This window comes from Abramis brama, assembly GCF_963993115.1.
Source record: "Abramis brama genome assembly, chromosome: 16".
NCBI classification, from domain to species: Eukaryota; Metazoa; Chordata; class Actinopteri; order Cypriniformes; family Leuciscidae; genus Abramis; species Abramis brama.
Genome location: NC_139978.1, coordinates 4,032,144 through 4,104,232, shown reverse-complemented (window position 1 = coordinate 4,104,232; position 72,089 = coordinate 4,032,144). Strand labels below are relative to the sequence as shown.

Below are 72,089 nucleotides of genomic sequence, written 5' to 3'. Positions count from 1 at the left end.
AAGGGCAAGCAGGGTTGGCAGCAGAAATGTAAACGTTGGATGAATCATCTAATTTAGGGGATCGTTAAGATTTCCTACTTTTGACGACACAACGTCCACTCAAAGCCGTTGAAAAACAACAAAAGTAGGAAACTGTTGCAGTCGCCGGCTGGATCTCTTCAGTCAGTAGAAGCCGCTCGCGTTCTGCCACCCGGAAGTAGGCTATTGGTGCCTATTGTTTACAAACATTCTGAAAAGGCCTATTGTACAAGGCTTAAATCATTTAAATATACTTACAATAATATACAAAATCATATTGTAGAACATGTATATGATGTAGTAGCCTATTGATTTAAGTCACTGATTGACAGTGATTTAGTTAACTGTAACTTGAACCCGACGCCCATGGATAAGTGAATGAGTAAGAGTAAACAAGTACATAAGAACAGAAGACTGTATTTGACTCATGCTGCATACGCAATGACAATTATGCCTACTGTAAATATTTACAACTACTATTAGAGTTGTTTGCATAAAATGCACAGTGCACATTCACACGTTTGCCCTGTGATAGGCTACAATTTATCTAAATACTATTTTCTCAATTCTGCGCATATATTTTCACTTACTTACATCAATTGCTCGATCAATATTATCATCACATATTTAACATTTACATTTTAACTGTAGGTACCACAAACAATTTAATATAGATAGGTTTGTGTATATTTTACACGTAGTGCAATACTGTATGTGCTGCTTATAAACACCAGACAGATAATGATTTATGAAACAGATGGTCTTTACTCATCTCACTTGCACAAAATAAATGCAGTAATAGACAGCATAGAAACACACAGGTGAAATACACTGAAAATTATATGCATTTAAAAATTTGGTCGGGTTAAAGTCCTCCCCCCGGATCTTCTGCATCCACTCAGCCCGTCCCGCAGCTAGGGCTGGGCGATATGGACCAAAAGTCATATCCCGATATATTTAGGTTGAATATCGATATACGATATATATCCCAATATTTTTTATTAGAAAGATTAATCGTGCAGCTCTACTGTATTATATATATATATATATATATATATATATATATATATATATATATATATATATATATGAGTAGTGCAAGGGCTTTTCAGTGCTTTCAGTCTCACGTCTCCTCCATGCGTCCACTTAATAGGGATATTACACTCAACACTCATAGATGACGACACATTTCATCCTTTGTTGGAACAAAAGTGGCTAACTTCTGTCAACCTCGTCTATAAGCAAGGACAAAAATAAAGCAATTGAATTTGAATTAATATCGATTCTGGAATAATAATAATAATAATAATAAAAAAGATTTTATAATCATAAAAAAAAATACTTGTTTGCAAACAAATGATTATGACATTTAGAAAAATGTAGCATTGGTGATGTTGATTCAGAGTTTGCATCATCTGAAGTCTTCACAGGAGTTGGCGTTCTCTCTTCATTGGTGTTGGGTAAAGGAGAGAGACACAACTATTCCTGCGAGTAGGGGAATAGTCTGCATTTGTTCTGAAGTATGTGTAATGGCACCGGTCCTGATGTGGAGACAATTCTGAGTAGTCTGGAAACTGTAGCTATTCCTAGTCGTTTACGGGTTGTTCCAATCTGGAGAGCTCAGTATTCCGGTCATGAACAGCTGAAAACACAGTGAATGAAAGCATTACTTTCCAACTTGCACAGGCACAAATAATGTTTTTCATTGCTTTCTCACAGTCAAACCACAGAAGACCAACATATTGTTAAATAAATCACAATTAAAATCTAATATTATGTCACTGAAGTTTCTCATCATGTACATGAGCTGATTAACTGTGTTGTATGTCAATATGAATTACTACTCTTACCCATTCTGGCTTTTTCATTGAGATCATTTCCCGTTTCCTTTTAACAGAAAACAGATAAACATACATTTAGTTATTTAAAACAAATTAAAAGTAATTTGTTTTCTTTTTTTCTCTTTAATGTGAAAAAAGAAATAAACTTTCAATACCTGCATTCCTGTATGAACAGAAGCGAGACAAAATTATAATTTAATCAATATTATTTTACTCACTGCATCAGCCTCTTTTTTTCTAATTGTAGCAAATATAGTGTATATGAATGATTGTCAAAAAGTATTTCAGCTCCATGACTGTATTTATTTATTTATTTAATTTGCCTGAACTTGCATAGAAATTATATGAAAAACAACTCTATATCTCATACTACAAAAACGTTCTGAACAAATTGATTAAAGCTTACCTGACTGACGAGATCATTTCTTCTGTTGCATATGTCTGATTGTAAGAACACTTATTACTGTAATTATTATTATCACAGTAAATGTAACACTAAGAGCAATGGCTGTAACAGGGAGATTTCCACATTCGCTGTCAGACGACTGTGTTCCTGGATTTATTTCAGTAAGTCCCAATGCTTCACACCTGTGAATAATATCCAGGATCAGATGTAAAATGATGAGCAACAGCACACACCAACAGTATAAGTGAACACTTACTTTGTGTGTGGTTTACAGGATGATAAAGAGCCATCTGAATATGTGTCAGCTTCACAGTCGGCACATACTGTATCTGTGGAGCCAGTGCCTGTAGACAATGGACATGTAGGTACATAAAGATGTTGTGTGTTTTTAAACGCTCTTGTTTCCTTAAAGGGAAGGTTCGGAGTAAAATCAAACTAGGGTCCTTTGCACTATGACCTCGAGCCAAACTTATACACATCTTTATATAATGTGGTCATTTACCTGCTTGTCTGATGTATTGTCCAGGTCTGCATTCAGAGTGTTGCACAGCGAGTCTACAGGAGTGTTTCTCTCTTTCAGTGCAGAAGAATCTTTCCAGTGGCTCACACACAGCATCTGACGACCGAGTGCAGGCTTTACTCACTCTTAACCCTCGCTCTAAGATAGAAATGTGTCAGCAGAAACCATATTACATTAGTTACTGTTAGGAACCCATGAATGATCACCAGCATTAAAAGATCAAACTGATTCAAATTAATACAATTTATTTTCAGAATAAATAAATCTAACAAAATTTTCAGATGAACACATTTAAAGGGGGAAACACTCACTTGAATAACACTTACATTTAAGGCATTTTGATAAGCCGTTGGGTTCATCAATATAAGTGGATTCAGGGCATGGAACACAAGTTGTGTCGGCATCATCTTCACAGTCCCAAAAAACATAGTTTCCTAAAAAGCAGCACATAAAATGTATTATTCAATTTCAACAGAAATCTCTTTGGTAATATGATGCAAAATGCACTGTCATGATATTCTGACTTTATAATTTAGTTTGTTTTTTCTCCAACCAAACAAATGCTTTTATGCAGAAAAAATATATTCATCAATGCAGAATAAAGCAGATTATCATCACTGAAGTAATAACTTCACATACTTGTAGTAAAAAAAACATTGAAAAAGAAAAAAAACATTAAATTAAAAAACATAAAAAGTTTGAAATTATACAAATTGTGTAAAATATGTCAACTATATGGTATAACTTTTTATTATCAGTCTTACCAGGAGCACACACTGGACAGCATCGCCCATCCGTTGCATATTTATGAGGAGGGCATTGACAAATAAAAAAATCATAGTTGAGTAGAAAAATAAAAGTAATGAGAAGAGTAATCCTTAAAGTGGACATAAATGTCCTCAGCCTTCACAGTAGTTCACAGTAGTTGCATGGTCTGACTGGTGCTATAGAAGAAAGAAGAAGAAATTAATCACCTCACTGTGAACTTCTTGTCTATACATTTAGGTGTTCTTCAAATAAAAGCACTGTTTTTTCCTGATAATATTTAGGAAATAAATCTCTGAAAACTCTCATTAATTTACTTAATTGTCTACTGTGGACCTGCATCAAATTTCATCATTTTAAAAAAAAATTCTTAAAAGATCAGAAACATTTCCACCACAGTGTCATTACAGCTAAATATGTTGCAAAATTGACATTTTTAAACATTTCGAGGAATAAAATAAATGAACCTTTTTTTTGCTAGAGGTACAGTATCCAAAATGAAATCTTTTTATTTGTTTTAAATCATGTTTTTTTTTTCATAATAAATATTAATATGGAATATAATAATTCTTATTTTATTATCATGGAATTAAGTAAATCACCAAATAAGGCTTTTATAAAACAGCACATAAGACGCAAAAAAAAGCATTTTAATAGAAATTAAACCCTGAAAACAAGTGGAAGAAGCAAAAGGCAAAAATACTTTCATTATGGTCAAAATGTGAATGAAATTTAGAAATAACACGTATAGGCCTATAAGAGTTACGTCACAATGTTTTCACTCCGCGTTGCATTTCGAGAAGGCGCTGCCATCTTAAAAGGATATGCTGGTATAGCCAAGGGGGTAATCCATCAGCCGAAAACTGAAGCTTTCCCACGCACCGCCATTGATTAGCGGACCCCCACCTGCTGTTAGCATTCCATTGACTCCCATTCATTTTGGCATCACTTTGACAGAGAATAACTTTAGCTCATAATCCCAGTGTCTTGATTGCCCCCCGGTGGCTGGTCCCAGTATAGCTCATAATCCCAGCGTCTTGATCGCCCCCCGGTGGCTGGTCCCAGTATAGCTCATAATCCCAGCGTCTCGATCACCCCCGGTGGCTGGTCCCAGTATAGCTCATAAACACAGTGTCTCGATCGCCCCCCGGTGGCTGGTCCCAGTATAGCTCATAATCCCAGCGTCTCGATCGCCCCCCGGTGGCTGGTCCCAGTATAGCTCATAATCCCAGCATCTCGATCGCCCCCCGGTGGCTGGTCCCAGTATAGCTCATAATCCCAGCATCTCGATCGCCCCCCGGTGGCTGGTCCCAGTATAGCTCATAAACCCAGCATCTTGATCGCCCCCCGGTGGCTGGTCCCAGTATAGCTCATAAACCCAGCATCTTGATCGCCCCCCGGTGGCTGGTCCCAGTATAGCTCATAAACCCAGCAATGAGGGGATAACTTCGTTGTAATTAAAGGGAATTGACATGATGGTAAAAGATCGGAAGACAGAAGTTTCACGTGGAGCATTCGGATATTTTTTTCCTGAATTACCGCTGGGTGTGAATCGTGCTAAAAAAAAGAAAAGTTTTTACGTTGCCTTATCTTCTCTGAAAAGAGTACCGCCTATTCAGCTGACATAAAAAACACTTTCAATAAACAAAACAAAAAACTATGCAGTGATGAAATGTTTTCCGTGTAAACACAAATCTTGTGCAATGTCCTAAACTGCCGGGATAATCACACAACGCGTACAAGTCTGCCAATGACACGTCCGATTCGCGAACTAATGACTCATTTGAACCGATTCCATTTAATGAATGGTTAAAACAACGGATCTGTCCAACACTGAATCGGTGTCACAAATACACACAAATCGGTAACACTTTACAATAAGGTTCCATTTATTAAACTCTAGTTAACTACATTAGTTAACATTAACTATTAATAAACTGCACTTCTACAGCATTTTAGCCTGGGTTTCCCCATGCTGCCTTGAGTGCAGCGCGATTTTATTCACGCTGCTAGGCAGCCTGGATACCATGGACCAGATCAGGGCCGTTTCTAGGCACAGGCAAACTAGGCGGTCGCCTAGGGCGCAAACAGCTGGGGGGCGCCAGTGAGAGCCCCACACCAAGAGATTTTTTTCTCGCCCAAGCGAGTGGAAGAAAAATCCTTATTTTTTTACATTTCCGATAATGGAGCGTATATTTGCACTAAGTGCATGTCTTTTTGGCAAAAAGACGCCCACCACTAAATATCTACAGTGGCATAGGTCGTAAGACGTGAGGTGCTTGAAAGTAGCTTTTGATGCGTTCGACCCGAGTTCGAATCCGCCTTTTGCCGAACTCGCTCTTCTCCCTTTTCCCAACACATGAGATGTAAAATTTATAGCCTAACATAAAGGCCTCTAGCGTTATATTTTGTCAACAAACTAAAATCGAAATCGTGATATGGCTTTATGCCTTTATAAAACAGCACAAGACTTTAATTAAGTAGCCTATATAGGCATTCTGTTTGTGCTGCGTGATTTAGAGAAAAGGGCGCACTTTGCTCATGCGATCAGCATGGTGATCTGGTGTTTTTCTCTAAAATAAAAGCTAAAGGATTTATTTCTTGCAAGTGAAGAAATTAGGACAAAAGTATTGTAATTTTCCTATACTATAGTGTAATGTAAAATATACTTTTGAAATATTCATTTTAATTTATACAGTACATATTATTGGCTATATGGATTTTACGTCATAGGAATGCTTATATAAATCATAAACACCAGTGATAATGTAATGTAGACTGAGACTCTATATCATAACTAAGATGTTTGAGCCCTCTTTAGTGTCCAGGTCAGGGACGGACTGGGACTAAAAAACGGCCCTGGACTTTGACTAGGCCCGGCCCAAAGCAATCGGCGCACGGAAACTCGACAACAACAACAATAACGCCTGGCATGAGTGTCACAAGACTTTAACTGTGGCTCATGATACTATACCATCCAAATTATAGCAATAGCACTGATGTTGACTAGATGTTGTGTTAAAAGCATATTATTCTAGATTAACTTGAATACTCACATATAAATGTACTTGATCTAAGCTCAACCTGAATAAACAAATGATGGAATGGATTTAAAAAAAAAAACAGGTTTTATTCAAAGATAGCATGGATGGAATAGATTATATAATATGCTGTTATAACAGCATATTATACAATCTATTCCATGCTGTCTTAAAATGAATTTATTACTTAATAATCTTAATTAATTTATGCAGTAATTAATCTTACTGCACAAATAATAATACCACATCTAAATGAAAATACACCATTACAAATGTAACCAAAGTTTGTAAGCATTAACTGTAACGTTACCAACATTTTTACCAACATTTTTAAAAGTAAAAGCACAACATATTTCTTAATATTAGCTACTGCATGTGGCATTTTACAGCTAAAATGTTGAAGTTTAGCTGTTTTAACTACTGTAATCATTAAAAATGTAGCAACCTGAATATCACTTCCTAACATCATCCCTAGCAAGTAACTCTCTTTCTCCTCTCATGTTCCATACTTACTTGCCCTGGATCTGCCTGTGGAACCAGCTCATCTTTCTGTCCCTCATCATCACTGGTGGCATGTTGCTGCATAGATAGCTGTCTGGCTCACTTCTTCACTGCTGCTAATATTTAACTGCGAGGTGCTGCTGCTGGCTGTGCTGCTAAATATTTCAGTTAGTTTGCGATATTTAGCGGCTTCAGTATCTTAAATTCCGCAAAATTTTTTCTCTCGCCTTCTCAGCCACACCCTTTTCTTTCCGTTTTTTACCCGCGGCCGCGTTGCATATTGTTTGCTTGTTTCTATGCTTCTATCTAACGTCTTTGCTTTTTCTTACTTGGCGGCCACGGCCAGTGCAGCTGGCATCCAACTTAAAGGTGCATTGCTGCCACCTACAGTACTGGAGTGTGAAACAGATTAGTGGGGGGAAAAAAACAGGTGATGACTGCGTGCGTGGCGGGTGGTGGGCCGGCCCGCCGGCCGTCCTGGAGTACCGGCCGTTCTGTGATTCTCCAGATCACACAGATGGCCAGTCCGCCCCTGGTCCAGGTACAAGTCAATGGTTTTTCTTTGTTCAATGTGCACAGTTCATGGGTTGAAGCTCTTCATTTTTAGCTCTCAAAGTACCAGATTGATGCATTAATTTAACCTTCAAATGTACAAAATTTTCTTGCGGGGGTCATGCCCCCGAAACCCCCTAGAGGGACAGAGGTCCACCCAACATAGTTTCACAAAATCCTATGGGAGAGAACGATCATTTATTAACTTTACTCCAGCATAGTGCATCATGGCATCAGACGCAAAGTTACCTTTCGATGCAGCCTTAGATAGTGTTCTAGTTTAGAACTCAAGTTTATTTCGTCTTCTTCCTCGTCGAATTTCTGTCGCTCTACGTCATCTGGTATGATTGAAACGATTGGCTATGAGCTACGTACAGGCGCATTTGACAGACATTCGTAGCGCCCAATAAGCGGCTCTGGGCATTCGTAAACCACGCCTCAAATACGAGAAAATGAACATGTGGTTCCCAGACCACGTCTCAATGAGAGAGGTCTGACGTTAGCCAGGCTAACAGCATTTATTAATCTTTATTAATGTTAATTTCACCATTTACTAGAGGCCTACATTATTTAAATCAAAAGTTGTATTTCTTAACATTAGTTAGCCTAATGCACTGTGTGAAGTAACAATAAAAATACAGCTGTTCATTATTTGTTCAACTAAGATTAACAAAGATTAATAAATACAGTACAAATGTATTGCTCATGGTTCATGTTAGTTAGCCTAATACATTAACTAATGTAAACAAATCAAACCACATTTAACACCTCTTAAAATGAGAATGTATACCGTTTATCTATTTGAATGTTTCTTTTTCCTTTTATAAATCATCCTTATTTTTGTTACTAAGACTACATATATATTTCCTGTTTGACAGTGAAGTTATTGACTGTTTTCGTTGTAACGCTTTTCGGGTTTTGCACTTTGCAGACGGTCCCTTCGGTCCTGCCTCTCAGCCCAAGAGAGATCAATGTATTTTGTCCACAGCGAGGGAAAGCTCGTTTTGAGGAAAATTAGGTTGTAGCTGCTTGTCTACATTACTACGATTAAAAAGAGGTGTTATTTGTGTAGTAACAACGTTTAGCTCACGAGTTACTGACCCGGGAATAATTCATTCGAATCTGTGAATTTATTGCACATCTGCAAACGGAAGGATGGCCCGACGAAACGCTGTGTCATCTTAGGAGAGGAAAGGGCAGGGTTGCCAGGTGCCAGCAAGGTTTTCCAGCCCAAAACCTCGTCAAAAACCGCAAGAATGCACAAAAAACCGCCCAATTTTTTGTGTGGCTTGTTTCTCGTTTAAACACATTAAAATCATTAACAAGCTTTAAAATTACCCATTTTTCAACTTGGCCTATCCGATTTTAGAAACCAATATTCAATCAAATGAATGCAAAAGTAGGCTACACTGACAGTCAGACTATTATAGGCTACTATTAAACTATAAGCTTATGTTACGGAAAATAATATGCGATCAACTTTGGCTATCAATGAGTGTTAATTGTCAATAAAAGACGCTTGGAACAAAAGCATTCAGTAAGTTACATAACAACATTGAGTGGATATATGGACATAAAAAATAACCCACTTTAACATTTCAATTATTTCAAATAGCAACATGAAACATGCATATTCATTAAGGCTGGGTGAAAAAATCGATTCACCTATAGGCCTATCGCGATTTTTTTTTTTTTTTTATTACGATTTTAAAAATAGATTTTTATTATTATTACAGAATATTACCGATAATTGCTTTATTTTGCCCTTGCTTATAGATCAGGTTGACCGGCGTTGACAGAAGTTAGCCACTTTCGTTTCAACAGAGGATCATGTGTCGTTACCATAGGTCGTTACAGAGCTGCACGATTCATCTAACGTTAACGTTATAAAAGACTGTGATCTCGATTCAAACACCCACGCGATCTTCTTCCATTTCGTCTGTCTATTAAACCTTTGACAAAATCATATCGCAACATTCAAATCTGTGTTGGCGCTGCTGCTGACCCGGAGAGAGTTGTCATGAAACCGCAGTGTCAGTCAGCTAGCTAAGTTTGAAAACCCCGCGGGTGCGAATGAGTGTGTTGTTTGAGTGCGAGCGTGACGTGAGGTGAGCTGAAGGTAGTGGGAGGGAGTGTCTGTTGTAAGTTTAGGGGGCACGTCAGCCAGAGCTGTGGTGTGTGTCTGTGTGTGTGTGTGTGTGTGTGTGAGTGAGTGAGACTGCTGCCTGCTGAACATTGGGTCGCAGGAAGAAGGATCTGAAGTGCCGGTGTTTCGGCAACAAAAACCCGCCGAACTGATCCGAAACCAGCCCAATTTTTATCCACCCGCCCAAACCCATTTTTGCCCGCAAATTAGATTGCAAAACCGCCCAATTGGGCGGTAACCCGCCCAATCTGGCAACCCTTTCCGAAAGGGAAGAACGGGGACGGGAAGTGTTTTCACAGGATTGATTGTAAACGTAACGAAAATTTTTGTTCATTTACATTTATTCATTTTAAAAATTTAGTAATTTATTTGTAATAAACACTTTAATTGTGCAGTCAAGTTCGGGTGTGTGTATGCTGTTTTAACGAGTGTTCTCACGCTTGTGATTCGTGGAGTTTTAACGAGTTTTATAGACATAGTTTCTTATTCAAAAGTGGTGTTTGGCAACTTCGCATATACAGAGCATGAAGAATATTTCGTGTTCGTCCATCAGTGCAAGAGAATTTAACCCTTTAAGCATGCGCGATATGTTAGCCTATGGCAAGTGTAAACACATGAATCGGATATGGGTCACAATTTAAAGAACGTGTAAACAAACAGTCAAAAAAAAAAAAAAAAATCGGATCAGCGAACAAATCAGAACTGGGCATCAAGACCTGCAGTGTTAACGAGGCCAAGATACTGAAGAAAAAGATCGGATCGGTGCATTAGGACTTGCAGTGTAAATACTAAAAAGCTAAGCTATTCGCAAAACAAACGGGTTCAGGCAGCATGCACGCAAAGTTAAACCGAACTTTTATTTTGACGGGTTGCCGTGAAGACCTTTGAGTTTCTGTGAGTGTAGCTATGATATGACGATCGTTTTTCTCAAATGAAACGGTAAAATGACTTAAGCTGCGTTCACACTACACGCGACCAAGCGACGCGATACCATTCATTTTCAATGGGGAGCGGGCGACTTCCGGCGACACGCGCGGTCGCTACCGTTGGCGACTGGATGGGGCGTGTCTGGCGACGCGACAAAGTTGAGAAATGTTTAACTTTATGCAAATGAAGAGCGACTTTCGCGAGCGACAACCAATAGGAGTGAAGTCAGTGGACCACACGTGATCCGTCACTCTTCAGTGCAGCGTCTGACCGAGGCAAGATGAATGAGAAGTTTATTTTAGCAGTCAGAAACTGTCCAATAATTTATGATATGTCTCTGTGTACATACAGTAGTACTCGTCGTGCTGACTTCGAGCCCGAATGGTTTCGTGAACTCAGAAAGACCAGTATTTGCCCATTTTCTGCAGTTAAATAGCCGCGATAGCACAGGGCACTCGCTGTTTCTCATTCATCTTTAATATTATGCATTTTATGTACTGATCCCATTTATATTTAGACTTTTCCTTACAAAATGTTAGCTTGTAGCGGCAAGAAAACAGATTTGTTGTCTACAACACGCAACATCCGTGAATGTCACTCACAAACATTACCTAGGCAACCAGAAGTGAGAACGCCCACTAACGACCTCATCGCCAGCCACGGGCGACATGCAGCGATAAAGTCGCTTGTAGTGTGAACGGGGCTTTAGAGTGGCTCTGGAGATGAATTTCATCATGTCATCATATCGTGATCTGGCAGCAGCTAGACTGAAAACAGCGCGAGCATCACTCGTGCTTCAGTATGTGTGTGTGTGAGGCAGTGGCATAGGTTTGATTTTGAAATTGGTGGGGACGGGGACATCAATATAAATATATTTTAAGTTTTGATCGAAATTATTGCTAAGGATATATCAGTGTCACTGGATATTGGTAGGGACACGTCCCTAGCGTCCCTACTAAATTCTACGCCCCTGGTGTGAGGTAAATGTCAATGACACCGCGCGTCTGCGCCATTCATTCACACAGAGACAAACAGAACATGCAAGGTTAATATTTAAATAGTATTTCTGCAGTTTAATATACACAGACACTCGTGGTATATATCGGCTACAGTGCTCATAGTAATAAAAGTTAGTCTGGAGCCCCGTGCTTAGATAAACATGGAAGCGACTTAACGCAGCTGCCTATTACTGGCAGCCTATACCGAATATACCCGGTACTACAGAAATGCTGGTACCGTCACATTTTCAGTACCGAAGTACCAGTAATAAGTACCAGTACTTTGTCTACATGGTAGACTAACCATGTTCCGTCTATATGGGGAGGCTGCAGACCTGGAGCCGGTAGATCTACGCCCCAAGCAGTTTTACGCCCCAGGCAGTTTTACGCCCCTGCTGTTCCTGATGCGTCCAGTAGGGGGAGACTGTACAGCGACACGAATTGAGGTATATTAAATAATCTGCTAAAGTTATTGTTGTTTAGCAATGATGCAACATTTATTATTTATAAACGATTAGCTTGATAGAGCTAGGTAGATATCAATTCATTTCTATATATCAATGGATGGGTCTGTAGTTTATTTCGAGAGACAAAAAGTTATGGACGCTCAGGTTGATGTTCTGTCTGGCTTCAATTTAGCTAATCACGTGTAGGTTTAGCTGCCCCTGTAGGTTTAGCTGCCCCTCGTCTTTTCTACTCAATTTCAAAATTAATTTTTATTTTGAATTTTCTTTTGTTGCCTGTCTTTATCTTGCGTGAGATGGCCTCTTCTGGTAAGACTGTTTACTCCTTTCTGGTTTGAGTTGTTTCTTATAAATGAGATTATCTAACTATCTAATTTATATCTAAATATACATTTTTCTTAAAATAGCTTACTGATCTGGACTAAAATGTAGGTTGTGTGCACTTAATGTGGGATTTATCATACTCTGTCTTTACCAAGTTCTATTTAACTTGCATCCCATAAAGGTGTGTGTTTGCTTTAGCTACTTAAGGAAATGAAAATCTCTCTCTCTCTCTCTCTCTCTAAACTTGTATAAACTATAAAACACCCATCTCTCTTTTTTAACTGCATTCCAAACCAATAGCTTCTCTAGTAAATAAATGACTTACAGAGACATACATGGACATGTTTTTAATGTCATTTTCAATTTTCTCTGCACAGTCCATCATCAGTGGCCAAAAGAAATCAAAGTGTCTTGACACTTTTTCCAAAAGTGTTCCACCAACAAGTGCCTGTGCCGTTGTACTTTGAAGATCAGGAGCAAATTGATTGCAATCCACACTCACCTGACATAAATTCTGGACAGCACACCCACACACACTGTGACAAGATCAAATTCACCATGGATGTCCTTTTTACATTTTTTAAATGTTTTATTTTATTTTATTTTATTTTATGAAATACCCACAGATATGTGGTCTGTGACTCTTATAGGGGGTCTACAGTGATTCTGCAGGGTCTCCAATAAGTCTTATAGTTTATCTCAGTTGCTTTGGTGCATTTCTCAGATCACAACTGAAATCACATCATCTTGTCACTTGTGCACATCATAAAAGCAATTTCTCATTTTTTTTATACAAATTGCAAATGCTTCGGTACATTCATGCAATTGATAATGTACAACTCTCTGCTGTTTCCTACATTATCAACTCTTTATGTCATGTTGATCAAAATGTAGGCCTATTATACTATTTCTCTGTTGAATTGTCATACTCCTCAAAACATCTAGGCATTAGTTCCTTGCATAAGTCATTAAATGCAAAATGGTTGACTAGTTGTCAAACTGTTAAGCATGTTTTCAATACATTTCTATTACACTTTATTTTGTAAATGTGTCCTGAATTGATGAATTGCGGAGGTGTATTTAGAATTTCACTAATGAAGGAAATAATGAATTGATCAATTAGGAAGCAGCAAGGGAATTCATAATCAATTGCATGAATTTACCAAAGCATTGGCAATTTGTTCAAAAGTAGTTATGAGAATTTCAGTAGTGATCTGAGAAATGTACCAAAGCAACTGTGATAAAAAATTAAAGATTCAGGAATTTTATACAAAATGTAACAGTGAGTCCTGCTGCTTGTGAATTTGACAAGATCAAATTCACTATGGATGTCCTTTGTACAATTTTTTTAATGTTTTATTTTTTTTATTTTTTTTATCAGTGAGCAGAAGCACTTTGACAGGAGGATAGAAAAACAGTTAAAGAAGATTGGCAAGCCATAGGGGAGTCATCTACAGGAGAATTCATAAATGGTGTTAATAAATAATGTTTTTGTGAACAACAATATTGTCTCTTTCTTCTTAATGGCCCTTGGAATTTTAGAAAAGGGTTAAATTGTGTTTGTCTTCATAAAATGCTATGTAGGACACTGTTTTGTAGCTGTATGATGACTAATAGTAAATAGTACAGCAGATATTTAATCGAGGATCCATATGATTACACGGTGCTGTATGTCTAATGGGCTAAATATGGTTAATATCTAAATGTAACTTTATATAAATTCACAACAACATATTTCACTCAGTATCACTCAGTCTCCTGTATATAAAAACATACAGTGAATATTCTATATTCATTATTCAATTAACTATTCTATAGTAGGTCATATATAACTATTCTACAGTAGGTCATATATCATTACTTGTCATCTGATCCAACTATGTGTATTATTAATTTTTTAATTCACAAAAACAAATAGTCTTCTGTAGGCTGAGTGTAAAGAGTGAAGCCTAACTGAATATCTACAGATATTTTAATCCATAGTGCAGATCTACGCTGTAACGTTCATATTTAAATGAACAAAAACCACAAAATTGGGCAAAGTCTATGAACGGGACGGTTATTAATGTGTAAGTTTTGAGCGTTTAATGGTGTTATTTCGCAGTATATCCCCCTACTGGACACTTTTCAACTTTCACCGCACGTCAACGGCCACCCTGTTGCTGAGAGACAGACATGCTTGTGTGAGTGCTCATTCTCTGGGGAAATTCCTATTGGAGGATATATTCTTTGATGTCTTTTGGACCAATAGTATTTGAGAAAGGTTGTGGTGGTTAACCTGCAAGTTACACTTTTAAATCTGAAACATTCTTTCATTGATTCCTGTTCAGAGTGACCCTGAGGATTAGGCTACTCTATTTATTTTCTAGTTTATTTACTGTATTTTTGAAGAAAATGAGAGGCCAACTTACCCCAAACATCAGAAACTCTCATGTCTGCGGAGCGCGGACTGTCCCTCCCTGTCTCAAAACTCGCGCACCGCACATAATATTTAGGCGCGTGCACAGGACAGGCCCCTGCGCGATGATGGCGTTCCGCTCACACTCTCTTTTGATTGGCTGTGATTTCTGATTGATTTGGTTGCGAGGGCAGTGAGTTTCCAGAGAGACTCCGCCCACACTCTCTTCTGATTGGCTGTGATTTTTGATTGATTTGGTTGCGAGTGTAGTGAGTGTTTGCAGAGAGACTCCGCCCACAAGCTCTTCTGATTCGCTGTGATTTTTGATTGATTTGGGTGCGAGTGTAGTGAGTTTGCAGAGAGACTCCGCCTACACACTCTTCTGATTGGAAAAATGTCTCGTCATTCATCAACGAACTGTGTTGGAATGTATTCTAAATGTATTTTTACATCATCATTCTCATGTTATTATTTAGATAAAGGTTAAATACTAGTGAAAATGTTATAATATATATATATATAGAAATGATCGATTAGAGTGTCACTTTGGCAATTGTAAATGCTGAATATGCAAAATAATGTTTAAAGTTGTTAATGTTTATATTCAAGCATTACTATGCAAAAGTCATATATGTGTTGACCATGTAATGTGCTGAACGGTTGTAATATATACTTTTATTGATTCATTGGTAGTACATGCAGAGACGAGAAGCCATCATACTAGCGTTCTTCTCTTCATTTTCTTGTTTATTTACAGGAGTACTACAATTTATATTTTAGATAATAATTATATAATAATAATATTTTATCTACAATTTACAATATATGACAAACCGGTTGTCGTCGGCTGCCTTTACAACCGGAAGTTGGTCGTATATGAATAATACTTATAATTGTGATTTTAAATGATCAATTAATATTATAATAGGCCTATATACTTTTGTATACTAAATATATGTATATATTTTTTTTTAATTAATAACCAGGTTTAGACGATAGAAATAATATAAAGCAATTCATAAAAAAAACATCTATGTGGGCTATCAAGAGCAAAATCTGAAATTACAATGGATGGAGCAAAAAGTAGAGATAAAAACCAACGACACTCTCTTGATATTAGAATCACCTCTTTATTATTTATCTTTATCAATAAGTGGACAGAAATTGATAGTAATAGTAGTCAAGTTGTATTTTTATTATACTCTGAGATATTGATGCACTTAGAATAAACATTCAGCAAACTTGTGCATAATGCAATACTTATTTAGACTATAATCTGTCTAAATGACAAAAGAATATATTTTGTGTGTACTATTTGAGTGGAACTATTAAGACAAAATATAATAAAATCACTTTTCCAGCAACAAATACGTCCTAGCGTGAGTTACACTGAAAAACAATAGAAAAGTAGGTGGAATGGAAAAATTATTTCATGTTATTTCATGCATGATGGAGAACCCACGGGGTCAAATTTGGCCGCTGTTAATTGCTGCTACCCAAAATAAAAAAAAGAAAAGAAAATTGTCAAATTTAACTTCAAAAGCCCAGAGTGCCACTTCTGACCCCTGCATAGAGACACCTAGTGGATGAATATTGAACTCACAAGTGCCAGAGTGGTAGTAACATGATGGCTGACCACATGCTGTTTTGTTGAGCTGGAAACCTACCCAAACAAAATCATCTTCTCAGCAAACCAGCGGATGGTAAAATTGTGTATTTTTTGTTAATCTATTTTGTATTAGCTTGCAGAATGCCTAGAAGTACGTTTTATATTATTTTTGGATAAATTAGTGACTCTGAGCTAGTTCAAAAAACGATGGGCCAAAAATGACCCTTTGGTTCTCTGAGTTACTTTGATGGAGAATAGTGACAGTCCTCTATTTGGCTAAAGCATTGAAATAATTTCATTTGTATAATATATTTTAATAAGTTACCTCAGTAGTACAGGGCCAGAGACTAATAAAGTAGTATATCTTTTCAGAGAGTATGGCATATGTGCAAGGACCTCAAAACTAAAATGCACTGTGAAAAATGTGCAGTTCTCTCTCTGCATCAACAAAAAAAGAAATTGTTTCAAAGACTACCACAATGTCTAGTGTGAGGTTCTCTCTCTAGCAGAACAGATGTTTGGATAAGCAAAGTTTTTTTCAGTCGTGATTTTGGCCTTGTGTTCTTGTTTCCATTGGACACATTTGGAATCCAGGTTTATCATGCAACAAATAAAGTAAAAAAAAAAAAAAAAAAAAAACATTGTTAAATGTAGCTGTGTGGTTGACTGATTATTTTCCTAAATTTAAAATAGTTTGCATTGACAGTGTTTGTTACTGTGATTCTTTGAAATGATACGCCTAAAGCCCAATGGGTCAAATTTGGCCCTAATCCTAAATTAGGGAATAAAGGGTTAAAATTGAAAAAGTGGATATTTTGGTGTTCAGTGAACTTATAGCAGTAATTTAATACATAGTTCATAATTTTCCAAAGAAGAAAAGGGTTCTTGGGTTCTCCAGGGTTAAATTATTTTATATTGTCTGCTGCATTTTATTTCAAAGTGTATTTCTTGAGATTTATTTTAAGGCTTGTTTCACGGTTTTTAATTTTTCATGAAGAAATTAAGTAATTTCACGCCTTATATTTATTCTTACATTTTATTGTACTTTTGTTTATTGCAACGAATCATTACGTATTCAATGATGTAAATTGTATATGAATGAATTTATTGAGTTTAGTCTTTGCTTGTCAGTGATTGTTCGTTCTTGGCGGCGCGTGTATCTGACGTCATCAATAAGCGCGAGGCAGGAGTAGCATGAGCTGATGTGTTGGGATCACGTCTTTGGATCATCAGTGTTACTCAAATAAATCCTATAATCATGCCGATGAAGGGAAGATTCCCCATACGGAGGACGCTGGAGTATCTGCAGAAAGGAGAAATAGTGTTTAAGAAATCGGTGAAGATTATGACTGTCAATTATAACACGCATGGAGATCTGAGTGAAGGAGCAAGGTCAGAATAACAACATCAACAACAGCTGACTTTATTAGCCAGAAAGCTCTTACTGAAAGAGTGTTAATCGCTGTCACTGTCAATATATATCGGATAAAATACTGTTTGTGTTGTGTGATGTCAGAAGAAGATTAAATATATGAGAATTGAAGGTTAAAAACACGATAGATGTTTCAAAGTCACTCATGTATGTGAAGTGTAATGTTTATGTATTTGACAGGAAGTTTGTGTTCTTCAACATTCCTCAAATCCAGTACAAAAACCCCTGGGTTCAGATAATGATGTTCAAAAACACGACTCCATCCCCGTTCCTGCGGTTTTACCTCGGTGAGTGTTTTACCTCGGTGAGTGTCTGACTCTCAGCGCTGTTCTGATGGGCTTTATCCTCTAACCTCTGACCCTGTGTTCAGATGACGGAGAGCAGGTGTTGGTGGATGTAGAAGGAAAGCATCATAAAGAAATCACACACCATGTGAGGAAGATCCTTGGCAAGCCGGAGTAAGTAGAGGAGCATGATGTGCTTTAAAGTCCCCATGAGCTCAAACTCACGGCACTCTTTATATCAGAGTCTTTCACTACTGTCCCGAAGGAGACAGCGGCGAGTTAGACCTCCGGGTTCTGGCGTCATACCTCGATTAGCTCTGCTCTGGGTGGATGGTCGTTGGTCATTATGGAAGTTATTCGGCTGCATCTGTTCTTTAATTTGCTCGTCAATCACACGCAGAACTTTCCACTCCCATCACACTCTTATGGGATTGCGCTCTCACGCTAATTAGCCTTGTTTAGTAAATCGGTGTCTCTTTACACTTGGGTTGTAATGGTTCTTGGTAAAAACTAACCGTACCGTTCTCCATCCACTGTTCAGCACGCATTTGCACCGCAGTTCATCTTAAATCTGACGACGCATCACAAAACCAGTCACATGTCGCACGGGTATATTTGTGTCAGTAACCAACAATACACTGTATGGGTCAAAATGATCGATTTTTCTTTTATGACAAAAATCATGAGGATATTAAGTAAAGATCATGTTCCATGAAGATATTCTGTAAATTTCCTTCCGTAAATCTATAAAACATTTATTTTTGTGAGTGAATGCAGCACAATCGTGAACATAAATGAACAACTTTAAAGGAGATTTTCTCAATGTTTAGATTTTTTTTTGCACCCTCAGATTCCAGATTTTCAATACATTACAACAGCGATGATCCAAAAAAAACATGGACAGAACAGTCACTCTTTGTAAACTTCGTTCATTGCGAGTGCCGTATGCTCGAACACGGCCATCATTTACTGCGTCATCACCCAGGTGTTGATAGTGCACAAACGCAGGAGAGACTGAACTGCACACGCTGCTATCTGCGCTTAAACTAAACTCATTTAAAGGGTTAGTTCACCCAAAAATGAAAATTATGTCAGTGATTACTCTCCCTCATGTTGTTCCAACCCCGTAAGACCTTCGTTCATCTTCGGAACACAAATTAAGATATTTTTGATGAAATCTGAGAGCTGGATCACTCCTCCATCGGCTGCTCATTAATTTCATTCTGCCGGCCCAGAAAAGTTAATAAAGACATTGTTGCGCTGTCAAAACCAAAAATAACGACTTTATTCAACTATTCATGTTCTTCTGTGTGTCTCTGAGTGAGTTCACGTAGTGTAACAGCGCAGCGCTTCTGGGTTGTACGTCAGAACGGAGGCTCAAAAAGAGAAAAAAATGGAAAACGCTGGATTTGTCAACAACAGTAGAAAATCAGTTCGAATCCATCTTCCCCTTTTTCTCATTTTTCTGTGTTATTTTGCTTTATTTCCAGATTCAATCATCGGCTCATTCTTACGTTCGCACATGCGCACTCTTCAAAAACTGTGCTTTAAATCTTTTGACAAACTAAAACACGTAAATGACATTTGTATGTATTCTAAATAAAAGACACAGGTTGTACTGAATGTCATCTTGCTTATTTGGCTCAAGATAATGATTTATTGAGTCCCCATGTAATGCAAACTAGAAACCACAGGTCGATGCTGTCGTTCTAAACACACAACTCTGAGACGCTGTTTGTGAATGTTCGTTAGAACTGGTTTCTGGAAACAGACTCGTTGAACTGCTGATAACGTCAGAACTTGGGACCATAGTTGGCTAACGATGCTTTCGGGAAACACACTCCTGATCACATTGACCACAGTATGCCATGATATGAGATTTAATGTGCCTGTGCTTCTGTCTCTCTGCCCACAGTCATGTTCTCGAAGCTGAAGCTCTGGCTAAAATGGAGCTGTCAAACCCCGCTAACTTCGGGCACAAGAAGTATTTCCTGCGGGAGTGTATGAGTGAAGTGGAGGGTCAAGTTCCTCATCCCGGTCTCGTCCCGCTTCCCAAAGAGATGACGGGCAAATACAGGGCCAAACTGGCTGCGACATCTGACGATTAAAACTGTTACAGTCAGTGTGACATACGCTTTGGACTCTGGGAGAAAAATCTTAATTAAACTAATGTTTTATTGGTGAGTGGACGTGATTTTGTAAGTTTAGCCCATTAGGAATAAACTGTGATGGACTATGGAAAGCAGACTTCATTTATAAACATGTAAAAAATGTGTTAAAATAAATACTTTCTGGCCATAGTTTGTTTATGCTCGTTTTTGGAACTCAGGCGCTAGTTCTGCCTTTTCAATGACATCATCACCCACATCTTTAACGACGGCAAGCGATTATTGGATGATTTTAGAAGTTAAAATCGCATAAAAATATCATGTAGTCTAAAAAAATATACATATTACACACAAAGTGTTTGTTACAACTGCATCTGTCTTGAAAAAAACTCAGCAGTGATTGATTTGACGTAAGAGTTACACTTTATTTTAATGTTTTATTGGTGAGTGGACGTGATTTTGTAAGTTTAACTCGTTAGGTAAACTGTGAACTTACAAAAAAATAGTTAAAATGAATACTTTGACCACATTTTCATTGTCGGTTTTATTAATTATTAGTGTTACATTTATGATACCTGATATTGCTCGGTGTAAACACACAACATTATCCAAAAGCTAATGGACAGGTTGTTAATATTACTCACAAATATGTTGCTTTGTTGACAAAAAAAAACATGAGTAATCACAAAAAGCATTTCATTCAGCAACTTTATGCTAGTGTGTCTCGTACTGTCTTCTAATGGGAAATTAACTTCAGCTCTTCAAATACAGTGTATATTCTGTACTGGAAAGCCTTGACGAGTTCGTGTAAGTTAATACACGACAGTGTTTGATGTGTTTGAGATGGGTACAGTGAACAGTTCAATGGAGGATTAATAAAACATGCAAAGCAAAACAGGAGATTTAAGCACATCAATGGAGGAGCAGGAGTTTCTGACTTTAAACAAGTGTTGAACTTGCACTGGGTGTTTTTGAAGAAGCGCGAAATCAGAATATAAATAGAAAAAAAAAAGTTATATATACAGATCTAAATTACATACATCCAGGATAATCTGACATTGATTAGACGAATCAAATTTTGTGCTCCAAACAACAAAGAAAATCAAAGGTTTGGTAAACAGAATTATCCTCGATCACTGATGTTTCCGAGATAAAAACACAGGATTTCTATTTAGTGCTTATCCATTAGATCAATAACATAAGAAAATGATTCAAAGCTGCAGGTGTTCAAGAAAAACTGAAATAACTCAGTAAAAGTTGCTTTGTGCACGAAATACTGACTTTGTTGAACAGAAAAAGCTTTACTTTAGATACTTCAAGCAACTCTGCATAAAAACCTACTCATTTAAATGACTGGAAACTATCTATTAAATGCAAAATAACACTAAGGTTTTGTTCGCATAAAACATGAATTTGAATATTTACCGATGCTTTTTTACAATTGATTAAATTGCAAATTTAAGTTGATGCAATTTGTTTACAATTCTACGCTTTTGTGTTTCTCTTGCACAGAAAATTCTCATTTGTTTTACATTTTTGTAGCATGTTTGTCTGGAAGCTTGTTTCCGCCACAGGATAAAACATTTCAAAAGATAATTGCAAGTTTACATCTCGCAATTATGACTTTATTTCTCACAATTGCAAGATATAAAGTCAGAATTGTGTGATATAGGCACATTTTCATACTATAAAGTCAGAATCGCAATTCTGACTTTTTTTTCCGCAATTACGATTTTATATCTTGCAATTCTGACATTATATCACATGTGCCTATATCACACAATTCTGACATTCTAACACACAATTGTGAGTTTATATCTTGCAATTCTGACTTTATATCACGAAATTGCGATGTTATAAAGTCATAATCGTGTGATATAGTCACAATTGTGTGTTATAAAGTCAGAATTGCAAGATATAAACTCGCAATTGTGTGTTAAAAAGTCAATTGTGTGATATAGGCACATTTGTGTTATAAAGTCAGAATTGCGAGATATAAACTCAAAATTCTGACTTTTTTTTCACAACTGCGAGTTTATATCTCGCAATTCTGACTTTATAACACGAAATTGCGGCTTTATAACTCGCAATTATGTTATAAAGTCAGAATTGTGTGATATAGTCACAATTGTGTGTTAGAAAGTCAGAATTGTGTGATATAAACACAATTCTGACTTTTTTTCTCGCAATTACTGACTTTATAACACACAAATGTGCCTATATCACACAACTCTGACTTTCTAACACACAATTGCGAGTTTATATCTCGCAATTCTGACTTTATATCACAAAATTGCAACTTTATAACTCACAATTATGTTATAAAGTCAGAATTGTGAGATTAAAAAGTCGCAATAACCTTTTAAATTTGTTATTCTGTGTGGGAAACAAGCTTCCATGTGTTTGTAACTGAAAACAAGAAGTTTATTTCCCCAGTTTTTCTCCGACGGGTTTGCGTCGTCCGCTATTTTTTCCTCTTCTGCTCGTGTAGTGTGCGTTGCAGCTCCTTCAGGTTCTCCGACAGAAGCTCCACCTCATCAGAGCGTCCGCTCAGCTTGGCGTCGAAGATATACGCTCGGATATTGTCAATCTGTTGCAGCAGCAGCTCCTCCTCGATCGTGTCATCTTCATCATCATCGTCTTCATCGAACGGGTTGTTTGACGCGGCAGGAATCTCGTCGGAAACCTCTTTAAAAGGGTTCCCGTCTTCACAATCTTCATCTTCAAAGGGATTTCTAGGCGACTTTGCTTTCCCAGTATCCTCCTCTTCGTCATCCTCATCCTCAAACGGGTTGTACTGTTTCTTCCCATTGGCCGTCTGAGAGTTTGCAGGTTTTTCCTCGACCTCTTCGAACGGGTTTCTGGCTGGTGGAGCCGGTGTGTGTTTTTCTGTGTGTGTGTCCAGCGGAGGAGAGTCTCCCAGCAGATTTGGGCTTCCGATGGAGCGCTCGTCTTCCTCGTCCTCTCTCCTCTGATTGGCCTCTCTGACGTCCGAGGAGGGTTTAGTGTGTGTCCTGTGCTCCAGCTCTCTCTGCTGCAGATGCTGGATCTGGCTCTGCTGAAGGTCGGTCTCCTCGGCCAGTCTCTGTGAGAGTCTGATGGCTCGACTGGTCTGCTGAGCGTCGAACTCGTCCTGAAGTTGCCGGAGGTTCTCCTCCAGCATGGCCACCTCATCGCTGCGGTTCGCGGAGCGAGCCTGGCGCAGGAACGACTCGATGTTGTTGATCTGCTGCAGAAGCGGGTCGTCCAGCTCCGAGCGGGTGTGAAGCGTGTCCGACTGCGGGAGCCAGCCGGCAGCTTTGGTCATGCGTGGAGCGGGAACATCACCGTTTGTGTCAGTTCGTGCCGGTCGGTTCTTCTCGTTATCCAAACGCCGCTTCTGTGCCTCCAGGCCGGCCTGTGTTACGCAAGACAAGAACAGAGTTACAATGCGCTTTACGCTGAACAAAACATGAACAGAACTGTGTTTTACTGTTGCCATTTTATTCATTTTTAACATCCGAATGTTAGTGAGAACAAAACTTAAACATTTTTAGATGTCAATCTAGAGAAGATATTTTGGGGAATGTGGGTAAGCAGACAGTTGGTGCACCCATTCACTTCCAAACTAGGAAAAAAAATACTATGGAAGTCAATGGGGTCCAACAACTGTTCAACTGTTGCCGACGTTCTTCAAAATATCTTCCCTTGTGTTCAGCAGAAGAAAGAAACTCATACAGGTTTGAAACAACTTGAGGATGAGTAAATTATGACAGAATTAGCATTCTGAAGTGAACTATTCCTCTGGTTCTCTTCTGTCATTTTTTACTTTAGTATTTTTGACTTCATTAGATGAATGGTTCGAAACTTGGTAAAGGTTTTGGCACTACTTGCAGTGTGAAGACAAAAAAGAAATCATGGACATGATTTGAAAATGTTAAATGGTCCTGTAAAAAATAGTCTCACTTGTGCATTATATCAAAATGGACATATCTTATTTTTATGGAATATTGCAGTATTTATTAGAAATTCCTCTCGCAGCTTCTCTTCTCTTCTCTGATGACGTGGGCGGGGCAACCTGTCACTCACATGAGATCAGCCAATAGCAAACCACAACCATCCAATCAAAATCAAGCCCCGCCCACATTTGTTCTTGTTCCAGAAGTGTTTCACTCGAATATATGGCAAAATAGAGAAGCTCAACCAAATTTTAAGTTACATAAAGAAATCGGCAAACTGTATGATTATGATTATGCGATTATGATGCTGTTCTCTCACCTGTCTCTCCTGCTGAGCTCTTCTCTCCAGCTCCTCTCTTCTCTTCTCTTTAAGCTGCTCGTGTTTCTCCTTGGTGGGGAGGGACGTCAGACCCAACAGCTTCTCCTATGGGATGCAAGAAAGCAAGTGTTGAATGTGAGCTGCTAACTTTACCTACAGTTGCACCCATTCGTTCCTAAACCTGCAAGATGTTGAACATTTAAAAACTATATAGGAAATTTAAGCATGAAAATTTAATTTCATTAAAATGAAATTTCATGAAAAAATGTTTTCAGTACTGCCATAGCTAAGCTATTTACAGAAGCTAAGCTAAGTGTTTACAGAAGACAAAATAATTGAATTTATACACATTAGTCATTTCAAAAGTTTGCACCCGATGAAGCCTTGATTCCTGCATTATAATATTCATAGTGTTTGCGTGTGTCTCGACACTGATGACCTCTAGACAGGGAGATCCAGAGAGAGCGCGTTTGAATCTGCTGCAGTATTACTGTAATATGAATGTAGCATATAATTTAACAGCGGGAATGACGGCTACATTCGTATAGTATAGTGTAGTATAGTATAGTATAGTGTTTGCATGTGTCTCGACAGTTACAAATAAAGCCACAATAAGCTCATGGAGTGAACCTGTCAATCATCTTGATGGATGACGCAGAGGCAACTCTGACCAATAAGAGGACAGTATATCAGAGGGTTCCCACACCTCGGTTCACCTCAAATTCAAGGACCTTTCAAGGACTTTCCAGGTCCAATATCCTCGAATTCATTCCCTCTTCATTTAGGGGTCACACTTGGCTCTGTCGCGGCCAAAAGTGATCGAAGCCTTGAAATGTAACTTCTTTTTTTTTCCCAGGAAAACCAATGTAATATATTTGTGTTCAATACAATTTTTTGATTATTTAGAATTTTGAAGGGATTTTATGATACTATGCAATATTTATAAAAATTTTATGAGCTATTTTTCCATTAGAACTAATATATATGTTATTATTATTATTCAATAATTGCAATATTTCACATTAAAATAGAGTGGAGGCCTTTAAAATACATCTTTTAATGTGAGAAAAGTGCCACCTGGAGGTGTTAAAAAATAAAACTTGTGTAATGTCCTGTAAGCAACTGTATAGCTCTCTATATAAAGGCAAGGATGGCATGAAGGGGGAGTAAATCACGGGCTAACGTTCATTTTAAAGTGAACTACTCCTTTAACGTAACGTGTAAATGCATTGTTTAACACTGTTCATAATGGATGAACTTCACGAGTCACTTCACCAGCATAAAATCTATTGATCTATTCTTATTAAGAAACTCAGTCGCAAACAAAACAAAACAAAACGCCAAAATAAAAGTTTAACTTGAAGAAATGAAGACAGAAATATATTGGCCAACTCAAACTTGTCAATCATCTTGATGGATGACGCAGAGGAAACTCTGACCAATAAGAGGACAGTTCCTGAACACATTTTGGTACGCTTTGAAAGGTTGCCTTGTGAAAGCGAACCGAACCAAGAAGAAAATGCAACATTGTAATAAATTAAGTCCCTGTTTCTGAACAAAACAAACGATCTATAGGTGTTTAAACACTAAGATAAACATTTAAACAGGATGATAGTGTAAACTCTTATTATTTTGTCTTCTGGGAAATAAGCCACTCCCCTTCGGATGTCGTCTGCCTCACCTGAATGAAGAGCGTGGCTGTGTATCGCACCATCCTCTGCAGCTGCAGGGCTTTCGGGTGAGGCTGGACCTCGTCTTTCAGGCCCAGCGTGAGAATCTTCTTACTAAAGCCAACAGAAACCCACAGAAATGCAGTCTGAGAACCCTGATTTACATACAGCCATCACAGCGTACAGTGTGTGTCTTCAGCCTACCTCAGAACGTCAATGAGCTCGTAGTATTTCTGAATCTCCATCCTCAGACCGGCAGCGTTCTCGAGGCTAAAGGCCGTCTCGCCAGCGCTAAAGAGGAACAGGAAATATATATGAATATACACTTTATATGTAGGGGAGAGAGCGGCACAACCTAACACTTTTTGACTTTCTCAGTTTGTGTAAATTCACTTGGGGTTCAGAGTATTTATTTATTCCCACATTAATTTCCCACATCTAGAACAATTATGTGGTTTTGTTTTACCCTGAACGAATGAAAGTGGACTGTGACAACATGCCCCATAGGTGGGTTACATTATAACATGACCATATGACAGATTAATATGCTATCTGATCTAATCAAAAATATATATATACAAGACAAACTCAAATATTTTCTCAATAAAAAACAATTTTCATATAAAATTATGCCATTTTTTTATAATTAAAAAAAAATTAAAAAAAATATTGAGCTGAACATTGACTTTATTCTTTATTCACCTTTTCTCATGTTCTCTCAATAGAATTGATAAAAGTATAGAATAGAAGATCATAGTTCTAATAGGGGCTCATTGTAACGCAGTGTGACAACATGCCCCGCCTGTGCAACTGGGGTTTAAACCCGGCGAGTGTCTTCTGCTGTTAGATCAGCATTAAAGAACTCAATTGTTAAATAACAGATATAAGATTAAAGTAATATCAGATTTGACTAATGTTAAATAAACACAAAAAACAAAGATGAAAAATTAACATACGTAATAAATTTACTTTTGCTATGGTTAAATAAATATTCAGTGATATCTCCCAAAGATTTCTGAATTTTGGCACAGTTTTTTCTCTATATAGTGTTGATATGACAACTAGTAAATACAGTTTCGTCATGCTTGCATGTGTGGAAGTATTTAAAACAAGTGTTACAATTAGCCCTGCGTTAGTCTGTGCCCCGCTCACTCCTACATTCTCTGTGAGATTATAAGATCATTAGATAACTGAACTGATGAAGCAGTGCTTTGCTTGTAGCTGAACTTGAGGGCTTACTTGAGCGACTCGGCCATGCGTGTGTACTCTGGAGCCTTAGCTTCGACTTTCTCCATGCACGTCCTTAACCTCTGCACAGCAAACACACACAGTACTGAGGGAAAGTCTACGCTGTATATTAACATATACAATCACAACAATACACATATAACTGCATGCGGAAATCATCAGGGTCCAAACACCCATGTGGATGATTACATTAATTATATATATATATATATATATATATATATATATATATATATATATATATATATATATATATATATATATATATATAAACCTAAGAAGGACTTAAAGCAAGGATTCAGAAGAAACTAGAAATCTGATTCTATCATGCACAGTTGCAGTTATTAGCAAAAAAATGTAAAGTTACATATTACAGCGCCATCTTACCGGACGATTTTCATCAAATTTGGTACACAAACTCATTTTTACACGATGTATGAATATGTGCATTTTCATAAAATTATTAGCTGATTAAATTTGATTGGCCGCTGACAGTCACAGATATGACATCCACCAAAGAAGATTTATACAAAAGAAAAGAAATTCAGTTGTTGACGCTGCTTTGTGTCCTCAGGATGTTCGTTTTGTTAAGTTTGGAGATTGCTTTCAGAAGTTACAGCCTAATAAGTGAAAAACGAGTGCCAGGCCATTTAATACACTTATATCTTCATAACACTTTGATATAAACAACCCTCTACATACACACTGGCAAAAGAATCATAGCTGTATAGTCAATGTCAATTCTATTACCAGTGTGTGTGTGTGTGTGTGTGTGTGGACTGAGGGTTGTTTGAGCGATAGATGCCATTTACACTGAATGACCTTGCACTAAGTATAATCGCATCTCAGGTATTTTCAATGATTATATGTGAATAAATGTCTAAATTAAATCTGTTCATCATAAAGCAATCGAGTCTCTTCAGAAATTTTGGACTAAACCGCTCAATTCATGTGGATTAGTTTCACGATCTCTTTATGAACATTTTTGAGCTTCAAAGTGGTAGTTGCGTAGGCTGTCAATGGAAAGTACAGAACTGGCTCAGATTTTATTAAAAATATCTTCATTTGTGTTTCAAAGATGAACAAAAGTCTCTCGTGTTTGGAACAACATTAGATTGAGTAAATGATGACAGAATTTGCATTTTTGGGTGAATTAACCCTTTAAACCTGCAACATTTGAGTGCATGAAGCATCAACCATTTTACACTTCATTTTTTCAGTTAGTCAAGTGCATCATCCAGGTATTTAAAGTGCACTTTTTCTATAAGTAGGCGAATTGGGACGCACCTAAGGATCATTCAGATGAAAAAAGAAGAACATGATGTTTTCAAAGTCTCATGGATATCTGAGCTGAAAACGCCATGATTTGTTTTTTTCCATGGAGAACATCAAGAAGATGCGTCTCCAAAACCATATTAACTTCTAATTAACACAATTGTTACATTTTACAAATTTAAGTTTACTCTGTGTTTAATGTAATTCAATTATATTTACTTGATCCAATGTTCAACAAAAAGAAGTTTAAAGGGGTGGTTGATTATGATTTGACTTTTCTAACTTTAGTTAGTGTGTAATGTTGCTGTTTGAGCATAAACAACATCTGCAAAGTTACGACGCTAAAAGTTCAAAGCAAAGGGAGATATTTGCTTTTACAGAAATAAGTTTTTAAGGACTACAACAAATGACTGATAGGGACTACACAAGCTTCTTCACGGTTTACTGACATCACAAACGCTAAAATTTACATAAACCCCGCCCCCGGGAACGCAATTTATAGATTATCAAGACAGAATATGCTAATCAATGACTAGAAGATAACTACACATAAGCTTCATAAATTCATCAACTAACCATTCAGAAATGTCCTGTTGCTTCTACGTGTTGTCACTTCTTCTTGAGTCTCTCCATCTTTCTGACTCTGGTTTGAACATAAAAGGCTAAAAGTTTTTGAAATTTTCAGTGCGTGTCTGTGTGAGGTAATCGGAGCTGCTAACACACAAGCTCTTGAAGCTCCGCCCTCTGCACCGGGAGCAGCAGCTCATTTGCATTTAAAGGGACACACACAAAAACGGCTTGTTTTTGCTCATCCTCAAAAAGTGACAATTTGAACGTGTTATGGGAAAACTAGATTTTCATTGATTTTAGTACACGTTGCAAAGCAAAATGCCATATGTTTTTCTGTTTACCTATAGTCTGTCTGGGAACAGGGAACTTTTGTCTTCTGTATGTTTTTACATCTGGAGGGGGTGAGCAAGGAATTGGAGGAGCAGCTGGACAGAGGACCTCTGATCCTTAAGGTCACAGTCTGAGGATTCTAGAAGCTCCATGGCATACAGTAGGTAAGATTTATAGCAAAGGAGCCTTCCTGTCTGTGAAATTGCCCGAAGGCAGGAGACCTTGAAGTAGGGTATGATAAAACCGTATAAAACCACCCTGCTCCTCTGCTCCCTTGTCGCACTTGCTCCACAGATTGTACTTTGTAACTTCTGTATGGCAACTGGGCCTTCTTGCAAGAATAAATACTTTTGAATGATCATTTGATTCAGAGTGTCTCTTACGCAGTGATTCTGTTTAATGTGAATATTTTTGCCACAACACATGCTATTTAAAAATATCTGTGGGGTATTTTGAGCTAAAACTTCACACTCTGGGGACATCAGAGACTTATTTTACATCTTGTGAAAAGGACATTATACCACCCCTTTAACTCTGAAGTTTGTACCTCGTAGAGTTTGACGATATCAGGCACGTGGTCTTTTTCCTCCAGTTTCCGCTGGTACCGGAGCAGCGCGTCCATGCAGTGATGGCAGCAGCGCACGCGGTCCTCATCTTTCTCCTCCAACACAGAGGTGACGGACGAGATGCTGTTGATGGACCCGCGGCGAAGGGTTTGCTGGGTCACCGGGCCTGGAGAGCCAGTCTGGCCAGGAGCCCACAGCGCCTCCCTGGATCCACTGGTTAATTTATCTGAAAACACATTACAGTACGTTCTGAAAATCTGACCTACTAGCAGTTAAAACGTACTAAATCACACTGAATCACTTCGCGTCCCGAGTCAATCAATTAAAGCATTAGTTTACTTCAGAATTTAAATGTCCTGATAATTTACTCTTCCCCCACGTCATCCAAGATGTTCATGTCTTTCTTTCTTCAGTGGAAAAGAAATGAAGGTTTTTGAGGAAAACACTCCAGGATGTTTCTCCATATAGTGTCTTCAATGGGGTCCAACGGGTTGAAGGTCCAGATGTGAGTTTCAGCTTCAAAGTCTCGACACGATCCAGCCGAGGAATAAGAGTCTTATCTAGACAAACCAGCGGACATTTTATAACAAAATAAACTTTTATATACTTTTTAAACACAAATGCTCGTCTTGCACTAGCTGTGATGCGCCACACGTTACGTAATCATGTTGAAAGGTCACGCGTGAGTAGGCTAAGTAAGTAACAACCTAGTGTTTACAAAGAGAACGTGCAAAGACTAAGACAAACGCCATTTACAGAAATAAAAAATAAATAAATAAAAGGCGAGTTTTTCGCCCAACCCTACCCTTCCTTTTCCGCCTACGTCAGGTTATCGCCTGACCTTTCAACGTGATGACGTAACTGCGTTCACACCGCCGCCCTGCCAACAACGCCGTAGAAAGATTCGTGGACGCTCTGACGTAGATCGAATGCTTGGTCTTTTTTTTAACTATTTAAAGGGGCCACAAAGCAAACAAAGACGTTGATCATTATTTGTGCAGACAGACCACAAGTAGGGTATAAGTGAACCTCAAGAAATGGAAATGCATGGAAAGAACTTAATTATAGTGACATGTTTGCTAACTAAATAATCCAATTAAAATCCATTTGTGTGGTGTGGCTTTTGTGTTCATGGTTAAGTTCTAGGCTAATTTGCATTCCTGCTGAAAAACAAGCGTTCTAGCGCGAACATGTTGCCTATAAATACTGTTGCACGCCTTCTTATCAAATTCACATGATCAACCTCTCCTCCATTTTGCTTGGGAACTAATGTGGTCTGAACCAAAGTTTACAGGAGTGCGTTCGGATCGCGTCACAGCTCATTACCATAAAGCTGACCTGACTTCAACTCTCCTCGCCACCGGCTCACACTGAAAATAAATGATTTTGCATGCAAGATGAGCATTTGTTGTTAAAAAGTATATAAATGTTAATTTTTTTAATAAAATGACTGCTGGTTTGTCTTGATAAGACTCTTATTCCTCGGCTGGGATCGTGTCGAGACTTCGAAGCTGCACTGAAACTCACATTTTACTCTGAAGTGAACTAATCCTTTACCTGGTCTCTAAAATGTGTCTGACACATTAGAGTAATTTATTCTAAAGCCTAGTAATGTCTGCTTTTGCCAACTTCCAGCCAGTCTGCCAACTGGATATAAGCAGTTCATTGGTCAACAAAACACTGAACTGACCACAGTCTCATCTGTCCTGCAGCAGTTTCACAATAAATCTAAAATTATTTTACGCACAATAACGTATATTTATTATATATATTATAATAAAGATCTCGTTGTGTTTTGTGCATTGCTTTGGCAAAGCATCTGTCAATTGAAATATAGCTTAGTGCGCCAAAGGTTGCGAATTAAAGTATATAGTCTATTATAATTCACTGGGTTCACAAAACTCATTATCCAGAGTTTATGATTAAATCTGCAAAAGACAGATAATTTGGTCTCTAAAATGCTTTCACGATGAACTGCTTAAGGTTGGAGCGAGAGATACAGGGGCAGTGACTTTATTGCGTCAGATGTGTGTCACTTTACTCACATGCGAAACGAACTGGCTGACAGAACCGATTCACGGAAGTCTATTGGACCTCCATCACTACTATACACACTCTTTCAAATCAGTAACATTTCAGTTAGAACGCTTGTATCTGAAAAAGCAGGCTGAGGACAGAGAAGCAACTCACTATTTCTGGAAAAAAAAGGACATGCATTGAATTCTACAGTATGCAAGTAAAAAACTAAAAGTTAATTAGAAAGTCTTAATGTATAGAATTTCCATTTAACTCTCTGGTCACTTTGAACCGAAATAAAAAGTATGTTTTGATTTTTAAAAATGTTTTACTTCATCAGAATGGTGTGACATGTAGTGACTTTTGTGGCACTTGCTATGAATATACTTGCTATAAAAAAATCGTAGGCATGATTCAAAAGGTTACATGGTCCTAAAAATAGTCACACTTGCACTCTCCTCACGGTCAAAAATGAGCAGCATAGAAATTAATGTTTTTATTGGGGTTTTTTTAAATACAGAGAATTTTTGTGGGTACAATCTACAAATCATCCACAATGCAGAAAACACGCAAACAGCAATGAAGGGGTTAATTGATTTTTTTTTGTTGTTATTATTATTGTGACGCAAAACTGTGGAAACAAATGGATCATAATTATTGCATACATTTACTCAGTACCATAAAATTTCCTCAAAATGTTTTTGCATTTGTTAAACAATATTGCATTGAATTTAATGGGGGGGAAAGTTACATTTGAGGCGTTCGGCCCCTTTGAGCAGGAGGAGCATGAGGAGCACCAGAGGGTTAAATCTAACATATCTAAATGCGTGTAACTCACATGCCATTGGCAGAGGCAGAAACTCTGTGCACTTCCTGCACATGATGGACCCACAGAGCCGGCAATGGTGGCGGCGGTTGCGGATGTTGAATTTGCCTCCACAATCAGGACAAAACGGCACATCCTGGTCATTCACCCACGATACCACCGATTTCTCAAGCGCTGGAAAAACAAAGAAGCATAGTAGTCACCTTTTAAGTTATTACTAAAATGGTACACAGCATATTTTTAATATTTTGTTCACATACATCTTATTTGCGCTCCATCCATGCTGGTTCTGTCAAAGGAGGTTAGCTGGAAAAGAAAAGCAAAAGTAGTCATGTGAAACAATTTAATTAAATGTAGTTCTGTTAAAGATTTAACCCATTATCTGATTTATTACACTTAAGACCCCCAAAAAAATCTGCTTATGAATGTGAATCCAGACGCTTCTAGCATTGCAAGTTGCATGTTCCAAAACGTGAGCACAAGTCAAGTTTCTTTTGCTTTCCCAGCTGAAGGTTTTAGGTATTATCAAAAGTAAAGACATTTCTTTCTTTTAAAAATTTTGAAAAAGTAATACATGTATTTATTTCTGGATTACTGGAATTCTCTCTACGTTGGGATTAGCCATTCAGCAATGTCACGATTACAATTAGTACAAAATGCGTCAGCTAGACTTCTGACGGGTGCCAAAAAACTGAATCATATCACGCTAATTTTACGTTCTTCACACTGGTTGCCAGTGCATTATAGAGTGGAGTTTAAACTTTTACTTTTTGTGTACAAATCTTTAAATGGTCTGGCTCCACCCTACTTGTCTGCTCTATTGACTGAGCATCATCCAACTAGATCACTCCGGTCATCAAATCAGAGACTCCTGTCTATCCCGAAGTCAAAACTGAAGTGTAGGGGGGCCGTGCCTTCTCTGTAGTTGCCCCTAGATTATGGAGTGACTTGCCTATTTCAATTAGAGTGGCCTCATCGTTATTTGTTTTTAAATCCAAGTTAAAAACATTTTTGTTTGATAAGGCATTTAACACATGCTGACGCACCATTCCACTGTATCTCATTATTATTTTAAATTGGTGAAGCACTTATTTTATGGTATTCTACTCAAATCTATATTTGTACTGTTGTTTTATTGTTGTTAGTTTGTATGATTTTTTTATTAATACTGTAAAGCACATTGGACAATGTAAATTGTATTTAATTGTGCTATATAAATAAATTGCCATTGCCATGCAGTCTAATAAAGCTGCTTGTGAATGTAAAAGATCAAAGTGAACGACGAATAAAGTAATTGTCTCCTAAAAGAAAGAATACATTCTGAACTGCCTGAAACGAGTCGTCAGCAATTCCAGTCTCACTTCCTGTTACATACATGTAATAATGTTGCATACAGTGGGGAGAACAAGTGTTTGATACACTGCCGATTTTGCAGGTTTTCCCACTTATAAAGCATGTAGAGGTCTGTAATTGTTATCATAGGTACTCTTCAACTGTGAGAGACGGAATCAAAAAAATCCAGAAAATCACATTGTATGATTTTTAAGTAATTTGCATTTTATTGCAAACGTCTCTCACAGTTGAAGAGTACCTATGATAAAAATTACAGACCTCTACATGCTTTATAAGTGGGAAAACCTGCAAAATCGGCAGTGTATCAAATACTTGTTCTCCCCACTGTAATTCCAGCCTGTGGTCTTGATTGGCTAAAAAGATGAGGACTCATGCTGGAATTAATACAGTAAAACCGACACCATCGTTACTGTCCGTATCACTGTGTGTCAAGAGCTGAGATTCAGATTTGCTAATGGCCGGTTTTTGGTTTCTGACACACGCAGAAAGCAGTCGACCAATCACAACAGACTGAGCCATCTGACCAATCAGAGTAGAACAGCTCTCAGAGAGGAGGGGTTTAGAGAGACTGATGCTGCGTCTCAATTCGCCTACTTATACTACGGCCTTAAAGTATGTACTCTTTTTGTAAAGAAAAAGTAGATACTTTTGAGTGTGTAGCAGAAGAGAAATCAAGCTTCGGGACAAACTATCATGTCATACACTTGCGTCTTTAACGGTTGCTCTCTGTCGCAGTAAACTGACCTGTCAATCATCTTGTCACAGTTAAAATCCTCCACATTTAATGTCATCCTTCTGTATCGGAGAGAAATGCAGACGCACGATGATCTGCAGTCGCGGGTCTTTCATGCGGAGACTCTCCTCATATTAATACATGATGCATTTAAAAGTTAATGGTCAAACGGATCTTTATAAAAGTCCACACTGTTATTGTTGCAGATGAAATATATCACGGATAACATTAAATAAATATTTTTCTATCAGGTTAAACTTTGATTAGTCACTCAAACCTTTATTTAAACCTCTAAAAGTCTGTAGTGCACATCCGCCATGTTTTGTAGTTTTTAAAACACTTTATACTGGTGTTTGTAGTTCCTCCTCCAGAGTGCAATGGGTTGTGGGTAATATTAGCCGTTATAGTGAGCACAGATCTACACTCGAAAATCCACCAGAAATAGTAGACACACTCTTTTGAACATACTATGCTTTGGGACACACTTACTCTAATCTCACACACTATTTAGGATGGATATTATGGGATGCAGGGTGAATCTTCGAATGAACCGTTTCCAGACTCTTTGAGAAATGAGGTGATGTGCAATATATGTTATGAAAAAAAGTTTTTTTGACCTTGGATGCATGTAAACGTATTGTAGGAGACTCTAAAACAAAATTAGGACCTTTTAAAATAACAAAACAGGGGCACTTTAAGCATGTCCAACTGAGCCATGCACATGCAATGTGTTATTGTCTAATACTTGCCTAGAGTAAATCAACAATCACGCAAGATGAAACAGGAGCGTAATGCTCAAACATTCACCTTTTCCAGTCGTATGATGCATTTATTGACTTCAATAACATAATGGTCGATTCTTGCAGCTCTCTGCTTCTTGAAGGAATCCAGGTGACTGCGAGTGGCTCCTATGTTAACAGAAGACACATTACAGTCTGACAGTGACAACTGACTGTAGTCAACACCCACTGATCCAGGAACAGCTTGAATGCATGTACAATAACAACCAACCTTTAACTGCACAGCACTGAAAGCAGTGTGAATGAGTTCTTGCTGAATAATGTGTGTGTAAGAGTCTTACCGAGCTCCTGCGGCTCCCACATGTACGGGTCCACTCCTCCGTAATAGAACGACTCATAGCCGCTGTCGGTCCGCTCATCTCCGTCACGCTTTAACAGCTTGTCTTTGGCTTTCTTTGCCTTTTGCACCAGGCCTGAGAAACAATGAACAATACAACTGAATACAGGAAGGAATCAGTTCCTTCACTTGCTAGGAAACTAGGATGTAAACTAACATGGTGTGTTAGAAGTATCAGCGTAGGAGTGAGCGAGGCACAGACAAACGCACGGCTAGTTGTAACACACTTGTTTTAAATACTTCCACACACACAAGGATGACGAAACTTAATGTATTACTATTTACTAGTTGCCATATCAACAATATATAAAGAAACAATTACACCAAAATTCAAAAAATTTGGAAGATATCAATGAACATACACAAATCTTTCTGTTTTTTGTGTTTATTTAACATTAGTCAAATCTGATATTACTTTAATCTTATATCTGTTATTTAACAGTTGAGATAGTTCTTTAATGCTGATCTAACAGCAGAAGACACTCGCCCGGTTTAAACCCCAGTTGCACAGGCGGGGCATGTTGTCACACTGCGTTACAATGAGCCCCTATTAGAACTATGATCTTCTATTCTATACTTTTATCAATTCTATTGAAAAACATGAGAAAAAGGTGAATAAAGACTGAGTCAATGTTCAGCTCAATATTTTTTTTTATTATAAAAAAATGGCATTATTTTATATGAAAATTGTTTTTTATTGAGAAAATATTTTAGTTTGTCTTGTATATTTTTTTTTATTAGATAACATATTAATCTGTCATATGGTCATGTTATAATGTACGTGGGGCATGTTGTCACATTTCACTTCCATTCTTTCAGGGTAAATCAAGAAAAATGTTTACACTGTATTAATGAAAAATTGTACTTAGACGTGTGAAATTAATGCGGGAAAAATAAATACTCTGAACCCGAAGTAGATTTACACAAACTGAGAAAGTCAAAAGGTGTTTTGTGCCGCGCTCTCCCCTACTCACCCAAAATGCATTGGTTTAGGACCTTCATCTGTATATAAATCAAGATCATTGCATGTGCACATTTAGATGGCTAATAAGCAAAAAAAGCTACCAAACTTTAGCATCAGCAAAGGCGACAACGCGAATAAAAATTCTGAGAGTTAATTTCATCAATTCAATTCATCACTTTGCAAAAACAAACTCTGATGTTGGAAATACTATTTCCGTGCCTTGATAACGCTGCTCAATTGAACAGACAAACATAAATCATTTGACATCCATGTCTGAGTCGCATCCATCTACTCCCCTCGATGCCGATCTCAGTGACAGTGCTGTCTCCATCTTCCAAACACATCACGATAATTATCCACGTTTATTAAGCCTCTGGTGATGAAGTGTTTTACATGGATGCTGAGGTTTTTAGGTCGTGCTGAATCTGCCATCTCTGATCCAGTTTCTGCTGGCTTTCATGTTTGCCCACCAACTACCAACCCTGGGTGACCAAATACTAATGAGAAAGTTGGCAGCTGTGGGATCATCACACAGGCTTGGCTATTTAACTGATGATGGAATCTGGGCCTTGGTGAAAAATAATTCTGTTATAGACTTTTTTTTTAATAGCATGAATTGTGCCCCTATTATGCCATTTTAAAGGTTCCTGATGTTGTTTTGGAGTCTCCTACAACAGGTTTACATGCATCCAAAAAACCCTTTAATTTCCTCATAATCTCCACTGCAGGATCAGTTCTCTCAGTGTCTGAAACGCTTCGATCAAGGATTCAGTCTCTCTAAGCCCCGCCTCTCTGAGAGCTGCTCTGCTCTGATTGGTCAGAAAGCAAACGCTCATTATCATATCTGAATCTCAGCTCTTGACACACAGTGATACGAACAGTAACGATGGCGTGGGTTTCACCGTATCAATCTCAGAAAACAGCGTCTTCTCCACATGAACAACACGAACCAAACTCTTCCAGTCTCAGATACACTACAGTGTTTGAGGGTTTAGTTACAAACCTCATGAAGTGAGACTGAATTACTGACGACTCGTTTCAGGGAGTTCAGAATCGCTTCTTTCCTTTAGGAGACAATAACTTTATCTGCATTTTACCTTCATTTATAAACAGCTATATTACACACTATATGAAAAGTAATATCTGAAAATGCATAATAGTGGCACTTCAAAAAAAACAATATATGAAATTATTTTTCCTGTTTAAAAAAAAAAAAGATTTGATCCTTACACCATGTCTACACCAGACGCGAGCAAGAAATGTGGAAATGAGACATAATTTTTGGTAAGGGTGCATAGTAGGCATCAATGCTCCCTGGTTTTTGAGGTGCATTGTGGGATTTTTTTAGGGAGAGAACGTTCCAGTTCACCGGAAGGATTCTGCGATTGACACAGTCCTTAAAATAGCCGACTCCCTGATCAGTGCCCTGACTACTGAGTAGGGCTGCACAATATATCGAAATTATCGAAATATCGCAGATGTATATATCGCTATATGCATATCACAACAGCTTGCAATAACTGCGGTCATGAACTAAAGACTAAGAGAAAATCACTCACTCTCGGCTGAATAACTTCTGTAGCTTTAATGAGAATCAGGACATATGTAATTCATACAGTGAAAACTAAGCAGTGTTTATTTCTACATTTGATTATTGAGTTTGTGTTGTTTAATAACCCTAATGTAGGATAACCTGAACCCTGACCCCGAGGTTTACACTGATGCTAAAATAACACTTCTCATATACAGTAAAACACTGATGTTCACTGTCAGAAGTTTAGGGGTGTTTTCTAGTCACAAAAAGAATATGAAACACGCATGTAGGTTATATAACTTTAAATATATCTTAAAGATAATTTCATTTTAATTTACACACTTTAAGCATTATCGTATTGCTTCGGAAACTCGGCTGAACGTATACACACAAAAACTCAAAATGCCTTTTTTGAAGAGTATTCACGTAAACAGTGAGTTATGTCTTGAGTAAACGTACACAGTTGAGAAAGAAAACACGTGTGTATCAGTATACTGGACCCGTGCATTAGCTCTTAAAGTGACAGCAGACTAATAATCCTGCTGTCATTAATGTTCATCAAACAACAAATAACAAAGGAATATTACTCACTGATCTTGACTGAATAACTTAAGTAGCTTTAATAAAGATTAATATATATTTATTGTGTACAGCAGGGTTATATGCTGTGCACTTTTAATTTTTTTTTCTTATTGTTTTGCTGACTGTTTACTTGTCTTATGTGATTATTTTGAGTTTTTGCTGATGTATTGATACACTGATATTTAAAATTACTCATATCGTGAAATCAGACTGGTCATATCACTCATTTCAATATTGACCAAAAATAATCATTATTATGATTTTAGCCATAATCGAGCAGCCCTAATGTGAAGTCCACTTGGTAGGGCACTTACGATCGAATTGAACATGGAGACATCTTGTTGAAGAGTGAGAAATGGAAACCAATCTGACTTAAAGTCCCACTGAAGTGTCTTGGATCGCGCAGCTTTGTTTGATGCGTTGATGTAATCTCCACTGAAACAGGAAGCTAAGGCGGGGCATATTGAATGGGTCCTCCCCCTTTTCAAATAGCCAATAGCGTTTAGTTTACAGACTGTGAGTTGTACTTGACAGCACCAATTCTATAGTGGATTCAATAGTAGAAGTGTGAATAAATTCTATCCATTTCATTCCTAACCAACGTACAGTTGAACAAACTCGAGCGTTTGAGCAACTGAACACACACTCAAACCCATATCGCTCTGTGACCATAGACTGTAACGCTCGCTTTGGTCAGGTGGTGTTTATAACATAGGGGGCGGAGCTTCAGATTCTAGAGAGCATGTGATTGGACAGAAGATGTGATGAGAAGCTGAAGTCTGTGGTGATGTCATAAAAATCCCTGATCCATTTTACTGAAAGTGAGAGACACTAAGTTTTGAATGCTTATATCTCCTAAATGCGAACACACCAGCTTATTCATAACCGTAAGGCTAACATATTCACACTAAAAGCTAAAAAACATCCATTTTAATTTCAGGGGGCCTTTAACTCAGACTTACTCTTCAGCTGGCCACTGACGTGCCGGTTGTCTCCGGAGTGTTCCTCTTCATAATGGCCTTGCAGCTGGTAGAAGGACTGCAGGTCTTTCAGACAGAGCGGGCACAAGAAGCCCTCCTTCACCTCAGCCGAGTCCTCTAATGACGGCGCGTAGATGGAGGCCATGAGGTGGAGGTGAGAGTCGGTGTCAGATCCAACGCTTCTGAGATCACGCTGCTCCTGTCTGACAGCGCCGCCCACCCCAGACCCTTTCCATCACTCAAACAATAAAAAACATATTAATATTGCATAACCAATTATGTGACATCTCAAGATAAAACACCTGTTTAAATAAATAAATGCACAATAAATGCTTTAGTACCTGTAGGCGGTGTGATGGCATAATATACTTCCATTAAAAAATATAATATAAATTACCATACTTTTATTTAATATACACGTACATAATGCATCCACGTGTTTCTATTCATGTTATCATTAATTTAATTTATATAAATAGTCATATTTAGAAGAGCTAAACTGAGTGATAAATGAAAATAAACATAATTTGGTTTTATTATATGAATATTAATTTTTGAAGGTCTGGTGTCATTCCTATTATCTAACGTTACATGTTAACTATAAGAGACTTCGCTCATTAGCAGAGCCATTGTGAATTTGACAGCTTTTACCTTGCTTAGCATCTCTCTTTTATGGATTTTTACACTAAACCTTTTTTTTTCGTTATTGTGTTTTAACTTAATAAATGTGGGATTTGTCCTCTATTGTAAGCCTCCTTGTTGCCTGTGTATGATAGTTTGTAAACAGGCCTAACATAAACACACTGACAGATGAGAAAAGAACTCGTTCATCTACCTTATTCCTTAGAGACAGGCTTTCGGTGTTTTTAACATCCTCTTAAGAGTGAATGTTTAGAGATATCAAGAGTAAAAGCGCTTTAAATGGAGAGTAAAGCGGTGATCATACAGATGATCGTGTGACTCGCGGTTCACTAGGCGTGATCACAGGATCTCTGAGCTGCGCATGCGCGTCACATCGGCGTGTCAAAATAAAAGTCCCCTCTGAAATTAAAATCCCCCTTGTGGTGAAAATCAAGTTTTTAATGTTGTTTGTATATCTATGTGTTTTTTTTTTTTTTTATATGCTTTAATACAAACCATATGCAAATTCATAAGTCAACATCATTGCCGAGCTGCTGTGAGTGAGTGGAGGCGGAGCTCATTTGCATATTCATAGAACCACGTATACTAAATTAGTTATGTTAAAGCATGAAGACATTTTTTTAAAGGAAAAAACGTTTAAATGTCTAATTTTGGTGATCAAAGATGAGTTTTAAGGAATATTATTGACTACAGGGGGACTTTAAACAGCAGAACATGCAGGTACTCAGGCCTACTGACCATAACATCCTGAATATTCTGTTAATCAGCTTGTTACACTTTTATATGCAAGTATGTTCTGCTATTGAAGTATTAATTATAAAAAACAGCCACAAACAAACATTCTTGACAAATAAGTTTTTTTTTTTTTTATTGAACCAAATGTCACATAGCCTAACAGGTTTCAGCATACAGCCAAGAAAGGATGCTTAGATATTATAGCTGCAAAAGATTATGAAGGATAAAACAAACAAATAAACAAATATTTATTCCTTTTTCATAGGGACACATTCAATATAGCACTTTTAACAATATAGATTGTCAAAACAGCTTTACAGTGATAATATGAATTGTTTGTGAATATAATTTTTTAAGATAAATCACAGTTGTAAAACAAATGATTGAGTCTTCCGTCCACGAATTTTGATGAGGAAACTTTACATGGGTAGATTTTGTGAAATATTTTAAAGCGTATCTCTTTAACATTATTTAACATACAAACTGTATATGGATTTAACCATGCCTCTTTCCAATGAATTCTATTCTCTCTGTGCATAAAAAAAAAAAAAAAAAAAAAAAACCCTAGGAGCTTTGACAAAATGAGACAGATTTAATAAACAGGGAAAATTATGCAAATGATTTACGCACACATTAAAGAACACATGGATCATTTCCATAATGACATGAGTTAATTGCAATTCATAAATTCATGTATTTTCAGATTCCTTCTTCTTAAAATTATTTAATCACATTATTCAGTGACCTAAATTCAGTCCTTAATGCGTAGTATTATCTATTATTCCAAAGACATCTAAAAATATCATTTAGGAATATTTAAAATGGAACACTGCACTTCATAGCCTAATCTTATCTCATCTCATTTGTAGTGATCAGCCTTAATAATAGTCTCAATATGTTCACTGGCTTTGCATTTCCAGAGTGTTTTGACCTGTGTTGTGGAAATAATTCTATTCGAAAAGTGAGGAGGAAGGAGACAAGTGGAACCTTTGAAAAGTCAAAGTATCAAAATGTTTATTTCTTGCAAGAAATTGGCATTCACATACAGAGAGCATCTGATATGAGAAGGCAAGGGGTTAGTTCCCTTCGCCAAGGTTATATACCCTTAACACATCCTGGGTAGGCTGCATCTGTCTCAAAAGATCGCCTTGGTTACCTTAAAAGGAAACGTCTTTGTTCAAGATCTCTTGTCTAACATAAATTCTATCTAGACAGAACAATACCATGTCTGCTAAAGTTTCCTGTTCTCAGCTGCTGCTCGAATTCACACATTTTGCCTATCTCTCGTTCGATCAAAGCTGCGCACATATTTTTCACACTTGAAGTACACAAAAGGTCACTTGAAGTACACAAAAGGTCACTTGGAGTACACATAGTCTCTTTGCTACTTAGTCTTCTATAGCCCAGAACATTTTGTTCCTGCAAGCTTGTCTTAACTTATGCATTTCTAAAAGCTTGGTTACATATCTTTAATAATGTGCTTTAGCTTATATGATTTCTTTAAATGCTTATGAGTAAAAATAAATGTTCAAAGTTAATACAAGTTGTACACACCTAGAAGTAAAAACAAATCTAAAAGTAAAAACACATCTAAAAGTAAAATAACACATCTAAAAGTAAAATTTCCATTACACCTGTAAAAAATGATGTTATTAGAAGCTTAAGTAGGCTACTAAAAGATTGTTTTAAATGTAGATTTTTACCACTTCAACAACACATTTTACTGAAACTCAGTAGTTGTTCTTTAGGGAATGTCACTTTGCAGAGGTGTTGTGACCTGTAGAAATGATGTGTTAGATGCACAATAATTACAGAAACAATGTAAAATCTCACACTTGAATTACCTCTCGAGCAACAGCCTCTTCAGAGACATCATCTTCTTGTTTTGAACCGGTGGTGTGGTTTTTAGTGATTTGTATATTTGAATGTGACATGATTTAGGAGGAGGGACCTAACTGGGTCATTAAAGAACATTTTTATACTCAATCTTTTCCCACTAGTACTACAGCAACACAATGGTAGATGATGTCTGGAGCAATTTTGGTGTTGGGATTTTAAGTGGTTCACTTTAAAAGAGTGATCTTTGGCTTCTCTCTTACAGTCCAACGCTCCTCTGCAAAGATCACATTGCTTGATGGCTTCCAAGGTTAAAAAATGTTAATCCCTTTAAAGATGTGTACATTATGATTAAATTCTGCTTACCTGAGAATTGTCTTATTTTTTTATTCTTTTAAATATATGGATGATTTTATAATTTTTCTACATGACAGACCTTTGTGTTGCTGTTTCGGAGATGAAGTACATCCCTCTGCCTTAATATCTTTTTAGATTTATGTTGTGGCAAACAAAATTATATCACTGAATAAGAGACAAACATGTCTAATTGTCTTTAAAGATTATTTATTTCCTTGCAAGAAAAGGTCAGGGGTCATACAGAGTGACAGTGAAGGTAGGGCATCCTTTCTCTTTTATAGTCTTGAAAAATATAGTTTAAAAATGGTTTAAAAAAAAATTAAAAAAAAATTGTAAAAATTAAAAATGTTAAGCCTTGCCAACAGAATGAAAGCCTAATAACAAAGATTGCATCATGTTATAGTTAAATGGCCCTGGGATTAAAAACTGCAGTTTCAATGGGGACATTTTTGTCCAAAAGGTCCTATTTTGAGGAACTATTTTGTGTTACTAATCTAAAATAGATTTTTTTTTTTTTTAAGGAAATGGGGGTGATAGTAATAGTAGAATAGTAAAATTCCAACAAAAATACACACCTGTGCCAAAATAAAAAAGATTAAAGAAAAAAACAGACAAAAATGTCCATAATGTCGCACAAGGGTTACAAAACGCCCTAACTCAGTCCATGATTGATGTGAAGCCTGTGGTGGCAAACAATTTTCTATTACTGAAGTCTTTCTATTAGAGACAAACATGCAACAATTGTCTTTAAAGATTATTTATTCCCTTGCAAGGAAAGGCCAGCGGTGATACAGTCATACAGAGTGTGACCACTAGAGGAGGGCATCCGTCCTGACTCAGATACAGATATATATCTCAGCCATAACTAACACCTGTTTATGATATAAAGCCCTCGATCTCAGTCATATACAGTCACACATTCATTTTTGTCAAGTCATGTATACAAAGTCATACACATACATTCATAAGGGTTAATAACAGTTTTTTTTGTTCTATCAATGTAGCAGAGGATCATGGGACATGCAATGCAATTTTCATAAAAATGATCACTCTCTTAAACTGAAATAAGGTTTTAAAAGAAGAAAGCTTAGTCTGTTTTTATGGGAATAGATGTTTAGCAAGCAAGTAAAGACTTTATCTGAAGCCGGGTTGAATGAATAAACACTCCTGACATAAAGTCACTTCAGTATAAACAAGAAATAGTACAGATGTTCAGAATAGAAAAAAACATATCTTAACTCAATTAATACATTTCACTGTAACTTCCGCTGGTTGTCATCATCAACTTTCGTTGTTTTTGGACATACATCATTAAAGTCCGCATAAACCGGAAGTTGCAAACGACTTTTCTCCAGTGTTGTGACGTATTTCCCAGTGAAACGGAATATTGAACAGAGGGCAGGGTTTTACTCTAGCGCTCCTCCTCTCCATCTCTCGCTCATTACAGACTAACGGTTTGAGGGGAGTGGTTAAGCGTTTCCCAACCCAATTCCTCAAACCTACGTCATCATCACTGGTTGGTCTTGCCATCCATTCATCTTCATCGAATTTGCCTCCGTCAACCACGACATGTGATGTGCAGTGTAAGCTCTGTGGTTTAACCCTGTCTTTTGCTCTTTGACACATAAAATAATCCCTTTTTATGTCTTTAAAGGCTGTATCAGCGATTTCAGGCCCAAAAAAAGGCCCAAACATACTGTAAATGATCTCACTCATCTAATCTTCCCTAACGATCCGCTAGCTGCCCGCCCCATAAGCATGCCGTCAAAAAAACACGTCTCTGTAGGCAGCCTAGGCTCTGAGATCTGCACACAAAAACAATTGGTTTCACCATCACTCAAAACTGTGAGGTGTTGTGAGGTTTTGCGCTCGTGCACGGCTGCACACGAAGTCGGAGCTGAAGAAGAAGCCAGCGTCTATCGACGAACAAGAGAAATTGAACATGGCTGAGTCAATCCCCAAGATGAGGAGGAGGATTAGGGCGAGGGAATACTATCGTGTTTATTCCAAGACACGGATAGTTATCGGGAAGGCTTTTGAAAGGTGGAGAGAACTTAAAGAACTGAACATTTTTAAATCGGACGCCAAGGTTGCACTGTTTCTTCTGGACAGGTGAGCAGCTGCTAGTGCTGACTTCGAGTGTAGCCGTGCACGAGCGCAAAACCTCACAACACCCTCCCCCGTCAGTGATTGGTTGGAACACTATTTGTTTTGGTTTTGAGTGGTTGGTGAATCCAATTATTTTTGTGTGCAGGGGCCTGTTTCAATAAGGAGGTTCAACCAACTCTGAGTTGACTTACCCTGAGATGGGAAACTCTGAGTTTTTGGTTTCAGAACAGCTGAAATTAGTTAGTTCAATCAACTCTGAGTTGACTGACTCTGAGTTAAGCGCGTGCACCACAACTATGAAAAGCCATTATCAATGGAGCGCAGATATTATGAGTCACCATGGCAACAGCGCCAGACAAAAAGAGGTCTTCATATTTCTTCACATTTTAATTACTGTTATACAGTGATGGGTGTAATTAATTACCAAGTAATCTAAATAATGTAATTTAATTAAAGGGATTACTCTTAATTCTTCTGTAATTTAAAGTTAAATCTGATGTAATTGTATTAGACTATAGAACAATTCTGTATAGGCTATGCATTTTTAAAAGTTATATTTTTTATGTAACCTTCTCCCTCTACACACTTTGGTCAATTCAATAATAATTCATGCAATTGTATATTGTTTATTTGAAAGCATTAAAAGTGCTGTTTCTTGTCTCTCCTTGTATTGTTCAAGTGTTTAAGGTTGACATGGGATTTAGTAATTAGTAATAAGTAGACCAATAATTTCTAAAGATAGTCATTATTACATTAATCTAATTACACTGTTGAAGATGTCATTTGTAGTTAGTAATACAAGTAACTTACCCAACTGTTATCAGAGGTAAAACTGGAAGAACAGTATGTTATTCAACCTAATTTTAATTTTCATGTAGGTGCAATCCTGCAGGCATTAAAAGAACATGGCAGCAGCTGAAATTTAAATATAAAAACATAATTCAGTCAAGTAAGGCTTGAGCATAGTATGGGTGTAGGCTACCTGACTTTACAAACATGTGACATATTAAATAACTAAAGCATCCAGTGTCTAGCAGTGCAGCTGCATTTACGGCTGAGGGAATTCCCAGACGGACTTCAGAGCCAGTCCCAAAGATCCAAGGGCCTTCATAAAATGTAAGAGGTTTACATATGTTTTTTTTTTTTTATATAGGCCATTTTTGATATTTCCATTTATTTTACTTTGGGTTAGGATTTCTGTTGGTCCCAATAGATTCTGATGGTAATATCTGTCTTTTGGAGCCTCCTGTCCCAACAGAACCCCAGTTGTAAGTCGCCTACTCAATACACCAGAAATTATGACAAATAGTGTTATAAAGTGTACTCAACCAAATGCTCATCACATGGGGATAAAGAGTTTCTGCTGCCACAGAGAGGCCTAATGTTAATATTATGTGTCTACACATCAAACAATCTACACATTCAAATGTTTTCACATTTTTATGTGGAGTAGCCTATGTTTAAATCTAAGTGTAAACAAGTATTTTTATCTCTCCCGCCCCCAGAGTGTGGAAGAACAGCAGGAGGACGGTCCATCAATTTCTGCTGCACAGATGAACAGTTCAGTGATTTCCAGTAAATGCCACAGTTTAATTCTGTAGAATTTGTTTAGAACTACATTATGTAACTCTAATCTACTACTGTGTTTTCAGTTGCCAGTTAAGGAGTTATATAGACTTCATCTTAGTTAAAAAAAAAAAAAGCAATATTTTACTTATTAATAAAAGATTCATTTTATTAATAAAAATGTACTGAAAGAATGAATGAGGTGTTTAAAAAAGGGGAGGAGACCAAAATAAACTCTGGGTTTACTGAAGAAAACCTGCTCCCGACCAGGTTAGGTTCACAGAGTAAGTTATCATGGTAACTGACTCTGAGTATAAGTTACCTCTCTTTCTGAAACAGGCTTGACTTACTCAGCTTTCTCAGGTTTAACATACCTCCCATTCTGAAACAGAAAACTCAGAGTTTCCCTCAATTCAGGGTTAACATACTCAGAGTTTTCATTTAACCTCCTTTCTGAAACAGGCCCCAGATCTCAGAGCCTAGGCTGCCTTTTTGACGGCCTGCTTATGGGGCGGACAGCTAGCGGATTGTTAGGAAAGATTAGATTAATGTGATCATTTATGTTTGGGCCCTTTTTTGGGCCTGAAATCCCTGATACAACCTTTAACACCATATTCATTAGCCCATTGTGGAGTTTCTAACAAGCAACAGGACTGGCTATCAATGTCAGGCCCAAAGTACACATTAAATCTCGTCCCATTAAGGGAGTAGGACCAGTGGTGTAGTCTAGTTTTTTGTAGTGAGTATACTCTAATAACCCCCCCCCCCCCCCACACACACACACACACCCCGCCGCATACTCACCCATCCCAGAGCGTCACCCCATAAGCACCACCACACTCACTAATGCATACAGTATGCATCGACATGTAATTGAGAGCATTATGAAATACTAAGTGTTATCAACATGTCAATTTATTATAAGCAACACAAGACTTTAACAGCCAATGACATTTACAGCTGGGGAGACTGGACTGATTTTCTACTGTTTAGTGTTAATCACCATCTAACTCAGTCAGTTAAGAGCTACCTTTAGCCTTAGATGTTATATGAATATGGTCCCTGAAGCACAGGTTTTATCAGTTGACAATTTTCAACATTTTTTTTAAAAAAACATTATAGGCACAAATACAAATTTACTTTTAGAAATGGTGTTTTTGAAAAAAATGTTATTTTAAAATACCTTTTACTGTGCAATTTCTTTCTAATTAATTTGAGTTAGACCGAACTTTTATTTTGGTGGGTTGTAGACATTTGAGTTTCTGTGTGTTTTAATAAACTATTATTATTATTATTATTATTATTATTATTATTATTATTAGGCCTGAAGTATACTCTGTGCAATAGTAATATATTTCTGTTATAATTTCTTCAAGTTATACAGAACTTTTATTTTGACAGGTTGTCGTAAAGACATTTCAGTTTCTATGTGTATATGAAACGAATGAATGGCGATAGTTTTATCAAATGAGATGGTGAAATTCTCACCAAGTGACTCTCATAGCAGCTCTGCGATGAAATGCACATGTGTAGCTTACATCATGTCTCAATACAGTGAAACGCTGAAAACACCACGAGCGTGAGTCATGCGTGCTTCTGTGTGTGTGTGTGTGTGTGTGTGTGTAGTGGAGCACACACTGAGCGCTCATTCCCAGAGACGCGTAGAACAATTGCAGTCTCTTTTAGCTTTAATATTCATAGACACTAGTCCATATCGAGATTTTATTCATTGTACAGCAGCTACTTTTGATTTATTCATTCAAAAATAGCCAAATTCCGTGACGTTCTGCTTTATATAGCACGTTCCATTTGTGACTGGATTCCGCGATTCGATCCGTCGCTTCGCAAACACAGACGGGATGAATTTATGAATTAAAGTGTGAAAGTTCTGACACAAAACGAAGTTGATACGTATCCTCACGCTTTTTTTAAGTGGGTATACGCAAATCCTTGGCCTTTTCTAGTGGGTATACGGCGTATACCTGCGTATCACGTAGACTACACCACTGAGTAGGACATGCTGGGACGTAATGAGTTAAAGTGCGTCCTGACTGTGTCGCACAATTTAGAGGTTCAGTGAACCGATCAGTAATTTGATGTCCTGAATCAGAAATGGACAGGTGAAGATTACAGTATTAGACATTGGCAGTAAACATTGCAAATCACATGGTCGTATATCACTATACCGCTATCTACAGTAAACAATACCCATGAACCCTCCAGTAAAAGAGGATACTTCTGTAATTTAAGTTATACAATTGTCAGAGAGAAACATAGCAAGCATTTTCTTCATTGCAGAGAGCCAAATCATTGTATGTGTGTGTGTGTATGTGTGTGTTTAGCTATGGTGTTTTCACTTCCCTTATCTGCGCGCCCAGCCCTCCTCCCTCCTGCTCTCCGTCTCCTCGCTCTCGGTTTGCTTATGCACTGTAAGGACAAAAAGCCGCCCAGTGCCCGTCTCTTTTGCACAGTCGACACCTGGTGCAGTCTCTGAGGTTATGGTCTTGTGCTTTGCAAATAAAGCATCCTTTGCTGGTAAAGTTTCCCCCTCCTCTTCCTCTACCCCTTCTTCTACCAGATGGTTGACCCCTCTGATGACTGTTGTTGCCCCATTGTGATACCATGTGATCTCGTTTCATCTTGCTTTTCTCCTGTTCTTCAGCGTGCAATGCATGAGCTAGAACAGAACCAATTGGCCCGTACCTCCACACAATGTACTTTGCTTTTACTGCTTGTGTGATCTCTTGTCTCAGTCCATTCAGGAAATAGCTTAGCAGGAAACATTCCCAGAGGTCTCTGTTTTGAGCCTCTTCAATCCCGCTATGTTTGTTGAAAACATCACATAGTCGGTCGTAATAGTCCTGGACAGATTCCTCTCTGCCCTGGCGGCAGTTGTATATATTTGACATGTCTATTTTGGTTGGGAACGCCATTTTAAAAGCATTCGCCAAGTCACTGATAGCTACTCGATAGCTATCGTTCGCTGGATTCTCCCACTCTCTGTGTTTTCGCCGGATGTCCGCGATGGACACTTTACCACTCACTTCATGCCAGACAGCCACTCCCAGTTTCACAGGCAACAGTCTCCTCAGTTCCGGCAAGCTGGGGCTGAATACTTGACAGAAAGTAGTCAGCCACTCAGAAAATCTTTCCCCGGAGTCGCTGGGTCTGGGCATATCGGCCATTAATTCTCTTATATCAGTTATAGTCCATGGTCGAAAGTCCATAATTGAGTCCTTTTGTCCAGCCACGTAAATCTTTGCTGGTTCAAGGGCTTTCAGGTTTGGACAGCAGTCGAGGCCTGGGTTCATTTTCCACACTTGCAGCTTCGCTACAGGATAAACATAGGGTAGTGAAACAGATAAAGTTCCTTCTCTAGGGAAATCATGGTATTTAATTAACCATCGTTTCATCTTGCTTTTCTCCTCTTCCAGCTGTTGTTCTTCAGCGTGCAATGCATGAACTAGAACAGAATGAATTTGTCCATTCCTCCACTCTATGTACTTTGCTTTTACTGCTTGTGCGATCTTTTGTCTCAGTCCATTCAGGAAACAGTTTCCCAGGTAACATTCCCAGAGGTCTCTGTTTTGAGCCTCTTCAATCCCGCTATGTTTGTTGAAAACATCACATAGTCGGTAGTAATATTCCTGGACAGATTCCTCTCTGCCCTGGTAGCAGTCGTTTATCTTTGACATGTCTATTTTGGTTGGGAACACCACTTTAAAAGCATCCGCCAAGTCACTGACAGCTACTCGATAGCTATCGTTCGCTGGATTCTCCCAATCCGGATGTTTTCGCCGGATGTCCGCGATGGACACTTTACCACTCACTTTATGCCAGACAGCCACTCCCAGTTTCACAGGCAACAGTCTCCTCAGTTCCGGCAAGCTGGGGCTGAATACTTGACAGAAAGTAGTCAGCCACTCAGAAAATTTTTTCCCGGAGTCACTGGGTCTGGGCATATCGGCCATTGCTTCTTTCATATCAGTTATAGTACATGGTCGAAAGTCCATTATTGAGTCCTCTTGTTCAGCCACGTCAATCTTTGCCGGTTCAAGGGCTTTCAGGTTTGGAGAGCAGTCGAGGTCTGGGTTCATTTTCCAAGCTTGCCGCTTCACCACAGGATTAGGATAGGGTAGTGGTAATGAAACAGATAAAGTTCCTTCTCTAGGGAAATCATGGTATTTAATTAACCCTGGTTTCATCTTGCTTTTCTCCTCTTCCAGCTGTTGTTCTTCAGCGTGCAATGCATGAGCTAGAACAGAACCAATTGGCCCGTTCCTCCAATCAATGTACTTTGCTTTTACTGCTTGTGTGATCTCTTGTCTCAGTCCATTCAGGAAATAGCTTCGCAGGTAACATTCCCAGAGGCCTCTGTTTTGAGCCTCTTCAATCCCGCTATATTTGTTGAAAACATTGCATAGTCGGTCGTAATAATCCTGGACAGATTCCTCTCTGCCCTGGCAGCAGTCGTTTATCTTTGATATGTCTATTCTGGTTGGGAACGCCACTTTAAAAGCATCCACCAAGTCACTGATAGCTACTCGATATCCATCGTTCGCTGGATTCTCCCACTCCGGGTGTTTTCGCCGGATGTCCGCGATGGACACTTTACCACTCACTTTATGCCAGACAGCCACTCCCAGTTTCACAGTCAACAGTCTCCTCAGTTCCGGCAAGCTGGGGCTGAATACTTGACAGAAAGTAGTCAGCCACTCAGAAAAAATTTTCCCGGAGTCGCTGGGCCTGGGCATATCGGCCATTGCTTCTTTCATATCAGTTATAGTACATGGTCGAAAGTCCATTATTGAGTCCTCTTGTCCAGCCACGTCAATCTTTGCCGGTTCAAGGGCTTTCAGGTTTGGAGAGCAGTCAAGGTCTGGGTTCATTTTCCACGCTTGCAGCTTCACCACAGGATTAGGATAGGGTGGTGGTAATGAAACAGGCAGAACAGGAGAAGGGTTAATAGGTTTTGGCTCATTTTTATTTATTTCCCCAACTTTCATAAATGGCAGCTCCTTCTGCATCGACTTTCTTTCTCTGCGTTCTGCCTCTTCTAACCAGCACAATATTGTTGGCTTACAATCCACGCACACATGTTTAGCATAACAACCACCCTTCTTTTTTCCACTCCCCTCTACAACAGAGTCTTTTACTACTGTCAGTCTAGTGACATTTAAAGTTCCTCCTCTAGGGAAATCATGGTAATTAATTAACCCTTCAATGCCCCTCATAGATTTGAACCCGTACGCTTTCCTCATCAGACAAAACACCGGTGTATCATACTGATAATTTTTACTCTGGGACATCCCCATGATGGTTGGTTATTCTCCGTAGTTATTTAGTATAGTCTCTAGAGAGATACAATTTTCACCTCTTAGGTACCTCTTTATAATTTTAGTTTGTCTTTCACCAGTCTTGGTTTGTACCACTTCAGTTCTTCTGATGATTCCAGTGGTGTTTCTCCCGGACCCTGGCGGGCGGCCCGTCGTCTCTTAAGTGTGCGAGGAAGGGCTGGATCTGCTCAGTCCAGGATCGTCAGTCACCGTCCTGTAGTGGCAAAAATATCTTGAATATCACTGCGTAAGAGACACTGAGTCAGATTGTCTTTTAAAGTAATGTATTCTCTTGCAAGAGAAGGTCAGACAGTCATCCAGACATTCAGAGCCCGCAGAGTGTAAGACGAGGAGGAGGTGCTGTGCGACACCTTTTATATTCTTTACCAAGGTCTCCTTCAGCTGTTGCTTTTCCTAGCAGTTTTGCACTAACTTTGGCACACTTTTGCACATGCTGCTATTCATCACTACTTCAGACACCGGGACCAACAGATTTAGATGCATCCTGACCTCTGAGGTCAAAATGTCCCTCTTCAGCTAACCCCCCCATCCTGCCTCACTCTGCATGGATACACATGTGCAAACATATGGCAAGCCGGTTTAGCTTAAATTGTACCCAGCGTTACTCGTCGTAATTGCACTTTTACTAGTGAGAATTCAAAGAGAGAGCTCTACAATTCAATTCTTACAAGTAAAAATTACAATAAGAGAGCTCTACAATTCAATTCTTACTAGTAAAAATTACAATAAGAGAGCTCTACAATTCAATTCTTACTAGTAAAAATTACAATAAGAGAGCTCTACAATTCAATTCTTACTAGTAAAAATTACAATAAGAGAGCTCTGCAATTCAATTCTTACTAGTAAAAATTACAATTAGAGAGCTCTGCAATTCAATTCTTACTAGTAAAAATTACAATAAGAGAGCTCTGCAATTCAATTCTTACTAGTAAAAATGACAATTAGAGAGCTCTACAATTCAATTCTTACTAGTAAAAATTACAATAAGAGAGCTCTACAATTCAATTCTTACTAGTAAAAATTACAATTAGAGAGCTCTGCAATTCAATTCTTACTAGTAAAAATTACAATAAGAGAGCTCTGCAATTCAATTCTTACTAGTAAAAATTACAATTAGAGAGCTCTGCAATTCAATTCTTACTAGTAAAAATTACAATAATAGAGCTCTACAATTCAATTCTTACTAGTAAAAATGACAATTAGAGAGCTCTACAATTCAATTCTTACTAGTAAAAATTACAATAAGAGAGCTCTGCAATTCAATTCTTACTAGTAAAAATTACAATAAGAGAGCTCTACAATTCAATTCTTACTAGTAAAAATTACAATAAGAGAGCTCTGCAATTAAATTCTTACTAGTAAAAATTACAATAAGAGAGCTCTACAATTAAATTCTTACTAGTAAAAATTACAATAAGAGAGCTCTACAAATGAATTTTTACTAGTCATATGACTCCATTGACTTCCATTCATTTTTAATTACGGAGCTCTACAGTTGAATTGTTACTAGTAAGAATTACAATTAAGAGAGCTCTCTTCAATTATTATTAGTAACAATTCCAATTAGAGAGCTATACAATTTAGTTTTTAATAGTAAAAAAATGGGTAACACTTTACTTGAAGGGGTGTGCATAAGACTGACATGACAACTTCATAATCATGACATGACACGTGTCATAAATATGAAGGAGGTCTTATGCATGTTTATGACAACTGTCATTAAGTGTCATTCGCTCAATTATGACATTTTTAATGCAAATATGACATTGTTTGAGATGTCTTTGTTATGGCAACTTGACATAAACCAATACATCATAACCTGTCAGTGTCTTTGTCATGACAACTTGACATTACCAAGACAACATAAATTGTCATAAATATGTTATAAACATGACATAGCAGATTAACTATCAAACTTAAGAAACCACTTAGCTTTATGGGTTAACATTTCATTAAACTGTCAGGTTGGTTTTGACATTGGCTGTCATGAGGCTATTATAACTGTGTCATGAATGTTTTTCTTGACCTCAACTACAGTGGTACAAATTTAATTTGTCATTAAAATGTTATAATGGCTTCATGACAGCCAATGTCAAAACCAACCACATGACAGTTTAATGAAATGTTAACCCATAAAGCTAAGTGGTTTCTTAAGTCTGATAATTAATCTGCTATGTCATGTTTATGACATATTTATGACAGATTGTGTTGTCTTAGTAATGTCAAGTTGCCATAACAAAGACATCTCACACAATGTCATATTTGCATTAAAAATGAGCGAATGACACTTAATGACAGTTGTCATAAACATGCATAAAACCTCCTTCATATTCATGACGTGTCATGTCATGATTATGACGGTGTCATGTCAGTCTTATGCACACCCCTTCAAGTAAAGTGTTACCAAAAAATGAATTAAAGATATGTATAATTGCAGAGCTCTGTAATTGAATTAAAGAGCTCTGCAATTGCATTCTTACTAGTAACAAGTGAATTAGAGAGCTCTCCAATTGGAATTGTTACTAGTAATAATTGGATTAGAGAGCTCTCTATTTAAATTGTCTCAAGTAAGAATTGAATTAAAATAGCTCTGCAATTGCATTCTTACTAGTAACAATTCAATTGTAGAGCTCTCTAATTTAATTCTTACTAGTAAAAATGCAATTACGACGAGTAACGCTGGGTACAATTTAAGCTAAAACGGCTTGCCATACAAACATTCATAAATTTCCTGTTCACATACCACAATACAAACAATATAAACATGCGACTCACATTCCTTTGTAATCTCTACTGAAGATACATTTTTTCGGGTCCAAGAGGCACATCCAAAGAACCCCGCCGACTACACAAAATTGTTGTGGCAAACAAAATTATATCACTGAATAATTGTCATTAAATATGATTTATTTCCTTGCAAGAAAAAGTCTGCATTCATACAGAGTGCCTACAGAGTGTGACGGTGAAGGGAGGGCATTCTTCCTCTTTTAGTTGGGACTCTCAGACAGGGGCATGGACTGGGGGTAAGGGCCCCAAGGGGAGAGAGGGCCCTTGGAAAGTCTGGAATATATTTTATTTTAACTGGATATTTAACTAAATTAACTAAATTTCATAATGAATGTCAGATGAAATGTAAAGTTAGTGTATTGGCTGAATAACTTGGTTGATCTACTGACTACATTTTGTATACACAAAAGTAAAGACTATCTAAGGTGTGAGACCCACCCCTTGCTAATGCGCCAAATGGTTTAGTCCATCTGCACACATTTTGTTTATGTTACTTAGATCAAACTTCTGCTGTAGAAATGTCTTTCTCAAAGAAAGCCAAATCAGGCCACCAAAAAAGAAAGGAAAGACAGGAGAAGTAATGAAAACAAAATGAGGGGAAACAATTGGTAACTGACTTATTTTCAAAGAAAGGCGAGCACAAACTAGAACACGAAATATATAGTGCTAAACTGCTTGAATATCTCCGCGATCGTTAGTGCTAAAAATGAACTGAGAGAGCTAACATAGCCTACATTTTAAATTATTAGGTTATAATATCAACAATAAGCTAATCAGTGTCATAGGTATTTTAGGGGTGGCCAGGCAAGGGCCAGCAACCAGTCTGGGGTGGCACAGAAATCTTAATTATTTTATCATAAAAAATAATTTGACTATAATGTATTGGACTGTTTTAGTGCCTACACAACTGAATAAAGTTAATTTGTACTTAATTGTAATTGAGATAGTAGAATCATGGAATACTGAGTGAATTTTATATTTTTTTATTATTACCCACCACCTCATATTAAAATTAATTAAATAGTAATAAAAGGGCACACATTATAGCTAAAGTTCAACTTGCTCAGTTAGCTTGGTTCTGGTTCTCAAAATCTCCAATAGCTTGTTCTACATTGTTGCATCTACATGCGATAACATGCAGATAAATACTGTAGTCCAAAGATTATTCAACCTTTAATGCATTTTATATAATCAATGAACTCTGAGTATCTCAACTCATTCTGAGTTTGTCAAAAAAAAATTTACCTTTCTATATTAGTTGTCAAAATAAATAATTGCTATAAATAAAAATATAAAAAAATAAAAAATTATATCATACCTAAATTAAAAAGGAAAACAAAAGTTTTCTTTTGAATCCCCAAGAATGTGAACAAGGCGGAATTCAACAGCACACAATGTAAAATGTTATGTTTTTCATAATGTTATGTTGCCAGAATGTAAATTTAGTTATTTTATGGATTTAAAAATTATCCATTTTTGTTTGTCCTTAACAAATGAACGCAAAATGAATGACTATCTTCTAGTACAAATGCACAGTGCTCACATTTAGGCCTATTTGGACCATTACATAACAGTTTGTGCCTTATATTGTGATCTCACATAGCAGAATATTTTAATCCAGACACATGTGACACATATATAACAAATACATGCATGTAGTTTTGACAGCTTTAATCGTTGTAACTAGTTACAGTTTAAAATATATAATTATACTTATAATTAATTTACGGATTATAATTAATCATAAATATTTTAGTTATTTTTTAGAATTGACTGTAGCAGAAATAATAGTACAATTATTTAATCCGTTCATCCAGTGAACAGAAGGCATAATCAATTATTAATTCTAGGAAATATATTATCTTCCTGGCCAAGAAAGAATAACCTTTTCCAACTAAAGTAAATAAAGTTCTAGCAGGGTAATAGCATAGGTATCGCTAGATCAAGATGTTTAAGTGACTTCGATAAGCGTCGATTTAAGTGTTTCATAAATGAAACTAGGCTACACACACAACTAAGTTCTCATAAACTAAGCAAAGATTGTATACAAAATCAAGAAAAGTAAAGAAAGTGAAGAAAGAGCGAGAGAGAAGAAAAGACAATGGCAAGATTACAATCAGTTAACCACAACCTACGAGAAACATCAGAGAATCAGGGTCACTATAACTTGGAAACGCATATAAAGGCTGTGAACGGGTAGGCCTACTTGCACTGACTTTGGTTGCTGAACAAGTCCAGACGCAGGAGATTCTTGATGATTTTGCCAGGAGTGCGCTGAAGCGTTCGTTTGGTGGTCCACGTTGAATCCAAAGAAGTTAACTTGACGATGAAGAAGACAGGAGGATGTTGTCTCAAAGAGATTGAGCAAAGATCTGAACTACAGTAATCAGTTGCTCTCAGTTCACACCCATTTGTTGAGGTGACCAATCTAAGATGACCGGGAGAAAGTCTTTGTTCATCTTATCTCCATTTGCATGTTCATGCTGGCATGGAGAATTTGTGCAGTCTTTACACAAAAATATGGTACAAATATTTATGATGCAATTTATTAAAACATGTTGTACACCATTGATTATAAAATCAAAAGGGGATTATTTTGATACTAAGAAAAGACATTAAAGCAGTGATACATCATCTTTGGATATCAACATTGGAAGTCACTCTAACATAATTAAAGAATCATAAGTATAGGCTGATAAAACATAGGGACATGCATAAAACACAGGAGAAATACTATAAACATTTGGGGAAAGTTTGTGGGTAAGAATGGAGTAAATGTACTTTGTGTACTGGAGTTTGTCTCTATAGTCTTTAACCAAATGGCTAGTGTCTCCTGTGCTGTCTCTGAGGGTTACTGTGTCTCCTGCTGAGATCGTTCAGCGGAGCCGAGGTGATGAAAGCCTTTGAAGAGAACTGGTTTCAGGGTCGATGACAACAGGGGAGAGGGGGAAGGTTTTGAAAGTTGAAAGTTTATTTGCCATTTGTACCGGTACAGCTATACAGGTACATAGGAATGTCTGTAGCAGAGCTCGTTGAGTCAGCATTTAAAAAAAGACCAACTAACAAACTACACACACTAAATAGACTTCGAGAGATACAGTCAACGAAGAGCAGCACAAACCTATCTCAAGCAAACCCACACACACTAAAGATTATTACTTAAAGATTAAATTAAGATTAAAAAATATTGCACTGTCTCGAGATAATACGTAATATAAGTATTTAAAACTTACTGTAATAAAACATTCTCTATTAACAGAGACCGACACATGAACACAACACAGACTATCTCTAATAGTCCAGTCATTTTAAGACAAAATGGGGGTCAACCGTGAACAAATTGCAACAGAAGCAAACTAAACTGATTTTGTATCCTCAATATGTCCTGAGTAAGGAAAAAAAGAAGAAATTGAGAAATTTTTAACAAATTAAGAATTTTACTGTTATATGTCAACAAGATTCAACAAGACATTTTCACCTGGCTAGACCCAATGTTTAGATCTGTTGTGGTATTTATGCAAATTAGCACATACGTAATTAGATTATGCACCGTTTGTCCATGTTAACAAACAATTTCAAAAAACTTGTAATACATTTTTTGTTTGTCTTGGTGTAAGTAATCAACTCAGTAATTTTCATGGTGATATCTGAAGGTTAAAATGTTTACCCTATTCACGTAAGAAGAAGAATGAATAGGCGTATGAATAGGATATATTTGGGTCTTTTTCAAAACTTTCCCCTAATGGGATTCTTTGGGACTTTTTTTTTCCTTACTCAGGACATATTGAGGATACAAAATCAGTTGAGTTTGCTTCTGTTGCAATTTTTTCAAACCTTTTTTCATAAAATGACTGGACTATAACATCTCTATATAAAAGGAGGTAACACCTGTCATTTTACAAAAATGAGACATAAATGGAACATATTTGTTCCCTCTGCCATGTCCTTCGCCATCAGTCTAACCGTAGCTGGAAAAAAACTGTTATAAAACCGCACCCTGTGTGAGATAATACTGTCCGGTCTGCCATATCTCACGTTGTATATTGAGTGTTTAGGCCTGAACATGGAATGAGCAGGGTGGTGTGTGTCCCTGAGAATGTTCTTAGCTCTCTTCCTGCAGCATTGTGTGTATAGAGTGTCCACAGATTGAAGGTTCGTGACCCTTTGTGACCCTTTGGAGAGCTCTCCTTTCTGCCTGGGCCATTTGTTAGGATGCTTTCCACAAGTCCTCTATAGGCCTGGATGAGTGGGTTGCGGCTCAGTCCTGCCTTCCTTAGCAGCTTGATAAAATAAAGCCGCTGTTGGGCCTTCTTCACCGTGACAGCAGTGTTTATGGTCCAACTCAAGTCTGATGACACATGCAGGCCTAGGAACTTGTGACTCTCAGCTTTTTCCACCTCAGTCCTCTTGATGGTCAGTGGTTGGAGCTAAACTGTGCAGGGCAGTGGCCCTCCAGGACCGAGTTTGAGAAACCCTGCTTTAAGCAATATTTGGTAACACTTTACTTGAAGGGGTGTGCATAAGACTGACATGACACCGTCATATTCATGACATGGCACATGTCATAAATATGAAGGAGGTCTTATGCATGTTTATGACAACTGTCATTACGTGTCATTCGCTCAATTATGACATTTTTAATGCAAATATGACATTGTTTGAGATGTCTTTGTTATGCCAACTTGACATAAACCAATACATCATAATCTGTCAGTGTCTTTGTCATGACAACTTGACATTACCAAGACAACACAACCTGTCATAAATATGTCATAAACATGACATAGCAGATTAATTATCAAACTTAAGAAACCACTTAGCTTTATGGGTTAACATTTCATTAAACTGTCAGGTGGTTGGTTTTGACATTGGCTGTCATGAGGACATTATAACTGTGTCATGAATGTTTTTCTTGACCTCAACTACAGTGGTACAAATTTAATTTGTCATTAAAATGTTATAATGGCTTCATGACAGCCAATGTCAAAACCAACCACATGACAGTTTAATGAAATGTTAACCCATAAAGCTAAGTGGTTTCTTAAGTCTGATAATTAATCTGCTATGTCATGTTTATGACATATTTATGACAGGTTGTGTTGTCTTAGTAAAGTCAAGTTGCCATAACAAAGACATCTCACACATATTTGCATTAAAAATGTCATAATTGAGCGAATGACACTTAATGACATTTGTCATAAATAGCATAAGACCTCCTTCATATTCATGACATGTGTCATGTCATGATTATGACGGTGTCATGTCAGTCTTATGCACACCCCTTCAAGTAAAGTGTTACCCAATATTTTTCCTTTTGAAATATCAAATGAGTTGAATGACTTCTCTAGGCTTATGAGATTTTACTTAGCCTAGAGAAAGCTATGGGTCACAAGGGTCATTGGAACCAATAGTTAAAGTGACCATATCTTAGTTAAAGCATTTACTTTACTGTGTTATATTGAAGTGTCCTCTCACTGAGAGAAAGAACATGTTATCTGGGTGTTTTGGTAAGAGTCTCCTGTTGATAGTTAGAGCCCGACCAAATCCAACCTTGAAGAAGCTGTGTGTATGTGTATGTGTGTGTGTTAGCATGCAGTATGGATAAGAGCAGGAGAGCAGCAATAACCCCCCTCAGGGTAAACAGAACCAACATGAATGTTGCAGATATCATTAATTCAATATTTTTTGAAGCTCAAATGTACATTATAATTCGAGAATTTAGTCTGATTCAAAGGGGAATGCCAAATCCTGATTGAACGAGAGGAGGAGCTGTGGATGGAGGAGGGTAATGGAGATGTGCTACTGCCTATCAATGTGTGGACATTTACGTTTATCTATTTCTTAGCCAATCAGAATCATTCAACCTGAAGCAATGACATAGCGTAGACCTTGATGAAGGGTAAACTACGAACTCCTTGTGAGTCTTGAAGCTGACTTCTGCCCCTGATGAAACTGCAAACTATCTTCAGTAAAAATGTTCTTTAATTTATTATAATTCTGACTCTTGTCTTAAATTGACTGCACTTCTAACTCCTGGGGCCCTATCTTGCACCCAGCGCAATTGACTTTGTACACCGATGCATGTATCATTCCTATTTTGCACCCGCGCACAGCGGACTTTTCCCTCCACAGACGCACATCGGTAAATTAGGGAATGAACTTGCGCTCCCGGGGGCGGTTCACCGAAAAGAGGAGGTATATTAAATGGTTTAAAGGAACTGTATGTAAGATTGTGGCCAAAACTGGTACTGCAATCACTTTCAAATTACTGTAGAGCGGTGTACATATACAGAACAATATATTTTGTTCATATATTACAATATATTGAATAGTACATAAGGAATTGCCGCTTTTCATATTTTGAAAAATACATTTAACGAATATCTTTATAATATATAGAACTGCTGGGAACTAGAAATCGGTTGTAACTCATTATGTGAATGTGTGTAAATATATATATATATGTGTGAACATACATTCACATTTATATGGGAGCATGTATGTGCAATATATGTACACAATAAAGGATAAAACTTTGTGAATATGACATGTAATGCTATATTTTGTCTTAATTTATAAATATGTTAAATGTATTAATATACAGCCATACATGGTCAATGCATATATTGCAGTATATTGAAAAATATAAGCACTAGTTTCCCATATATGGAAATGTAATATCGCATTATATTTTGCAGTATATTCCCATATATTTTTGTTCCGCAAGGGTATGGCTTTCTTAATTTCATGCAAATTCACTTCAGGTGTGTTTTTAAGCCTGTTGAACTCAGTGTTCACTCCTTGAACCTTTTGCGATTCTCCCTCTTCTGATGATAGCTGCATGTCAGAATTGTGTATGTGTTTTTCTATGCATGATCTGACCAGTACAGCATTCAGTGAGTGTTTGAGGTTTTGGAAATGATTATCTTGCACAGCAGGACGAACACATTTGGCATGAAAAGACGCTTTTGACTTCCTACAGATCGTGAATCAAAGAGGACAGCACATATTTTTTTACCCAAACTGATAATATAAGTAGTTAGTCCATGATATTCAGAAGCAGGAGAAGGAAAGGATAGTAATAGGATAGTATTTGTACAGTTTATTTTTCAATGTCAAGAGTATTGTAATTAGCCGTTCATTTAATTTTACCAGTGAAGCGGATAAACTCTATATGTCACAGACATTACAGCACGTCACTCATTATTCTTGGTGAATATAGGAGATATGTTAAAATTTAAAAGAGCTGCAACTCTTGTAATGTCGCTGTCGGCCTCTTGACAGCGCGTCTGACCACTTTTCTCTTTGTCTTTTCATCAATTTTGGAAGCACACCCTGTTCTTGATAATGCCGTTGTTGTGTCATACTTTCTCCACTAGTTGATAAATGTCTTTATTAATGCCTGGGAAATGTTTTGTAACCTTCACCTAAGCGATACCTTTCAGTAAAGAGATCCCATCGTTGCTTTGTGGCTCTTGTAGTAGCAGCAACCAAGATGATGTCAGAAAAATCGGTCACACTTTATTTTACACTGGTGTCATTGTTACAGTGTATATATATATTTAAGTACTGAGTAATAATAAGCAACATGTACTTACTATAGGGTTAGGGTAGGATTAGGATTTGGTTGAGGGTTAGTTGCATGTAATTATGCATTATTTACTGTTATTACTATGGTAAGTACATGTAACTTATGTAACAAGTGCACTGTAAAATAAAGTGTTACCGAAAAATCTTACAAGAACAGCTGATATTTATTAGAGTTAATCAGAGTCACTTCAGGTGAAAACAGGTGTGTACTATTTCACATGAGCTTGATGATTAGTTTAATCTGAACAGTCAGACACATACCCAGTTATTAAAGTCTGTGCACATTTATGCAGTTGGGTTATTTTCATTTTTTTTATTCTTAACTTTTTTGTCTGAAATGTGTTACTTTGGTTTTCAGTGGCGTTGCATACTCTAATTTTTTACAATAAACGTGCAAATGCACTGATAATGTATCTGTTACATTTTTTATATAAAAATCAGCTGTTTTAACAAGACTTTTTATATCCACTGTACAATCAATTTCTCTATGGAGAAAATTACAGACTTTTTGTTTCCAGAACCATAGTTTGTGCTACTGTATATTGACTCAGAGCTAATCTTTAGCTAAAGGTTTAATAGTAAATCACCAATATCTATGGTCTGTTTTTTTTTTTAAATCACTTTGCTTAAATAAACTTTAAGTTTTTAGCAAGAAGCAATACTTAAACTTTTTTCCTGTGTCTCAATCACAGACAGTGACAACCCAAACATAACTATTCTATACAAACGACCCATAAATAACTATTCTATACAAAATCTCTGAGTATCACTTAAGTGATTGTTTGAGTAAGATATACCAAAAACAAAACAAAAAAATGTAAAAATCCAGCAGTTCATTTTTGTCTAAGATTTTAATCTGATATGTAAGTTTTTTTTTTTTTTTTTTTTTTTAAGAAAATATATTATGATTTGACTAACACGTTATATTTTACGATATGGATTATGGGCTTGTTTTGGCCACTAGAGGCCATCATTGTTTCATTTTCAGTTTTCTCATGTATTATGTTTCACCCGTGCCTTGATTCCTGTGAGGATATTTAAGTTTCTCTGTTCCATAGTTCTTTGCTCCATGTTTATTGTGTGTTACTAGTGTCTCTAGTTTGTGTGGATTATTTGCCCTGTTTGGACTTAGAGTAGAGCCTGTGGTTAGATTGAGGACGGGCCAAGAGACATTTAAACCATATTAAAAGCAATAAGTAACTGTGTGTCAAGTTATCTTTATTTACAGTGCTTTATATAATACAGATTCACAGTAATAAACAGTAAAATAACAGAATCAATGTTGCTAACTAAACCAACCAATCACAGAAAACTTTTGACATCTCTTGTATTTCAAAAAACACCATTTAGTAGCCTACGTTTTTTTTTTTATAGTTTTTTTTTTAAGCTGTTTGGTTTATGAGGACACAGATAAACCATGTTTACGTTGTTATACCCATGTCATTATACACATTTGTGTCCTCATAAACCATATACAAGAACACACACACACACAATAACAGCAGGAGGACAGAGTAAAGGTATACAGGACCTACAGTTTATACAACAGGGCTCTCTATGATTGAGGGCTGCCTTAAGGACATAGGCTAATCTTAAGGGCTAACGTTTTTTGTTATACTAAAAAGTAGGGATGTCCCGATACCACTTTTTCCAGACCGAGTCCGATACCGATACTTTAATTTTTGGTACTCGCCGATACCGATACCGTAACCAATACCTGTATTTTAAATTTTCAATTAATTTTTAATTCATGCATTTGTAATTGTTAAATGTATTGGTAGACCAAACCAAAATAATAACAATCATATTAGTTGTTTTTTAAATTTAAACTTAATTTGTTCATCAAATATATATTTAATGCACTGCATATTCATTACTGTATAAATTATATATAGATAGATATTTTTGTAAAGTTGAAAAGGGTAGCCTATTTAGTTAAGAGCAGTGAGTAATTTATTTGTCCTTTGTTTGATTAACATTAAAACAGATTAATTAAACTGCTGCACCTTTAGGACTGAACGCACGGACCCCATTTGAATTATACTGTCTACGTTCACTTGAGATATAACAGACTTTGTTTACTATCGGTGCATCCCTACTAAAAAGGTTTTAATTGTTAATGTTTTATATGTATGTTTTATAGTTTTAATCACCATATGTCATAGACATTTTAAAATATCTTTATTCCGGTTATTAATTTTTACTAGCATAACATTTGATTCAACAACCAATCCTGAAAAACATATACAAATAAATTCAAAAATGTACATTTATGAGTTGGGTCTTGATAACCTTTGCTTTTGCTTTATATTTGTAGGTCATGGTAACCACAGGTAAATCCATGCATGGCTCTTCACTACACAATAATAATAATAAAAAGTTTGGTTTCACTTTATTTTGATGGTCCCTTTAACACATTCTGTTGTCTATAAGTAACATTGTACCTACATGTCTACTAACTCTCATTAGAGTGTTAGTAGAGCATTAGTAGACTGGTAGAGTTAGGGTAAGAATAAGTTGACATGTAGTTGCAGAGTTACTTATAGTCAGTAGAGTGTCTGTTGGAGGACCATCAAAATAAAGAGTTTGCAGATATTAAGCAGACTACTAAAGAGAGTTAGTTGACATGTAGTTGCAAAGTTACTTATAGTTAACAGAATGTTCAAAAGGGACCATCAAAATAAAGTGTTACCAAAAGTTTTTCTGTCCGCCTTTTTCCTGGCTAGCCTACTGCGTTTACAATCATGGGTGACGCTTCAAAAAGACCGAAACGAACAATTTCAGATTATAAGATATCCTTATACATCAGTTTGAGAACGTAGAAAAAAATGAAAAATCTACTCAAGTACTGTAACGAAAGTAGCCTATTTGTAGTTAGTTACTTTCCATCTCTGTTAAGTTCCTAAATTTAATTTATGGAAGCATTAAGCCATGGAAGGTCATGTACTAGTGACTTTTGTTTTAATCTGTTTATTTACAGTGCATTTTACTCTGCTTGCCTGACTCGCGCAGAACTCTGTCCTGTTTGGCTGTGGCGACTGGTCTTTGTCTGGAGGCCACTGTGAGAGGCCGTCATTTTGCTACAGATCTTGTTGTCTCTTCTCCCACAAACTCAACTATCAGGTACTTTATTTATTTATTTATTTATCTTTTGCTGCATTAACGTTGACTGTATTTTATCTACAGATTTTCACTGTACAAGGGTAAACGGGTCAATCTATCTCAAGTGGTCAATTTTTTCGGGCACAATTCCTACATTTGACACTCAAGCGGCGTGCTTGTGTGTAAGGGCGAACACTGGGGAGTGGGCGCATTTATTACACTCAAAACACTTTCGGCGCGAGCCGTATGACCAGACATTATACTCTTTTTGAGATTTCTCTGGGTTGCCGTAAAAACGGCGTTTGAGTGCAGGCGAGCGAGTTGAGTAACTGACTCGTTGGCTGCGGTGAACACTACTGCAGTGGCCTTTTCTAAGGGGACTGGCAGAGGAAGGCAAGTGTGCTTCGACGGTGGTCCGGCCGCGGCGGGACCCAGCCGTCTTTTCCTCCCTGCGCGGGCTAGGAGGACTTCGCAGGCTCGGGTTTCAGCGATATCTTAGGCCGAGGGCCCCGAGGGGGGAGCGGCCTGTGCTGGCTGGAAGAGTGCGACCTAGGGCGGCCGCGTTGTCGCTGCTGCGAAGGTGGAGGCCGAGAAGAGCGGCGTGCAGGAGGCTGTGCTTGAGAGCGGCCTGCAGCGGAACTCGAGCGGCGAGGCAGGAAGAGGTTCATGGCCTGCGACGCTTTCTGTACCTCCAAAAAACGATCCACGAGACCACTTACAGCTGGGCCGAAGAGACCGGAGGGGGAGAGCGGGGCTTTGAGAAAGACGGACCGCTCAGACTCACCCATGTCGGCGAGCGTTAGCCACAGATGGTGCTCGGTGACTGTAAGCGATGCCATAGACCTTCCGATGGCTTGTGCAGCGATCTTAGTAGCGCGAAGAGAGAGGTCCGTCGCGCTGCGCAGATCAGTCAGGGCGGTTTGACTCGGGCCTTTCTCGTCCAGTTGGCGGAGGAGATCGGCCTGGAGAACCGCCATTGTGTGCAGGGCGGAAGCAGCTTGTCCGGCGGCAGAGAAAGCGCGGCCGATGAAAGCTGATGTAGTCCTGCAGGCTTTAGACGGGAGGGCAGACTTTGAGCGCCATCTCGCGGATGGGGGGCAAAGGTGCGCTGCGACCGCCTGTTCCACCGGAGGGATATGGTCATACCCTTTTTCCGCGGCCCGGTCTACGTGGAAGAGAGTCGAAGAGGCCGGGGAGCGGAGCCTCGCGGAGACAGGAGCGTTCCAGGACTTGGAAAGCTCGGCGTGGAGCTCGGCAGAAAGGGTGCTGGCCTAGAGGCTGGCGCTTGGCGGCGGCTAGGCAGAAAGCACCCGTCGAGCCTGTTCGGTGCAGGCTCCTTGGGGGGCGACCAATCGAGGCCCAGGTGTTCGACGGCCATAGTGAGGAGACGGAGAAGCTCGTTGTCCACACTGGCGTGGGCCCTGCTAGACTCCCGAGTCGAAGAGGAGGCGGAGCGGAGAGAACCGGACCACTCTTCACTGTCTGACGCCAGGAGAGAGCAGCTGTCAATGATGGCGTCCTCGTCCGCTTCATCCCCAGAGGCGGCGGCAGCGCGGGCGGGAGCCGGCGGCTGCGCGTCGGGAAGCGGGGGCGGAGAGGGAGAGAGCGAGGCTCGCGGGAGAGGCTCCGGCGTAAACCCGGCTTGCATCTGGGCTCCGGTGGTCTCTGTGAGCGGCGTTTCTTCTTACGCGGCCCCAGGACAGTAGGAGCGGTGTTGGCGTCGAACAAGGCGAGTCGAGCCCACAGGGTCGACATCGGCAGTTCTTCGCAAAACTCGCAGCCGCCCGAAGACATGGCGGTGGCTGCATGGTCACGTCCCAGGCAGAGAGCGCAGATCACGTGGCGGTCTCTGTCGCTGAGGTGGGCTCGGCACAAGCCACAGGAAATACGAGGCATTTTGAATCAAACGCCTCGGCTCTTTTAGCAAAAGTGTGTCGCGGCGGCGAACACACTAAGAAGCACTAGTATAAAAGGATACTGTCGCCGGATAGCGAAGCAGGCACGGATGGCTGAAGGCAGCGAAGATTCGACCGGCTTCCTCAGGCGCTGTCCTCTGCTTGCAGGCGCTGGTTTCAACGGCGGCGGCTTCTCTCGGAGCGCAGCGATGCGAAGAGCTTCGCTGAAGAGACGGAAAATCAGAGAATCAGCCTCCGAGCCTTCCTTTTATACGCTAAGCCACCTCCCATTCTGGCGGGCTGTGACGCGTGACATTGGGCGTGACGTCACGCCTGGCTCACTGGTAGGCTGATGCAGTTGCCGCGGAGCAGCCAATGAGCACGCTAGATAGCTCGCTCTAGGTCTGCTAGCTGCTGCACTGCGTTGACAATAATTCAAAAATTAAAGATAATTTTTTGGCTTCATATCTCGAGCAAAGATGACTTTACCCGAAGCGTAAGCTTACTTACGCAATACGAGAGAACCTCTCGTAAGAGAACCTAGGGTTGCACGATATTGCAGAAAAATGCTATGTGACATGAGGAATATCACACTCGTCGCTGTGCAATATGGCTGTATATCAGCTCAGCTGTGATTTGATAGATAGGTAAAGGCAATCACAGTTTGCTGATATACAGCCATATTGCATGGTTACGAGTGTGATATTGCGTTTATACAACAGTTCGACGGCACAAGTGAGTAAATAATTAAGAAACAACAACAGTGTGTGTTTTTAAAAACCCTCTTTAGTGCAGAACTACTTCCTTTCGCCACGGATTCAAATATCAAGTTGATATTAGAGTACAAACTTTGAGTTGCTTCATTCAAGCTTTTTGTATTTTGTAGAGTATTATATGAGAGAGATCGACTAAATGAGTATATTACCTGCATCTGATATAGCAGTCATTCTTCAGGTCGACGTCCATAATATTATATCGATTATAAAAAATCATTATGAATGTCCCCTGAGGAAAACGATATCTTTGTTTTTGTGCATTTAAAAGGATAATTTCTGCAGCAATCTTGCATCCTTATTTCCCATGACATGACTTTAGTGAGAGCACAAAACAACTTCCTTGTTCTGACTCTCTCATAAATACAGTCTTTGCTGCCATCTAATGTCGTAATAATGTAACTTTCACTAAAGTCCATATCACAAATTTCCCTGGTAATCCAGAGTTCTCGCGAGAGCACAAGTTGAATTTGCTCAGCGAGTTACTCTGGTGTTGAGTAATGATGCTCATTAATAAATATGCTCCTCGATCTGAGCTGCACCAATCACATCGGGTTATCTGATAGAGTCGGGTCAGAGGCGAGATGACGACAGCGATGTGACGTCGAAGTCATTAGAAAACATTGCAAGATGGCTATGGATGAACACCAGCTGTTTGAAACGGCTTTGGCCGCTACAATGAACAAGTTAGACTTGGCTTTTTATCTAAAACAGGAACAGAAGACGCCGCTCGAATCGTTCCTTTGCAAGAAGGGCGTTTATGCTGTTTTGCCGACCGGATACGGCAAGAGTCTAATCTACCAGTGAGCTCCGCTGGTAGCTAAGCGATGTTGTGATTGGTCGTAGTGTTATCCAATTGTGTGCAGTGAGCTTTTCAAATGCATGCTTGGTGCCGCCCCTCAAGCTGGCCATGTTTCATTAGTCAATGCCAGACCATTAATCTTTTAGATTTAGGTCTGGATTTCCAGGCTAATCACAAATCACAATCACTAATGAACCATTTCTCAATATCAAATAGGCTACGGCATGTTTATATAAATTAATATCAGGGTTCTGTTGTAAAGTTTTCTTTCATCGACGCAAGACCAGGAGACAGTTGGGATCGCGTTCAACAGAAGTTATTCTTTATTGAGAACTCCGCTGTACGTTGCTGCAGTACTTCCAACATTATCTAACGTACATAAATTTACATGGTGTCTTATAGGCATTTTAGGAGGAGGGACTTTTGAAGGTGGAGACAAATTCAAACAAAGCATGTAAATGAGTATACAGGTTAAGGAACCTGGCCCAGACCGGCAATCTCAATTTAATCAGCATACCTATTCAAATGCTGATACTGGCCAGGAACTCCGGTTCCAAGGGCCATCGCAGAGCCATTAAAGACAAAGGTGAAAGTCTCCCCTACAGCTAATCCAATCAACCTAACGATTCAATGTCTGGGCTCCGAAAGGTGAGAATCTCAGTGATCTGACTCATTTAAAACACAATAGAGATTGCAACTTTGCCGAGATCTTAACCTTAAAAGCTAAAATCAGTATTCTTCACCGTGATGTTATCTAAGGAAGCATATCTGAAATAGATTCTTAAATTTGTAACCCTTCAGTTCCCACGGGTCCTTAGCCTGGCTAACGTCAGACCAAGTCTCATTTGAGACTTGGTCTGGGAACCACATTTTCATTTTCTCGTATTTGAGGCGTGGTTTACGAATGACCAGAGCCGTTTATTGGGCGCTATGAATGTCTATCAAATGCGCCTGTACGTAGCTCATAGCCAATCAGTTCAATTATACCAGATGACGTATGTAGAGTGACAGAAATTCGACGAGGAAAAAGACGATAGGTCAAAGATTTATTTGTACACGATGGCGTTTAGCGAATATTACCGTTTGTGCAAGATAAACATGAGGGTAGAAGGTAACGTCGAGTCTGATGCCATGTTGGATCCATAGATATAAACAAACTGCTTCTGTGTCGTCATCGTCTTGCTGCTCCCTCCCCGTTCTGTGATTGGTTCCCTTTTTCAGGGGAAAATCTGGTCCATGGTGTCCAGACTGCCTAGCAGCGTGAATAAAATCGCGCTGCGAGCAAGGCAGTATGGGGAAACCCAGGCTAACGGGTCCTTGAAATCCTTAAAAGTGTGTGAATCTGGAAAAAAAAAAGATTTAGTTAAGACAATAGGAAATACATAGGCATACAATTCAGTCAAGTTTACAAAAGCAGCCCTTCAGTACAGGATTTAAGTTAAATACAACCTAAAAATAAAGTTGTGAAACTTAATTTTCCCCTTAAGTAAATTCGGTTTGCAATAGAACAATTAATAAAACCAAATATTGCCCATTTGAAATGCAATATTCGATGCGATAATGCTTCAAGTGTGTAACATAAACTTAAATTATATGTAGATATTACCCAGCCAGGGGGCAAAACACCTGTTTTTTAGGAAATCAGACATGGGCTGCTGTAAAAGGTTGTCATATAAAAATGAAATCTATGATGTCTGAGGATCACAACCTGGGTGGACAACCCGGTCAACAAGCTGCTGGAAACTTGCAATTAGGGTCAAAACAATGCTACCTCAAATTCTGCTTTAACTCCCCGGAATCACCCAAACATGCTAAAAAGGTTTAATTATATTCATGAATCCTGAGCCATATCTCCCTGATACTTTATGCTAGAAACAAACTGAGCACACCTTTCAAAAGAGTGGAAGATAAGCTTTCATCTGATGCCTTGTACATGTAATTAGAATGTAAGAGTTAACAATGCCTCTTAATTCATAGGTAGGCAAAAAAAAGAAAAAAATATTGAACATTCCATTTGTAATCGGTAGCATTCTTTTCCCTTTGTTGTTGTTAAAATAAACAAATTACCATGTGAAGTTAACTTTTACTATGAAATCATATTTTGATCATTTTCACTAACCAGACAGTCCTCATGGCTCATAACACATTTAGAGGGAATTCAAT

At 38.1% G+C, this 72,089-nt stretch overlaps 3 protein-coding genes across 5 annotated transcripts; 1 reads left to right on the top strand and 2 right to left on the bottom strand.

Moving 5' to 3' along the window:
• The first annotated feature begins 17,641 nt into the window (after window positions 1-17,641).
• mrps25 (mitochondrial ribosomal protein S25) lies at window positions 17,642-20,526 on the top strand. The gene is made up of 4 exons (XM_084087738.1): window positions 17,642-17,902; window positions 18,123-18,229; window positions 18,313-18,400; window positions 20,142-20,526. Exons 1-4 carry the CDS (start codon window positions 17,769-17,771, stop codon window positions 20,332-20,334), a joined length of 522 nt encoding a protein of 173 aa, XP_083943864.1. The 5' UTR covers window positions 17,642-17,768; the 3' UTR covers window positions 20,335-20,526.
• A 333-nt stretch (window positions 20,527-20,859) lies between these two features.
• rbsn (rabenosyn, RAB effector) lies at window positions 20,860-41,389 on the bottom strand. Its single transcript, XM_084086330.1, has 12 exons — window positions 41,211-41,389; window positions 40,358-40,613; window positions 36,260-36,391; window positions 35,986-36,086; window positions 33,353-33,398; window positions 33,105-33,266; window positions 30,232-30,476; window positions 27,501-27,571; window positions 26,466-26,552; window positions 26,273-26,375; window positions 24,592-24,696; window positions 20,860-23,731 (listed from the first exon to the last, which is right to left on the bottom strand). The coding sequence occupies exons 2-12, from the start codon at window positions 40,518-40,520 to the stop codon at window positions 22,799-22,801; spliced, it is 2,148 nt and encodes a 715-aa protein (XP_083942456.1). The 5' UTR covers window positions 40,521-40,613; window positions 41,211-41,389; the 3' UTR covers window positions 20,860-22,798.
• A 730-nt stretch (window positions 41,390-42,119) lies between these two features.
• Window positions 42,120-55,921, bottom strand: LOC311098449 (uncharacterized protein). 3 transcript variants are annotated; one of them, XR_014609480.1, is made up of 3 exons: window positions 55,753-55,921; window positions 43,387-53,170; window positions 42,120-42,683 (listed from the first exon to the last, which is right to left on the bottom strand). XR_014609480.1 is itself a non-coding variant. In XM_084138649.1 (3 exons), the coding sequence occupies exon 3, from the start codon at window positions 52,507-52,509 to the stop codon at window positions 50,041-50,043; it is 2,469 nt and encodes an 822-aa protein (XP_083994775.1). In that variant the 5' UTR covers window positions 52,510-52,524; window positions 53,006-53,170; window positions 55,753-55,915; the 3' UTR covers window positions 42,120-50,040. The 3 variants fall into 3 exon arrangements, 2 of the variants coding, with proteins under 2 accessions (XP_083994775.1, XP_083994774.1); XM_084138649.1 differs by having other exon boundaries at window positions 42,120-52,524; window positions 53,006-53,170; window positions 55,753-55,915; XM_084138648.1 differs by having other exon boundaries at window positions 42,120-53,170.
• Between the last annotated feature and the right edge of the window lie 16,168 nt (window positions 55,922-72,089).

Coding starts and splice junctions, on each gene's coding strand:
- mrps25 (XM_084087738.1), top strand. CDS start 17,769: ATGCCGATGAAGGGAAGATTCCCCATACGGAGGACGCTGGAGTATCTG. Junction 18,230..18,312: donor GTTCCTGCGGTTTTACCTCG/GTGAGTGTTTTA, acceptor CCCTGTGTTCAG/ATGACGGAGAGCAGGTGTTG. Junction 18,401..20,141: donor AAGATCCTTGGCAAGCCGGA/GTAAGTAGAGGA, acceptor CTCTGCCCACAG/TCATGTTCTCGAAGCTGAAG.
- rbsn (XM_084086330.1), bottom strand. CDS start 40,520: ATGGCCTCCATCTACGCGCCGTCATTAGAGGACTCGGCTGAGGTGAAG. Junction 30,477..33,104: donor TCTGCCTCTGCCAATGGCAT/GTGAGTTACACG, acceptor ATGTGTTTTCAG/ATAAATTAACCAGTGGATCC. Junction 24,697..26,272: donor CAGCCACGCTCTTCATTCAG/GTGAGGCAGACG, acceptor TGCATCCCATAG/GAGAAGCTGTTGGGTCTGAC.
- LOC311098449 (XM_084138648.1), bottom strand. CDS start 52,935: ATGGGGATGTCCCAGAGTAAAAATTATCAGTATGATACACCGGTGTTT.